The 55,000-nt window shown below is 39.9% G+C and overlaps 2 protein-coding genes across 4 annotated transcripts; both read right to left on the minus strand.

Annotated features, from left to right (window-relative positions):
- Window positions 1–12,076: 12,076 nt before the first annotated feature.
- Window positions 12,077–16,322, minus strand: LOC123773639 (uncharacterized). Of its 3 annotated transcripts, none has more exons than XM_045767462.2 (4): window positions 16,182–16,322; window positions 15,075–15,242; window positions 14,216–14,335; window positions 12,077–13,193 (listed from the first exon to the last, which is right to left on the minus strand). In XM_045767462.2, exons 2-4 carry the CDS (start codon window positions 15,240–15,242, stop codon window positions 13,119–13,121), a joined length of 363 nt encoding a protein of 120 aa, XP_045623418.1. In that variant the 5' UTR covers window positions 16,182–16,322; the 3' UTR covers window positions 12,077–13,118. The 3 variants fall into 3 exon arrangements, with proteins under 3 accessions (XP_045623418.1, XP_045623416.1, XP_045623417.1); XM_045767460.2 differs by having other exon boundaries at window positions 14,183–14,335; XM_045767461.2 differs by lacking the exon at window positions 16,182–16,322 and adding an exon at window positions 16,032–16,173 and having other exon boundaries at window positions 13,018–13,193; window positions 14,183–14,335.
- A 15,380-nt stretch (window positions 16,323–31,702) lies between these two features.
- On the minus strand, window positions 31,703–38,956 carry LOC123773576 (uncharacterized). Its single transcript, XM_045767367.2, has 7 exons — window positions 38,815–38,956; window positions 38,389–38,604; window positions 35,936–37,392; window positions 35,530–35,632; window positions 34,154–34,278; window positions 32,682–32,896; window positions 31,703–32,394 (listed from the first exon to the last, which is right to left on the minus strand). The coding sequence occupies exons 1-7, from the start codon at window positions 38,927–38,929 to the stop codon at window positions 31,980–31,982; spliced, it is 2,646 nt and encodes an 881-aa protein (XP_045623323.2). The 5' UTR covers window positions 38,930–38,956; the 3' UTR covers window positions 31,703–31,979.
- Between the last annotated feature and the right edge of the window lie 16,044 nt (window positions 38,957–55,000).

Here is a 55,000-nt window from a genome sequence, read left to right on the forward strand (position 1 = left end):
ATATATTAGCATATTGTGCATATTTAGGCATTGGTGAGATTAGGGTAGGTAAGGCCAAAGTCCATTCCATGCACCCACCAAACCCCCTGTTAATGTATGAAAAACGGTTTACACACGACTCACAACTGATGACGTCCGAACAAGTGCTTCGCTGACGACTTTTGTTCGAACCACAACCCTATAAATGCTTCACCCACGTAGTACAAATACAAATAATCGCCAACAGGACCTAAACACCTAACCTAATTAGTGCCTAGATATGCATAATATATAACAACATTAATTTACATTTGAGAAAATTCCTATTTTGAATGAACACTATGTTAAAATTGATGAATGCGTCTTTGGGATCGACCGCTGGATGGAATGGACTTGGTCTGAGAACGAGTTGGTTGAGTGGCGTGTAAAACTTTTTCATTCATAAACCGGTAATTTGGCGACTAGATTAACGATCATTTGACCTTTGTTGAGGAGGAGAGACAGCGGCAGAATTTGAAGACCCATGGGGGGTCTTCCAGTTCAATAGACCCACGGGGTTCGAAGCCCCATGGGATAAAATCCAATACGCAATGTACACATAAATAAATGAATTAGAATGATCAGTGAATAGATACACCTATAAATAAATTCGTGAATATGAAAATATACATTTATCAATAAACTATATAGAAAGATGGATGAATGTATCAAGAACAGAAAAGAAAGACCATGTATATATGAACGCAGTTTCTCTCGACCAATCCGGATACGAGACACCTGGACCTTGACCAGGGGCTCGGAGTTACATAACAACCCGTTCTACTACTCGTCTATCGTTCTTCTACCCGTCTATCGTTCTTCTACCCGTCTATCGTTCTTCTACCCGTCTATCGTTCTTCTACCCGTCTATCGTTCTCCTACCCGTCTATCTATATACACTCGACTCAAAACGGATTTGATACAAACTTTTCTCCAAACGCTCGTCATTCATTTCGTAAGTTTCAATTGCACAAATAAATGCTTCACTCACGTACCGACCACTTGGGCTGGAGGGTAGAGCGACGGTCTCGCTTCATGCGGGTCGGCGTTCAATCCCTGACCGTCCAAGTGGTTGGGCCACCATTCCTTTTACCCCGGTCCCATCCCAGATCCTTATCCTGACCCCTTCTCAATGCTATATAGTCATAATTGCTTGACGCTTTATCCTGATATTTCCCCCTCACTCACGTAGTGCCTACTATAATGGCAATTTCAGTCTAACACAACCCAGACACCTAATATTTTCATATTTAAGCTCAACATATTATATAATATTACTTGTAATTTAGAAAATTCCGTTTTTCATCACAATAACAAATTAAGGAGAAGTTTTGCTGGCGTCACTAAAGGAGAACTACAAAATTTATTCATTCAGTGATAGAAAACAATATACTTTTATAAATTGTAATATTGATATATAACATTATTTAGAGTTAGACTTAGGTTAGGTTAGGTTAGATAGGGGTTAGGTTAGGTGAGGTTGGGTAAGGTTAGGTTGGGTAAGGTTAGGTTGGGTTAGGTTATATTAGGTAAGATTAGATTAAGTTAGGTTACATTAGATTAGATTAGATTAGATTAGGTTAGCTGCTTGATTCTCATGGCAGTTGTCTGTATTTACAGCACGTGGATGAAGCACTTAGAGAAGAAGGTTATAGTTAGGAAATCATTTAGAGAAATTTCGAAGGAGATGATAAACAAATCTTTGGACAATATTTTGATTATGAGAATTAATGTAAGAAAAACACATGTCGGTGATGCAGCTTCTCTTGACTTGTCACAACGTACATAATACAACGTGCTAACTTAACCAGCAACGTTAGTACCCAAGCACCCCACCAAACCTAACCTGCCGGGACACAGAAAACGTGGATATTTGTCTACTTTTCAGTCCTCTGTAATTTACACGTTGGGGGGCCGTAACGTTGAAAATATGACGCAGTAGTTGAAAGAATACAAAAGAGAGAATTGAGGGATGAAGGCCTCGTAATGCACAGCATGCACCAACCACTACAGGGCAATTGAACGCTGCATATTCAATTGTCAAAATCGACTATTACTCAATTATGCGGCCTGCTGCAAGCCATGCAACATCACTGCTTACATTACCCGCTGTACGTGAGTGGACCAGCCAACATCACTGCTTACATCACCCGCTGTACGTGAGTGGACCAGACAACATCACTGCTTACATCACCCGCTGTACGTGAGTGGACCAGCCAACATCACTGCTTACATCAGCCGCTGTATGTGAGTGGACCAGACAACATCACTGCTTACATCACCCGCTGTACGTGAGTGGACCAGCCAACATCACTGCTTACATCAGCCGCTGTACGTGAGTGGACCAGACAACATCACTGCTTACATCACCCGCTGTACGTGAGTGGACCAGACAACATCACTGCTTACATCACCCGCTGTACGTGAGTGGACCAGCCAACATCACTGCTTACATCAGCCGCTGTATGTGAGTGGACCAGACAACATCACTGCTTACATCACCCGCTGTACGTGAGTGGACCAGCCAACATCACTACTTACATTACCCGCTGTATGTGAGTAGACCAGACAACATCACCCGCTGTACGTGAGTGGACCAGCCAACATCACTGCTTACATCACCCGCTGTATGTGAGTGGACCAGCCAACATCACTGCTTACATCACCCGCTGTACGTGAGTGGACCAGCCAACATCACTGCTTACATCACCCGCTGTATGTGAGTGGACCAGCCAACATCACTGCTTACATTACCCGCTGTATGTGAGTGGACCAGCCAACATCACTGCTTACATCACCCGCTGTATGTGAGTGGACCAGCCAACATCACTGCTTACATTACCCGCTGTATGTGAGTGGACCAGCCAACATCACTGCTTACATCACCCGCTATATGATGCACATCAACACACTAACGGAATGCAACAACGGTGAGTCACAGGAATTCGAGCAATTAATGAGAATAAAAATATCCAGTGTGTGTGTGTGTGTGTGTGTGTGTGTGTGTGTGTGTGTGTGTGTGTGTGTCTTAAGTACTATAACTGTGGATATAAAACAGAGAGGGGATATGATCACAACACAGAAGATACTTCCTAGCAGCTGGTGTGGCGGGGGTGAGAGGAAACTCGCTAGACTTGATGATTACTCCGTCTCACGTGTTCCAGGTTACCTACGGCTGGAATGAGTGTGTTGGAATTCCGTCATTTTGATTGTTCGTCGACTGCGTCGTCAATACTGTATTTCTATCGCTGGCGATCTTTGCCGAAAACCCTCCGTGGCTGCTACTTTCCCGTCAGGAGAATTTGGATATTAGAGGAAAAGTTAAATTTACGATCACAGTGAGAGGGAAGGGGGAAGGAAAGGAGAAGGAAAAACGATGCATATTGGGATATAGACTTAAGGCTCCTGCACAGTCTTAGCCCTCTCTCCCACCCCATCTACCCCCCCGCCACCTCTTCCCTCCTTTCCACCCCCACCCATCCAACCACCACGCACCCCCATCTTCACCCCCTCCATCTTCAAGGTGACCCTCTTCCGCCAGAGGTCCGGATGCAAGCCGAGGAGAAAACTCCGACAAACGCAATATGTACAACCCTTATCGTCTCAGGTGGGAGCCAGCAGGTCACGGTGTCTTAAGAGAGTGCGAATCTGAAGGCATCTCTACATGATGCTCTAGCTTAATGCAAAGTGGATAGAGATAAAATCCCTTACATAAAATATCACAGTCATTGTAAACGCAAGTGTTTGTTAATTGCCGAAAATGCACTATGGAAGGAAGCTGAGGTCCACTAACCAGCCCTGATTATCTCAGAACTACGCGTTGTAACCCTGCCAGGCAGCCCATCATCCTAAGGTTTCCCCAACGACAAGAAACTGTCGCACTAATGTCCCCTGATCATCACCTACCAGAGGACCCAAAGCAGAAAACGGGACAGTATGTCAATTTCGCGGGTCGCTACCATTTTAGGCCTTAGGTAGAGTATACGTCAAAACGTGACGTTCTGTTAGGAGGACAGGTTGTGTCGTGACTGGTTCAAATGCTGCCCCCCCCCATATACCGTTCCCACAACAGCATCCACCAATGAATGATCCAGATCTACTGTTTAAATGTTCTAGATCCTCCAGCTAAGTTTCCTGTTTCTGTTCTAAATGAACTAAATAGCCAGCTGTCTATACTTCCCATTACGGGCTATTCATGCCCGTGCCACCTCTTGGGTGGCTTAATCTTCCTCAATCAATCAATCAATCAACTACTTATCATCTACCTGACAACCCTCAACTTCTTCATAAATCCACGCCAATCGATTTCACCGATTTTGTCTGTGTGATAGAAATAAAACATTTAAGTATATTTACATTTAATGTTTGATTGTTGACCAAGACCACACACTAGAAATTGAAGGGACGACGACGTTTCGGTCCGTCCTGGACCATTCTCAAGTCGATTGACAATCAATCGTCAAGTCAATCGACTTGAGAATGGTCCAGGACGGACCGAAACGTCGTCGTCCCTTCAATTTCTAGTGTGTGGTCTGGTCAACATACTTCAGCCACGTTATTGTGACTCATCGCCTTTAATGTTTGACTTTCGTGCAAACGTCGGGATTTTGTTGTCACTGTAGTGGCCGCATTCGTATAGTGTGCGCGTGTTATTTATAACAGAAGTGATTATTAATCACTTACAATTATAATAAGTTATAATAGGTGGTTATAATAGGAGCTGCCTCGTATGGGCCAATAGGCCTGCTGCAGTTCTCATTACTACTATCCTCTACACCTGACTTTCCTCCTCAGCTCTCTCTTGCCTATTTAATGCCTGTCCCTACCTGTCCTCATCACAATCGACTTGAGAATGGTCCAGGACGGACCGAAACGTCGTCGTCCCTTCAATTTCTAGTGTGTGGTCTGGTCAACAAAAGTGAATTATTCACTGTCGTTGTGCTTGCTAACAACACACAACAGGTTTTCCCAGTCAAGGTTAACAAGTGGAACTGATTTTCAAGTTGTGATTGAAATTGAAATTGAAATTGAAATAAGTTTATTGAGGTAAAATACACACAAAGGGATGAGGTAGCTCAAGCTATTCTCACCCCGTTCAGTACAACGTGGTAATATATACATATACACACATCACAAATAAACATATTACCAAACATTCTGAGAGGTAAAAATATACATTTCCTCCCTCACAAGGAGTATGGTATCAGACGTACACACAAATACTTTTATGACCTAGGTATACTGTATAGACAATTTGCAAGACACCTGCAGATAATTCAACAAAATATTACAATCTTGGTGCAAAATTCTTATATCTCTCAAGAATATCATCAACCTTTCCGTTGTGACACATCCAGGCTATTTGTTCAGGAACAGTCCTTATCTCAGTGTTTCTATATACACTAATCAACGGACAATCAAGAATATAATGGGCAAGGGTGTGAGACCTTAACATACCACATAGTTTACACTTCGTGTCATTACCATGAACATCTATCCCATATTCCCAGTAATATTTGTACCCAAGCCTGAGCCGCATGTACACAGAGTCACTCCAAGCATTTCTCCTTTTACCATAAGTGAAATGGGTGTTTTGACTCACATACATGTAGTGTTGCATGGTTTGACTACTCTCATACATTATCTCTCTCCTCTCCACTCCCGCCTGTGCCTGAATATTTCTGATTTTGCTTCTTATTTGTCTCATTGTGAATTCACATTCGATGTCAACTTGTGGTTTTGATGTGGCACGTTTGGCCAAGTCATCCGCCACCTCGTTGAGCACTATTCCAACATGAGATGGAATCCACATGAATTTCACACTATAACCTTTCAGCTGTATCTCAGTTATTCTTCTCTTACAGTCCTCCACTATAGACATGAAGACTGGGTTTCTACTGTTTAAGGACTCCAGTGCTCCTCGGCTATCGACAAATACAAAAACATTTTTGTCGTCATGACGTACTTCCTCCAAACACGCCAGAATGGCCTGCAGTTCAGCTTGTGTGGATGATATATAATTACTAAGCCGGAGTTCAATTATCCTGTCCACAGTCCCAAACTCCGTATAATCCCTTATTAGGACACCACACCCTGCCCTGCCATCCTCCGCCACCGACCCGTCGCAATATACATGTAAACTGTTGCCTCTTGGTAACCGAGATATCATGCTTCCATACAAACACCGTAATTGTCCCGGTTCATGATGAATCTTTTTCACCTTGAGGGGTACAATTTCGACGTCTATTTTCTGTACTTTCCAGGGAGCAGACATATTACACTTTCGAGAGGGTTTACAGCAGTCAAGTACGTCGTATTCCCTGAGGTCATGAGCTAATCCTCTCGTATAGCGAGTCTCCCTCAGTTTCCTGGAAGTGTGTACGTCACTCAAGCAGGTCTGGACGCTCTCAAACAGCTTATCCCCTCCTTTTCTCCGCATGAAACGAATAGATACTCTAGTGTTAATGTCACGGACTCTATCACACACACTCTGTAAATTTAATTCCATTCTCATTATTTCAATCATTGCATTTCTTTGACATCCAAGAATAATCCTCATAGCCTCGTTCTGTATCAGCTCTATTTTTTGAATTCTGCCTTGGCCTGTGTAAGACAATACGGGTGCTGCGTAGTCTATCAGGGATCGAACAGTGCTTATGTATAACATCCGCAAGATAGGTACACCAACACCTTTACCAGAAAAAGCCAGTGCTTTTAGAGGATGCAGACGGGCTTTACATAAGGTGCTGATATGATTTATTTCAGCATTTTTACTCTCACATGTGTATCCAACATACATGCCCAGATACTTGTACTTCTGTACACGGCTCAGTTCCACACCATTTAGAGTAAGTGTTATATTTCTTCGTTTCCTATACTCGTATTTGGTTTTATCTGCATTTATAACTAAGCCTAACTTGTGACAGGTTGTACCAAGTATGTGAAGAGCATCTTGAATTTTGTTCCCAGAAGTGCCTTGTATAAGAATGTCATCAGCATATATGATCGTCGTGACCCCTGGAGGATACATCTCTGATGCTAATCTGTTCATTAATACATTGAATAAGGTGGGACTTAATACTCCCCCTTGTGGGGTACCTAACTGAAACCTCCGTTCCTCAGACATGTATCCCTGGTAATACACCTGACCTTTTCTGCCTTGCAGGTAATCCCTTATCCAGTGTAGCAATCTCCCTGTTATTCCCAGATTGGCTAATTCGTATAAGATTACTTCCCCATTGGCTTTATCAAACGCTCCTTGTAGATCAACAAAAACTCTACAATTGTCATCCACATTAGACAAACACTTTAAAAGACAATCCGCAGTACTTTTGCCTTTGATAAAACCAAAGAGATTATTGGACATGTTATCACCTACAAGGTAGAGTAGCCTATTTAACAAAATCCTTTCCATCATTTTACAAAAGCAGGATATTAAGGAGACAGGTCTGTAGCCTCCGTTTGACTTAGGGATAGGAATGATGACAGCCTCTTTCCATTTTCTTGGTAACTTTCCCTCTCTATAACTCATATTAAACAAATCAAGTAAGGGATTAGGTTTCATACCGGCTAAATAATTAAGTATGTCATACGTTACTCCATCTTTTCCCGGAGCAGTGGAGCTGCCACTTTTTATAGCATCCAGTAGCTCATCGTGGGTTATCTCAGTGCATGCTATAGATCTTGTATTTAAGGCACATAAAGTTACTCCATTTCTAATATTTTCCCATGACTCAATGGTGACTCTCGTGTCTGCAGGTAAGGACTCCATACCAGCAGCACTTGCCCATTTATCTACTAACTCATTAGCAACTTTCCCTGGATCTGAGTGAGCAATGAATTTGGTCTTACAACCCCTGACTTTATTTACTGCTCTCCATATGTCTTTAAGGTTCTTAGTATTACCAATGGCCTGAGCAAAGTCTTGCCAGTATCTGTCCCGCGCCTCCTTCCTCACCTGACTGCATTCCCTAGCCACTTCCAACATTGTATTTTTCTCTTCATCCCTCATTCCATTTTTTAACCATGCTTTATGCGCACCCCGTAGCATTCTCTCCCATCCCTTGACTTGCTGATCATTGGAATATTTAAATTTCTTAGGTCCGTGCGTCTTGCTTCCCCTGCCCCCGTTATTTTCCCTCTGTACTAATTTCTCTATGTTCTCGACCATGTCCTCGTAAAAACTATCAACGCAGAGCGGCGTGTAATGTTGATACCAATCTCCCATATTTTGAATAAAATAATTTTTCATATCTTTCTTAATATTTAGCCTTTTCCTTTGAAAGTGGACTTGTTTTTTCCCCAGTGGTAATTACCCAGTGGTAATTCAAAGTTGTGATTGTTCTTGGTCCTTTTTTGTGACCAAGAACTTTATATATTTTATATATTTTTTCGGCTTTGCTGAGAAAAGAAAATGGGGAATAAAGCCCACTGTATGTGCCATATGCAGACGATGAGTCACAATAACGTGGCTAAAGTATGTTGACCAGACCTTGAATCGACTTGAGAATGGTCCAGGATGAACCGAAACGTCGTCGTCCCTTCACCTTCTAGTGTGTGGTCTGGTCAACTGTATGTACCATTTACTAAATATTAAATTTAAGTGGCAATGATTTATAGTACTTCATATTTTTACCGTTGGGGATTTATAGGTCAAGTTGCGAGGTACTGTGAGAGAGGACAGGTTGCATTGGCAATTCAAATTGCGCGATGCAACATTGCAGTGAACGGTGCAAAATTAAAACACATTGAAAATTACTTTTTTTCAACTCAAGCGGCTGTATCGCACTGTATTGGGGCGGCCATAATCGTTACCAACACTTGAAGTTAGACATTAATTACTTAAACAAAAGACAGAATACTTCTGTCACCTAGGCACCTAGCTTGCCACTTAGCTTGTCACTTAGCCTAGCTATCGAAGAATGAGGCTGACTGTCCGGCCCGTTCTTTTGATATGCCACAACGTACAGAATATAACCTGCTAACATAAACAGAAACATAAAACCCAAACCAACCCTCCCACCTCTCCCCTTAACCTACGATGCGTACAAAACGGGGGATATGTTGTGATCCGTTACTTTTCATAGCACTTTGTATTACGTACGTTGGGCACGTATTAGTTGACGGTACGGGATATGCAGTTCCAAGTTAAGGCTGTATACTCTGCACAGTAATGATGTAGCGGTTTCTGAACGAGTGTTTGTGTTTGGAAGTGTCATTCACCGGCTCTGGTGTTCGTATCTGCAGATTCCTTGGTGTGAGGCCGCTAGTTTGGCTACCTGTTTCTCATTGCCGGGGCAGTCTGTCTTAATAAAAGCACTCATCAACAAATGCAAAATGCTCGTTAGTCTAACCGCCAAGCTCCCACTATAAATAAAAAACACTTAACCCTCGAGTCGCCAATCTGTCCTCTGGCAAGGCTCGTTTATCCAGGGTTCGATCCCAAAGACACATTCGTCCGTTTTACCCTCTTGTGAATTCAAAATTAGGACTTTTCTCAAATATAAATATTAATATTTATTAATATATTGTCTATACTTAGGCGTAAGTGATTTTCTCTTTAGGTTCTGTAGGCAATAACTTGTATTTGTAGAACGTGCGTGAAGCATTAACAAAAGATTTGTTTCGAACATAGGAAGAGACTGAAGCAATGTTCAGGCACAGTTGGAGCTTTATCAAGTGTTAGTCGCCTGTAAAGTGATGTTCGTTAATAAAGAGAGTCTAGTGGCTGGATTAACGAGACTGGTCATATCAGCATGGACTGGTGACTCAGCTGAACCAGTTCGAACTTTTTTCGAGCAGTAATTCACATTCACATATACACGTTCTCTGTTCGAATCGCACCTCTGTAAAGGCTTCACTCACCTACAGCAAATATCAGTAGCTGCGAGCTACAAAGCCTAACATAACCCAACCTAGGCATACCTATATACCAAATATCAATATATAATCATTGTAATTTAGAAAGTACTGATTTTGAAGACACAGTACATTAACATTTGTGATCGTATATTTAGCTATCAGAACCCCTCTAAGACGAGCCTGCATGAGGAACTTTGTGTCTTGTGACAGGAACCATGTTAAGCTTATCGGGGTCCCCACGAGACCAACTACTGACCTTCGTCAAGATGCCACCCACAACAGCTAACTAGCTCCTTTTCCCCTCTAAGTTGCTATTTACTGCTCGGTAAAGAGGGATTTCAGATGAAAGGAAACGTGCCAAAGCGTCTCTGTTCTGATGCGGGAGTTGGTCCTGAGATCCCTTAATTGGTTGTGAGTCGACTGGACTGATTAATATTCTTCAGACACAGCATTGTCAAGGGACACAGACAGAAAGAAACAAGGAAGAACAAACAAGGAACACTAGCATAGACACATCAGTTCCCGACCGGCCGAATACAGGGAGCCGATCATACTATCAACACACAAATCATATACTGAAAAGTTTACCTTCTCGATTTATATGCATACAGTCTGAGTATACATTAATCCTGAATTATAATCAGGAATAAAGTATATGCTTGCTGTTTGTTCCAGAAAGCTATTTTGGCTTCCTTAATAACACCTCCTCAGGTTCATTGAACACTAATTCCAAACACACAGTCTCTCTAAACATCGCTACAGACGAACTTATCACAGCTGACCTCTCAAACAGTGAAGAAACCAACAGAAAAAAATGATAAAACACATATTAAACAAATCACTGTATTTGTTTTACTTGTACATATATATTTTTCCTGGTTTCCTGTTTATGAACGAACACTCGGAGGCATAAAACTTTGCATGTAGTGAGTTCTCTATATGCAGAGTTATTAATAGAAATTAGCTATATATAGTTGAAGAGATTTAACAAAAAGTCTGACATCAATATTGAAAAACAGCAAGTTTCCTAGACGGTACCTAAAGGGCATGTTTCAGTTGGTTAAGATTCATTGGCGATGACGCTTCGCCTGTTGAAGCTTTATTTCTAATGAAGCATAGGTTATTAGAGCTTATTTGTCAATGATGCTTTACCTGTTAGAGCTGACACCGTCTCTCTTGTTAATGCAATATTGGCGAAGTCTTCTTGTATTAGAGTTCGACTGGTGATAATGTCTCGTCTATTAGAGTCATATTACAATGATGTCTCTTTTTGTTTGAGCTTTATTTGTGATCACTTCTTACCTGTTAGAGCTTTATTTCAAAGACGTCTTGCCAATCAGAGCTTTAGAGGCGATGACGTCTGGCCTGCTAGAGCTTTGCTTTAGATAAAGTTTCACCTGCTAGATTTCATAAAGCCAATATGCTTCTATAAAGTTTGCTCTCAGTTCGATAATATTTAAGTATCAACAAAATAAAATACAAATATTCTGAAATATAATTTCAAGTTTAGTCATATTTTCAATTGAATGGAAAATCCTATCACCCAATGCTGTGTGCACCTCAAGCCACGCCACTGAAACTACATTGAAACTACATTGAAACTACGTTGAAACTTCATTGAAACTACGTTGAAACTACATTAAAACTATTTTGAAACTACATTGAAACTATTTTGAAACTACATTGAAACTACGTTGAAACTACGTTGAAACTACATTAAAACTATGTTGAAACTACATAAAATCTATGTTCGATCCTGTGACCTGAATAAACACTGGTTTGCTAATAGAAAACTAGGTATGTGAAACATATTACCGGGTTACGTAATAGACGCGGGGAACACTGGATTGTTTCAAGCGTAGTTTACACATATATAAAGACAAGACGCACAACAGCTGTCTCCAGCTGCACAAGAGGTGATGTCACAAGCAATACGGTACTCAAAAACAATATCGCATGAACAACTGAAGTGGGTATACGGGAATTTATCAGGAGAAAGCATTAAGCCTTTACGACTATGTAACAATTGAAAGGAATACAAGGATAAGGATAATACGGAGAAAAGGAATGGTGTCCAACCTCTTGGACGGTCGGGGATTGAACGCAGACCTGCAAGAAGCGAGACCGTCTCTCTACCGTACAGGCCAAGTGGTTGGGCTGTGTGTGTGTGTGTGTGTCTAAATCAAACACATTTAAGTTGTCTAAATTCACTTCATTTATCCCTTATCGTCGCCCTTATTTTAACAGTTAAAACATCTGCATCTTTAGCATTAACATTGCAACAAAATTTAATTTAATATTAGCAATTTTTAACATTTAACATTGCCATTTATTTGTTTAAAAGAATTAACGTTAACTTTTTTTTTACAATCAACATTAATATTTAATTTTTATAATATTTTATATTAAAATTGTACATTTTTAAGCTTTTATCATTTAAATTTTTATTTAAATAACAGTAACATTTAACAAAAATTATTACATTTTAACAACCACATATTACGACAAGAATTAAACAAATACATTAATCCTGATGTGATGGAATTCATTTTTACTCATCTAACAATCATTGATGCAAGATGATTACATAAACATACTGTATAATTTTTTTAATTTCAAGTTCCAGTAAATAAGAAAAATGATATCAAAGGGATGTAATGTCTAAAATCAAAACCACTACATTAAAACTATCCAAATGGTTCCCACTGATTTCCTCCTAAAAACTATGATTATGAAAGTCTATTGGAAGACTCGAATGAATATACATTTTAAGAGAGAAATCATAATTTTGTTGACATTTGAAAAAAAAAGGAAAGGGAGTTTTGTTTCCAACGGTTGAGATAGCCAAATTAACGCTGTCGGGTTGAGTACTGTCCAAATCAACGCCGTTGGGTCGGGTACTGTCCAAATCAACGCCGTTGGGTCGGGTACTGTCCAAATCAACGCCGTTGGGTCGGGTACTGTCCAAATCAACGCCGTTGGGTCGGGTACTGTCCAAACCAACGCCGTTGGGTCGGGTACTGTCCAAATCAACGCCGTTGGGTCGGGTACTGTCCAAATCAACGCCGTTGGGTCGGGTACTGTCCAAATCAACGCCGTTGGGTCGGGTACTGTCCAAATCAACGCCGTTGGGTCGGGTACTGTCCAAATCAACGCCGTTGGGTCGGGTACTGTCCAAATCAACGCCGTTGGGTCGGGTACTGTCCAAATCAACGCCGTTGGGTCGGGTACTGACCAAATCAACGCCGACGGAAGAGATTGAACGGGATGCTCCTGTAGATCACGTCTTCCAGTTCTCGCTGTTGCTGAGAGAGCTGTCGAGATTGATCACAAACTCTAAGAAAACGTTTAAGGGTAAACACTGACGTTTATCCTGAGTAAACTATTAAAGATAAACACTAGCATTTACTCTAAACTTTCAAAGGTAAATATTGAGTTGAAGCCAAGACAGGTTTGGAAAGAGTATTTAGGGTAAACTCACATGATATAGAACAATAATTTGACTGAAAGTTAACAAAACACTGATTTGGATTTTGTATATTTGATGATGAATATAATTAAAATTACTGCAAAATAATGAAGTTTTTATAAAAGGTAATTTGGTATTATTTGATTAATTTATGTAATTGATTGAAATAAACTATAATTATAAATTTAAAATCCTACAACCCTCAAGAGTATAATGCTAAAAAAAAAAGTTTTATTACATAAACCTGGATGAATAATATAGAATAACGCCATGTCTTATATGTCTAAATATATGTACAATTTGAAAATCATTTTGAGGCAAAGGCGTGATTCAAACTAGCGTTCTGGTGATTCCTGGACACCTGGGAATCAACTCCTAACCGACTCGGCCACAATATAGTATGAAAGGCGACCAACCCCGGTACCCCGGGTTAGTGAGCGGGTGTCTGGGATTCCCCAGAACGCAGGTTCGAAGCCCCACCATTGCCTCAAAATGATTTCCATTGATTTATCACGCCATTGTGATTTTTTGTGAAATGTACAGTATGTATAACATGAATAAGACCTGAGGTGAGGTATATAATATATATTAAATATAATATATATTATATTTATATATATATTTATGTTTATAAGAGCTATAGAATCCCACAGATAATGCCAATCAGCAGGCCTAATGGTCTTTTTAAACTTTACTGTATCCTGGCCCCTCACAACGCGAGTTCGAATCCCGCCCTAGAATCAAACATTTATCTGGCAGTTTATGATACGTCGAGATGCCTAAATCAGATTCAATTCTACCTGACGAAGGCGCAGAAGGTTCTTTTTGACTGACCTGTTCGTTCAGGCCACGGAGGGATGCACTCACCCTGGTGTTGACGGCGGCAGCCGCCTGACGACACACTCTTAGCTCGGCAACAGCGTCTCTGACGGAGGCGCTGTCGGCGTTAGCCTCGATCTGCCCGGTTGGGGATTCGCGGAAGCGAATCTGGAATGTTTATTGAGTGTGTTAAGAGTGCAGCAAGTGTGACGAGAGAGAGAGAGAGAGAGAGAGAGAGAGAGAGAGAGAGAGAGAGAGAGAGAGAGAGAGAGAGAGAGAGAGAGAGAGAGAGAGAGAGAGAGAGAGAGAGAGAGAGAGAGAGAGATATGAGGAGATAACTAAGGCAGAGAAAGGGAGAAAGGAAGGAAGACCAGACGAAAAAGAGAAAAGCAGAAACAGGAGAACAAAGGAATGGCTAAGAAGAGAATTGGGAATAAGTATTTGGTGAGAGAAAATGTGAAACTTAAATACGAACGTGGCATAAAAGGTGGGTGAAAAAGGGTGAATGAGAGGTGGAAAACGATAGGTGAGCGACTACCCCGAAGAATATCCTGGTAGATAAGCAGACAGTGGAGAAGGGAGGAACAGAAGGGCCAACACAACCGCAGGACAAGAGAGGGATTTATCAGGGGAAAACACCGAACCATTACGACTATATAGCACTGGGAAGGGGGTCAGGATAAGAGTTTGGGATGGGACGTGAGGAAGGAATGGTGCCCAACCACTTGGACAGGTCAGTGATGGAACGCCGATCTGCATGAAGCTAGGCCGTCGCTCTACCGTCCAGCACAAGTGGTTGGCCAACTGCAGAAGGCAGCAAGTCACACACACATACGAAAATACTTAAAAAAACAAGAGAAGAGTTACTCCCGGAGAGGAGAGACTGGAGAACACAGTCTTGCCTCACCTTGATAGGCTCTCCGCGGCCGTTGATGTAGGCACACTCCCCGCTGACGATCCCGTTGTCGTCCACGACCGAGCTGATTGCGACGCCCGACGTCTGCGGAGCCCCGGCGGGAAGCAGAGCCATCATCACCGTCACCACCACTAGCATCGTTACTCCTCCAGGCGCCATCTGTCGCCAGGAAGAAGACACACCACCATAAGTTGCAGATTGTAGACTCTTTTTCGGACACATGGGATTAATCACTATAGTTCATTCTATTCTTGAATACTTCATTGAATTCTATAGTACTTCATTTCATTGTATACAGTGGGACTTCTCTTCATTATTCCATTTATGATAATTTTACATTAGTAAGGATTATAGGCTATAGTAGTCATTTCTCAGATCCTCCTCCTGTGCCAAGTTTACTTTGCAGAGCATCACATTCTTTCTCAAGCGGTTGTGACTAGGTTTGAGTCCGGGATAAGAAAGGTTGACTAGGTACCAGTTATCGTACGCCTCTATTTACCCAGCAGTAACTGGCGACCTGGTGTAAACAGATTGACGAGTCGTATTCCAAGGGAAAACTAATAGGATAAGGCCTAACATGAGCTGTGGGACGACAAAAGTAGCTATATTTGCCTCCTAACAGGAGTTAGAAGCTGTATATCTACACTAATACCCACTGTGGGACGGCAAAAATAGCTATATTTGCCTCCTAACAGGAGTTAGAAGCTGTATATCTACACTAATACCCACTGTGGGACGACAAAAGTAGCTATATTTGCCTCCTAACAGGAGTTAGAAGCTGTATATCTACACTAATACCCACTGTGGGACGGCAAAAGTAGCTATATTTGCCTCCTAACAGGAGTTAGAAGCTGTATATCTACACTAATACCCACTGTGGGACGACAAAAGTAGCTATATTTGCCTCCTAACAGGAGTTAGAAGCTGTATATCTACACTAATACCCACCTATATCAGCAGAGTAACACAACAAATGCCAGGACAGAGTCCGCTGACCATCCACCACAGGGAGATTAACACACAGGGACGCGGCAAAACCAAGAATGGATGCAACATTTACCAAAGCACTATAACAACAGGAATGGGACACATGCTTACCTTTCTAGTTTGAGGGTGCAGGCGAGACTGGCTCTCCTTCGAGGATGCGAGCTCGGGTTAAACCCAGGATGGGCCGACCTGCCAAACGCCGCCACATCTTTGTCAGTAGGTTCTGCTTTTCGTAATTCATGCCACCGGAATACAAAGAATTTTCCGTAAGAAACTCGCCTTATGGGTACCCACCAATGGGGATATTATTAGTGGAATGATGCAGCATTACGAGGCAGGAGGTGAACCACTTTTCTTTCTGCACCCGGTGAACTATTTCAAGGCTACAGTGGTACAATACACACACACATATATACATATATTTGTATACCTGTGTGCTCCGGTTCTCGGTGTATGTACAGTGTGAGTTTACTCTAGTCCTTGACTACGTTCAAGACTAAAGTATACTTGCTGGTTAGTCAGTAAACTATTGTCGTGGAGTTTGTAATCCTCCACAAGATGAGGAGGATTGGCCTTAAGCCCAACATCAAACCAACTGGTATAGTTCGTGTTTATCTGTAGTTTGTATCTATCTGATCACACTTGTATTGATATACGCCATATGTAAAGTCTCCAGCAATATACCCAACCAGTCCTCCATAATAGAACGTCGCATTTTGACGTACACTCTACCTAAGGCCAAAGATCGTCGTACTAGAAAATGGCAGCAGCTCTCGCAAATTGACATACTGGTTCCGTTTTCTGTTTTGGGTCCTCTGGTAAGCTAGGATAAAAGCACTTTAGTACGACAATTTCTTGACGTTTGGAAACCTTAGGAGGACGAGCTGTATACCGGTCCTCTGCCGGATGAGGCATCACCGAGTAAAGAAGTCCGTAATATACGTTTTGGCTGATGAATACAGATGAAGATCAATGGTGATTCGAATAGATATGATATAATAGATGAGATTCCCGGCGGTGCCCGGGACTTGCTCACCTCTTCTCTTTCTTCATTTTCCCCTTTGTCTTCTCTCCCAGTGTCCCCACTCTCCCTCCTCTCTCACTTATACCTTCCTTTCCTCTCCATTTTCTTCTCTATCCTTTACCCAACTTTTCCACTAACATCCCCTTTCTCACCACAGTCCTTCTCCTTTTCCCTTTGACCCCCTACCTGTAATACCATTTCAGAACGAAATGTCCATGTAGCACGGGCTATGGTGAGCCCATTGAAGAAAATACGTTGTTTTTGTTATAGGTTCAGCTACTCGGAACAGAAGTTCCAAGTAGCATGGGATATGGTGAGCCCCTAGTGGACTTTCCTGGCACAGGAGCGGGACTGTGTCTAAGAAAATACGTTGTTGTTGTTGTTGTTTTAGATTTAGCTATTCAGAACGAAATGTCCATGTAGCACGGGCTATAGTGAGCCCGTAATTGAGTTCGGTTATTCGCTATAACCTTGTTACTCTGATATTTGGGTCAAAGTTTTAAATGGAGGTGGGGTTTCCTCCTTTTTCTCTGTTTCTTTTTCGCTTCTGTTTTAGTCGTGTTTTAATAACATTATCTTGGTGGCGGATGTAGGTGCAGAATGTTCACTAGTGAGTCCCATTCTTTAACGGCTTTTCTAATCATTGTAGTCGCTGTAGAATGTGCATCTAATGCAGCTGCTGTCGTTGGATTAATGTTGAGTTTGATGCGCAGGGCTTCAGTAGCTTCACATTCCAGTAAGTAGTGCAATAGTGGCGCCTCTGCTTCTGTTCCACAGATATGACACTCTTTAACTATTGGGTTTATTACCTCCCAGCAGCACTTGTAGCCAAGTCTGAGTCAGTGTATGGCTACTGCAATGTCTCTGGATATCTTTTTGTCAGGCTTGAAAGAGTAGTACCCAGTGGCTTGTTCGTACCATAACGCAGTGGAACTTCCTTCCGCTACTTTGGTTCTGTGGCGACTTTTGATAGTTGGGATTATTTGCTTCTTGACTTGCTCCTTAATCTGTGAAAAACTTGGAGGCATTTGGACCTGTATAACAGGTAGAGCAGCAGCAGTTTTTGCTAGAGAGTCTGCCTTTTCATTACCATCTATGCCAATGTGACTTGGTATCCAATTTAGGGTGATTGACAGCACTAGATTATGGGCTTCTTTTCCTATATGTTGGATTTCTGTGATGAGTTGTATATTATATCTGTGTTGACTGGATAACAATGCCTGGAGCGAAGATTTAGAGTCGGTATGAATGATGACATCATGCAAATTATTCTCAATTGTATAGTTTATGGCCTGTTTCAGGGCATATAATTCTGTTTGCAATGTTGAGCACCCCTATTCATGCTCCGGTAAGCTTCATGGTTGTTAGTGTAAACTGCTGCTCCAGCAGAACCTCTTTCTTGATCAACTGATCCACCTGTGAAGATATGAGTCGATGTCGGTCTTGAGATGGTCTCCATTTGTCGTTCTATGACTGCTTTGAGCTTCTGCGAGTCACATGCTGATTTTTTAGCTGGTAATCCTTCAGTGATAATCTTTAGACTCGATTCATCCCATGGAGGAGGCTGCCGAAAGTGTTGATATGGTCTATCTTCACTTTTGTTTTTAATGGTCCATTTCAAGTTCACTTTCTCTAGAATCTTTACTAGATTATCCGTCCATAAGAAAATACAAAGAGCGTTAGATTTATACCAGTACGGGGTCAGATGAAGACAAGTAGATCTATACAAGTGGGACAAGAATAAAGGAAAAGATAAGGCGATAACAGGGGACGAGGCACACGCAGAGATTAATCAGGTGTAGTAGGCCTATTATGTTGAGCAGTGTCTTCTATGTTGGCATCTTTATGTTCTGGTCGTGTCCTTACTCTCATGGTGGGTAGAGTGAATAGTTCCGTAATTTGGGTATTTATGGTAGGCTGTTCTATTTTTATATGGATTACTTCAAGAATATGTAATCATCTTACATCTTGGGTTTTGTCTATTATACAAGTGTTTTTATTCAGTATTTCTCTTGACATATATACATATGAATATATGGGTGATGTCATGGGCTTGTTTCATGACATCACCCTAAGAAGGGTGATATATATATATATATATATATATATATATATATATATATATATATATATATATATATATATATATATATATATATCGTCTTTTATGCAGATAAACAAGCAGAGATTCTCAAAGGAAGCGGATACACGCCACCTGGCTCCCAATCTGATGCTGGAGACGTCGTAGCTGCCTCACCTGGCGATGTGACGCGTGTCCGTCGCCCAGCGACGTACCGTACGGCCCTGGCAGTTACTGCATCGTCGATTGCGTCACTCGCTGTACAGCAACTGGTCCGAGGAAGTTATTACAACGTCGATTGCATCGTTTGCAAAGCAACGGGTGACGTAATCTGGACTTTTTAGGAACTCCAAAGTCGATTACGTCAATGAACCTCTGCAGGTATTCAGACGTCGATTACGTCACCCTCGGTACACCTGCTTGCCACGAAAGGTATTCTACAGGTATTTTGTAATCGTATGACACCGGAAATTGAAATTTGCTTTGACTCCAAATGAGAAGTAGATAAATGTCCTGTTCTTGTAGGGAGAGTGTCAGTTCCTGGGCTTCGCCTTTGAAATAATGGTGCCTTGTTCGTAATGTCTCTGGATCCTCCATCGAATCATACCTACTCTCGTGTGTGTACTTACCCATTTGTGCCTGCAGAAAGGAGCATTGGCTCCTGGAATCCCTCCTTTCTAGCTTCTGGTTCTCTATGGCAATGACTCCTTGCCTGTTCAATAATGATATCTACTTTTGCAATTGTGAGTGGAGTTCGCATCTAAAATCTGTTCCTTTTGTTCATTACATTTTTTCAATACTCTTACGGTAAAATTAAACTTTCTAATTCCCCTATGACTCATTTCAGTCTCAAGCTTTCATCCATATCCTCTTGTAATATTGTATTCATTTTTAGCATGTCCTCTCATATCACACTGGAAATCTCCCTTAAAAGTATTTTATGTTTATATCATATCTCCTCTCCAGGTCTAGTTCATTCAGTCTTTCTTCTTACCCGGGACGAGCCTTGTTGCAAACTTCTGAAACATTTGTAGTTGTCTTATGGTTTTTTGTTTAGATAAGGGCTCTACGATGGGCCAGCATACTATACAAAAAGTCCCACGTACAAGTAGAGTACATGATTTTAATTATTTTTATTTAGATTCCTGGAAAAGGTGCTGACTTTTGCCAGCGCCGAGTATAACTGCTAAGTAGCCCGTCCTCTGAAGCGTTCACATCTTATCGTATTTATATATATATGCCTTTGGAGTTAGACTTGGCATTATATCACTCCCAAGTCCTTATCTATAGTCATTACAGGGAGATAGTCTCCTTAATTGTGAACCCACACACCTCCTACACCGCTTTTCGTCTCCTGGCACCTGTTTTCTTCTTCATCATCTCACATTTGTATGTGTTTAACTCTAATAGCCATTTTTCTAGCCAATTCGACTGCTATACAGGCTCAATGTTTACAAAGTCGTATTTTTTGGTAATGGATTGATCGATTACGTAAAAAATGCGACTTATTAGATGAAAGGGCTGGACGCGGTCATGTCTTTGTCACGTGACATGACGACAAAACAAAACATCAGTTAATTATCAGGTAAGATTTGTCGTCTATACAACGACGCGACTCGGGCAGGCACGACGACTCCCTCCATACAACTCACACGTTATTGCACAACTGGAGTGAATTGTCGGTCGTTGAGGTTATCAAAAAAGAGGTTTTCCAGTCAAGGTTAACGAGTAGAATTATCTGGTTTTTTCATCGCGATGATGTGGGTGAGACTCTTCACCGTATTTCCTCGCTCTTCTAAGAAACAACAGCACCATCGGGGTCTTTTGGCGACAGGTGTGATGAGCCTACAGGCTCTGTTTACATATAGAGTTACTACTGGTTCTAGAAAAGATATCGTTGATAGGAATTGATCACAGCTTTCATTAGTTACCCCCAAGAGGAACTTGTTCCCAGAAAGGCGGTTCCACCACCAGTACCGTCTCACGGAAGCTGGAAATCACCGGAAATGTCTGAAAATCGTCAGTTAGTGATCTGACCGCTAAGAAGAAAATTTAATTCATGGATATCTATCTCCTCCGAGTCACGAAAGAACTCACTGTACGCAGACATTATTCTTCTTCCCCTGGCTTTAGTGTTACCCTTTACTGGTCCCCCCCCCCCTCACACACACACACACACACACACACACACACACACACACACACACACACACACACACACACACACACACACACACACACACATACACACAGAACCTTGTATACCACATATGTAAGACCAATCCTGGAGTATGCGACCCCAGCATGGAGCCCGTACCTTGTCAAGCACAAGACAAAGCTGGAAAAAGTACAGAGGTATGCCACTACGTTAGTCCCAGAACTAAGAGGCATGACTTACGAGGAAAGGCTGCGTGAATGCACCTCACGACACTGGAAGAAAGAAGAGTAAGGGGAGACATGATGACTACCTACAAAATTCTCAGAGGAATTGAAAGGGTAGGATAAATAAATAAGGATAAATTGTTTAACACGGGTGGTACGCGAAGAAGGGGACACAGGTGGAGATTGAGTACCCAAATGAGCCTCAGGAGTGTTAGAAACAACTTTTTCAGTGTCAGAGTAGTTAGTAAAATGGAATGCATTAGGCAGTGATGTGGTGGAGGCTGACTCCATACACAGTTTCAAGTGTAGATAAGAATCAAGTTTCAAGTGTAGATAAGATTCCCAGTAGACTCAAGAATCTGTACACCAGTTGAGATGTGAAACCAAAGAGCCAGAGCTCAAGCCCCGCAAGCACAATTAGGTGAGTACATACACACACAGCACTATCATCACCATCAATCTCTTGAAGAACTACACCTTCCACATTAAGACGCTGTCACCTCCATCATTAAAATCACCATCCCAAACACCACCACTATCAGAGAGAGAGAGAGAGAGAGAGAGAAAGAGAGAGAGAGAGAGAGAGAGAGAGAGATAGAGAGAGAGAGAGAGAGAGAGAGAGAGAGAGAGAGAGAGAGAGAGAGAGAGAGAGAGAGAGAGAGAGAGAGAGAGAGAGAGAGAGAGAGAGAGAGAGAGAGAGAGAGAGAGAGAGAGAGAGAGAGAGAGAGAATATTAGTGTCAATAACCTTCTCAAGTCTTAATCACAACGCCCCCAGCCAGAACTCCAGGTCATTCACCAATCATGTCGTGGGGCTGACCGAGTTCCCTCTTTTATCTCTCACTTCTCTCCCTCATTCTCTCCATCAATACTGATAATGTTGACACTGAGGCTTTTGGTTTCGAGCGTCAGGGACCTTTCTTGCAGACATGCCACTATGTGGTATCTTGTACGTTACTATTATGTCCCCCACTGATTCGGTTTTCCTTAAAAGGTGGTGAATAAGGTTGATCTCGCTCAGCTTTCTACTGTTCTTCATTTCTGGGACAAGTCAAGTCGCCTCTCCCTTCACTTTCTCTATTTTAATTTAATTTTCAAGGGGTTACTCCATGCCGGTACTGCATATTATATATATATATATATATATATATATATATATATATATATATATATATATATATATATATATATATATATATATATATATATATATATATATATATATATATATATATATATATATGTCGTACCTAGTAGCCAGAACGCACTTCTCAGCCTACTATGCAAGGCCCGATTTGCCTAATAAGCCTAGTTTTTATGAATTAATTGTTTTTCGACTACCTAACCTACCTAACCTAACCTAACCTAACTTTTTCGGCTACCTAACCAAACCTAACCTATAAAGATAGGTTAGGTTAGGTTAGGTAGGGTTGGTTAGGTTCGGTCATATATCTACGTTAATTTTAACTCCAATAAAAAAAATTGACCTCATAAATAATGAAATGGGTAGCTTTATCATTTCATAAGAAAAAAATTAGAGAAAATATATTAATTCAGGAAAACTTGGCTTATTAGGCAAATCGGGCCTTGAATAGTAGGCCAAAAAGTGAGTTCTGGTTACTAGGTACGACATATATATATATATATATATATATATATATATATATATATATATATATATATATATATATGTCGTACCTAGTAGCCAGAACTCACTTCTCAGCCTACTATTCAAGGCCAGATTTGCCTAGTAAGCCAAGTTTTCCTGAATTAATATATTTACTATAATTTTTTTCTTATGAAATGATAAAGCAACCCTTTTCTCTATGTATGAGGTCAATTTTATTTTATTGGAGTTAAAATTAACGTAGATATATGACCGAACCTAACCAACCCTACCTAACCTAACCTAACCTATATTTATAGGTAAGGTTAGGTTAGGTAGCCAAAAAATGCTAGGTTAGGTTAGGTTAGGTAGGTTAGGTAGACGAAAAAACATTAATTCATGAAAACTTGGCTTATTAGGCAAATCGGGCCTTGAATAGTAGGCTGAGAAGTGCGTTCTGGCTATTAGGTACGACATATATATATATATATATATATATATATATATATATATATATATATATATATATATATATATATATATATATATATATATATATATATATATATATATATATATATATATATATGTCGTACCTAGTAGCCAGAACTCACTTCTCAGCCTACTATTCATGGCCCGATTTGCCTAATAAGCCAAGTTTTCCTGAATTAATATATTTACTATAATTTTTTTCTTATGAAATGATAAAGCAAACCTTTTCTCTGTGTATGAGGTCAATTTTTTTTATTGGAGTTAAAATTAACGTAGATATATGACCGAACCTAACCAACCCTACCTAACCTAACCTAACCTATATTTATAGGTAAGGTTAGGTTAGGTAGCCAAAAAAAGCTAGGTTAGGTTAGGTTAGGTAGGTTAGGTAGACGAAAAAACATTAATTCATGAAAACTTGGCTTATTAGGCAAATCGGGCCTTGAATAGTAGGCTGAGAAGTGCGTTCTGGCTATTAGGTACGACATATATATATTTATATATATAATATATATATATTAATTTCATCAACACAAGCCAGAACATGAAACAATGGGTATTGAATAGAAGTAATTGTAGAAAGCCTATTGGTCCATATTTCTTGATGCTTCTATATTGGAGCGGAGTCTTGAGGTGGGTAGAATATAGTTGTGCATTAATTGGCTGTTGATTGCTAATGTTGACTTCTTGATGTGTAATGCCTCGCAAACGTCAAGCCGCCTGCTATCGCTGTATCTATCGATGATTTCTGTGTTGTTTACTAGGATTTCTCTGGCGATGGTTTGGTTGTGGGAAGAGATTATATGTTCCTTAATGGAGCCCTGTTGCTTATGCATCGTTAAACGCCTAGAAAGAGATGTTGTTGTCTTGCCTATATACTGGGTTTTTTGGAGCTTACAGTCCCCAAGTGGGCATTTGAAGGCATAGACGACGTTAGTCTCTTTTAAAGCGTTCTGTTTTGTGTCTGGAGAGTTTCTCATGAGTAGGCTGGCCGTTTTTCTGGTTTTATAGTAAATCGTCAGTTGTATCCTCTGATTTTTGTCTGTAGGGATAACGTTTCTATTAACAATATCTTTCAGGACCCTTTCCTCCGTTTTATGAGCTGTGGAAAAGAAGTTCCTGTAAAATAGTCTAATAGGGGGTATAGGTGTTGTGCTGGTTGTCTCTTCAGAGGTTGCATGGCGTTTCACTTTCCTTCTTATGATGTCTTCGACGAAACCATTGGAGAAGCCGTTGTTGACTAGGACCTGCCTTACCCTACAGAGTTCTTCGTCGACTTGCTTCCATTCTGAGCTGTGGTTGAGAGCACGGTCGACATATGCGTTAACAACACTCCTCTTGTACCTATCTGGGCAGTTGCTTTTGGCATTTAGGCACATTCCTATGTTCGTTTCCTTTGTGTAGACTGCAGTGTGGAAACCTCCGCTCTTTTCCATGACTGTTACATCTAGAAAGGGCAGCTTCCCATCCTTTTCCATCTCGTAAGTGAAACGCAGCACGGAACTCCGCTCAAATGCCTCCTTCAACTCCTGCAGATGTCTGACATCAGGTACCTGTGTAAAATTGTCGTCAACATACCCGCAGTATATGGCCGGTTTCATGTTCATGTCGACTAAGACTTTTTGCTCGTTGGTACCCATGTAGAAGTTTGCAAACTTGTAGAAGTCGCCATGGGAGAACCCATGGCGACCCCATCTACTTGCTTATACATGTGCCCATCCGGGCTCAAGAAGGGTGCCTCTTTAGTACAAGCTTGGAGTAGTTTCCTTAGGATATTTTCTGGTATGTCAAGAGGAGTACAGGCTGGATCACGATACACTCTGTCGGCTATCATCCCGATTGTCTCGTCCACTGGTACGTTAGTGAACAGCGATTCTACGTCCAACGAGGCTCTTATTCCTGTGGCCCGTGCGCCCCGCAGTAAGTCAACAAATTCGTTTGGCGACTTCAGGCTGAAGGCGCAAGGGACATAAGGAGTCAGCAGGCCGTTGAGTCGCTTCGCTAGTCTGTACGTGGGTGTGGGTATCTGGCTAATGATTGGCCAAAGTGGGTTTCCAGGCTTGTGTGTCTTGACATTTCCATACGCATATCCAGGTTTATATTCCCCAATAATCTTTGGCAGGTGGAGTCCTGATTTCTTGGCGTTCACAGTTTCGGTTAGTCTGTTGACGTTTGCTTTCAATTCGGCTGTAGTCAAATTGGTCCGGACAATTCAATTCACACTTATAACAAATTACCCCACAAAATACAACTAGCGCCATCTCTTTTTTTTCCAACGCACTATAAATAGCCAAACAGCAACCCATAAGGCGGGTTGTTGTGCTCGGGTAGGAGGTTCCAAGCTCTGCCCACAGATAGTATGGGGTGCATAATAAATGGCATATCATTGGTAGAAACTCTTTGTTGACATTCACACAACAGCCAATCACAGGAAGGGATCAGCTAAATGCTCCATCCACTTAATAAATCATCTTTATTCAGCACACCATCCTTGCTTATGACATTCTGCTTTAACTTTAATTTAACTAAAAAGTGAAATGTTTACTATTTAAAAATATTAATATAGTGATAATTAAATACTGCAGGATGTAACGGGTGTTACAGAAACATGGGCTGGCGACCTAGCTTGTGACGTCATCAGTAGGAGTTGCCTTGACACAAATAATGATACGCTGCTCTGCCCTCTTATTCGATTAAATTATTCAGTTAGATGGAGATTTCTGTCAGGTGCAAAACTGAAATTGTTGTTCTTTTTCACAACAGCCTTGTTGTTGTGCACAAGGACCTATTTCTTAGTTTAAATTTTATTCATAAAAGAGTGTTGGTATTCCCCGCAACAGCCAATCACAGGAAGGTATTTCTGGTAGCTCCGGCTCCTTATGGACTCAGCTCTAGCTCATAAAACTCTGTTTCATCTCTTGTATATACAAACTATGACTTTTTTCGATTACTGTTATAATTAATAATATGAGTTATAAAAGTTTGTACACAAAATGGCTAAATTTTGTCATTAAATGGACTTGTCTGGTATACATACAAACATACACCAATTTATTACCATTCATCCATTATTAATTTCAAATGTAATGTATACTGTCTAGTTTTTTTTCTCTCACCATTACTTGCGAAGCTTGCTTGCAGCTTCGTTAGACAGAATCCCTGGTCTTAATTTTAAAAATAAAGAACTAGAAAGCGTATTTTATTGCTAACTTTTCGATAAATAAATCCCAGTCTCGTATTTGCGAACATTTATGCATTGATTTTTTGGCTTAAGTTCTTATCGTAATCCCTTTTGCAATCTCAACACCATCTTGTAACTATCTTCGTTACTTAGCCTCAAAACCTTACATTTGTCTTACATATCCTCAACAGTAGATAAAAAAAGTACTTGCAGAATTCTAGTTACCTAATACCAGCTTAATATAAAAACCTTATTATAAGCTACCAGACGTATAGATCAGTGTTTAAAGTAATAATAATACATTATTATTACTGTAATAATATTATTAAAATAATAATAATACAGCTGATGCCATCTGTCGGCAGAAGAGAACACTATCAACTGGCAGGTCAACAGTGGCCATAAGGTACAGCTTACGCCATCTGTTGACATCAAATTACACTTATAACAAATTACTCCACAAAATACAACTAACGCCATCTAGTTTTTTTCCAACGCACTATAAATAGCCAAACAGCAACCCATAAGGCGGGTTGTTGTGCTCGGGTAGGAAGTTTCCAAGCTCCGCCCCAAGATGGTATGGGGTGCATAATAAATGGAATATCATTGGTAGAAACTCTTTGTTGACATTCATATAACAGCCAATCACAGGAAGGGATCAGCTAAAGGCTCCATCCACCTTTTTTTTTTTTTTTTTTTTTTTTTTTTTTTGAGATATATACAAGAGTTGTTACATTCTCGTACAGCCACTAGTACGCGTAGCGTTTCGGGCAGGTCCCTGGAATACGATCCCCGCCGCGAAGAATCGTTTTTTCATCCAAGTACACATTTTACTGTTGCGTTAAACAGGCTACAGTTAAGGAATTGCGCCCAGTAAATCCTCCCCGGCCAGAATACGAACCCATGACATAGCGCTCGCGGAACGCCAGGCGAGTGTCTTACCACTACACCACGGAGACTAATCGAGACCTAATAAATCATCTTTATTCAGCACACCATCCTTGCTTATGACATTCTGCTTCAACTTTAATCTAACTAAAAATTGAAATGTTAAGAATTTAAAAGTATTAATATAGTGATAATTAAATACTGTAGGATGTAACGGGTGTTACAGAAACATGGGCTGGCTACCTAGCTTGTGACGTCATCAGTGGGGGGTTGCCTCACACAAATAATATCGGCGATACAATGCCTCCGTCCTCTTATTGCTCTACATTATTCACTTAGATGGAAGTCTGTCTTGTATAAAACAGGAATTGTTGTTCATTTGTACAACAACAAGGTTATTGAGCAAAAGGACGTATTTCTTATTTTACATTTTATTCATATAAGCATTGGCATTCCCCGCAACAGCCAATCACAGGAAGGTATTTGTTAGAAACTCTGGCCTCAACAAAGTTGATTCCTAATGAACTCTAACAATAAATTCGTTTAATAAACGAGTATTTAGGGTCAAGCTACAGATGAACATTATAGGATAACGGTGTTTTAGCTTGCAGCTTCGTTAGACAGAATCCCTGGTCTTAATTTTAAAAATAAAGAACTAGAAAGCGTATTTTATTGGTAACTTTTCGAGAAATAAATCCTAGTCGCATATTTGCGAACATTTATACATCGATTTTTTGGCTTAAGTTCTTATCATACCCTTTTGCAATCTCAACACCATCTGGCTCGTATCTTGTAACTATCTTCGTTACTTAGCCTCAAAACCTTACATTTATCTTACATATCCTCAACAGTAGATAAAAAAAAGTAATTGCAGAATTCTAGTTACCTAATACCAGCATAATATAAAAACCTTATTATAAGCTACCAGACGTATAGATCAGTGTTTAAAGTAATAATAATACATTATTATTACTGTAATAATATTATTAAAATAATAATAATACAGCTGATGCCATCTGTCGGCAGATAAGAACACTATCAACTGGCAGGTCAACAGTGGCCATAAGATACAGCTTACGCCATCTGTTGACATCAAATTACACTTATAACAAATTACTCCACAAAATACAACTAACGCCATCTAGTTTTTTTCCAACGCACTATAAATAGCCAAACAGCAACCCATAAGGCGGGTTGTTGTGCTCGGGTAGGAGGTTCCAAGCTCCGCCCCAAGATGGTATGGGGTGCATAATAAATGGCATATCATTGGTAGAAACTATTTGTTGACATTCACACAACAGCCAATCACAGGAAGGGATCAGCTAAAGGCTCCATCCACCTTTTTTTTTTTTTTTTTTTTTTTTGAGATATATACAAGAGTTGTTACATTCTCGTACAGCCACTAGTACGCGTAGCGTTTCGGGCAGGTCCCTAGAATACGATCCCCGCCGCGAAGAATCGTTTTTTCATCCAAGTACACATTTTACTGTTGCGTTAAACAGAGGCTACAGTTAAGGAATTGCGCCCAGTAAATCCTCCTCGGCCAGGATACGAACCCATGACATAGCGCTCGCGGAACGCTAGGCGAGTGTCTTACCACTACACCACGGAGACTAATCGAGACCTAATAAATCATCCTTATTCAGCACACCATCCTTGCTTATGACATTCTGCTTCAACTTTAATCTAACTAAAAATTGAAATGTTAAGAATTTAAAAGTATTAATATAGTGATAATTAAATACTACAGGATGTAACGGGTGTTACAGAAACATGGGCTGGCTACCTAACTTGTGACGTCATCAGTGGGGGGTTGCCTCACACAAATAATATCGGCGATACAATGCCTCCGTCCTCTTATTGGTCTATATTATTCAGTTAAATGGAAGTCTGTCTTGTATAAAACAGGAATTGTTGTTCATTTGTACAACAACAAGGTTATTGAGCAAAAGGACGTATTTCTTATTTTACATTTTATTCATATAAGCATTGGCATTCCCCGCAAGAGCCAATCACAGGAAGGTATTTGTTAGAAACTCTGGCCTCAACAAAGTTGATTCCTAATGAACTCTAACAATAAATTCGTTTAATAAACGAGTATTTAGGGTCAAGCTACAGATGAACATTATAGGATAACGGTGTTTTAGCTTGCAGCTTCGTTAGACAGAATCCCTGGTCTTAATTTTAAACGTAAAGAACTAGAAAGCGTATTTTATTGGTAACTTTTCGAGAAATAAATCCTAGTCGCATATTTGCGAACATTTATGCATCGATTTTTTGGCTTAAGTTCTTATCATACCCTTTTGCAATCTCAACACCATCTGGCTCGTATCTTGTAACTATCTTCGTTACTTAGCCTCAAAACCTTACATTTATCTTACATATCCTCAACAGTAGATAAAAAAAAGTAATTGCAGAATTCTAGTTACCTAATACCAGCATAATATAAAAGCCTTATTATAAGCTACCAGACGTATAGACCAGTGTTTAAAGTAATAATAATACATTATTATTACTGTAATAATATTATTAAAATAATAATAATACAGCTGATGCCATCTGTCGGCAGAAGAGAACACTATCAACTGGCAGGTCAACAGTGGCCATAAGGTACAGCTTACGCCATCTGTTGACATCAAATTACACTTATAACAAATTACTCCACAAAATACAACTAACGCCATCTAGTTTTTTTCCAACGCACTATAAATAGCCAAACAGCAACCCATAAGGCGGGTTGTTGTGCTCGGGTAGGAGGTTCCAAGCTCCGCCCACAGATGGTATGGGGTGCATAATAAATGGCATATCATTGGTAGAAACTCTTTGTTGACATTCACACAACAGCCAATCACAGGAAGGGATCAGCTAAAGGCTCCATCCACTTAATAAATCATCTTTATTCAGCACACCATCCTTGCTTATGACATTCTGCTTCAACTTTAATCTGACTAAAAAGTGAAATGTTTACTATTTAAAAATATTAATATAGTGATAATTAAATACTGCAGGATGTAACGGGTGTTACAGAAACAAGGGCTGGCTATGCCTTCAAATGCCCTCTTGGGGACTGTAAGCTCCAAAAAACCCAGTATATAGGCAAGACAACAACATCTCTTTCTAGGCGTTTAACGATGCATAAGCAACAGGGCTCCATTAAGGAACATATAATCTCTTCCCACAACCAAACCATCGCCAGAGAAATCCTAGTAAACAACACAGAAATCATCGATAGATACAGCGATAGCAGGCGGCTTGACGTTTGCGAGGCATTACACATCAAGAAGTCAACACCAGCAATCAACAGCCAATTAATGCACAACTATATTCTACCCACCTCAAGACTCCGCTTCAATATAGAAGCATCAAGAAATATGGACCAATAGGCTTTCTACAATCACTTCTATTCAATACCCATTGTTTCATGTTCTGGCTTGTGTTGATGAAATTAATACCTTATTAAATACCACCTCACCCCATCCACCTGACTCAAATGTAGATATATATATATATATATATATATATATATATATATATATATATATATATATATATATATATATATATATATATATATATATATATATATATATATATATATATATATATATATATATATATGACAATGTCAGACCACGGAGGAAAAATGAAACAGGAATTTTCTTAAGTACTTTCGTATATTAATACATCTTCAGAAGGAGTGGCACTGCTTCTGAAGGTGTAGGCACTCCTTGAAGGTGAGGCACTCCTTCTGAAGATGTATTAATATACGAAAGTACTTAAGGAAATTCCTGTTTCATTTTTCCTCCGTGGTCTGACATTGTCACATTTTTAATCACGTGTTTATTTTCGTGATATACACACACACACACACACACACACATATATATATATATATATATATATATATATATATATATATATATATATATATATATATATATATATATATATATATATATATATATATATATAACTGTAGCTATCAGCAGACCACCTATATTAATGTAATCGACAGTTCTTGTGACTGAGAATTACAGATGTCATAAGGGAGAAAACTTTAATAATAGAAAAAACCATGTTTCAGATCATACACAGAAGCGTAAACATGGCCTTAAGACCCAACACGTAGAAGCAATTTGTTATGTGAATACGGGTTTAAGACCTAGCAGACACCATCAACATCCTGTGATATGAACATACATTAAAACAAAAACATTTTGAAAACATCCACTCTCTCTCACGACAGGGGATCCCGCCTTCAAATTATAGCCAAGACATAAATCATAGTAAATACGAGGAAAACAGCCGCGAAGATCATCCTACTAAATCGTAGAACCTTAGCGGGCGGCGAGATTTCTTCGTTCTTGCTTTTAGCTCCGTTAGTTGAAATGTGTTGAGGGGACACCCACTTGCCAACGCCCGTGGCCAAGGAGGGACTACCTGCTTCTCGAGCGACGTGTAAGTTCCTGGGGAAGGTGAGGAGGTGGACGGTGATGATGGAGGAGAGGAAGGTGAGGCTGAACACAAACCAGACGTCGATGTGCTTGAGGTAGGTGGTGCTGGGGAGGGAAGAGCTGGTCTCCGTGTACAGCGAGATGAACACCAGCAGCGTCGTTAAGCTCATGCTCCCCCGTTCGTTGAAGAATTCCGCCGGTAGCATCAGCGTCCCGTAACTGACCAAGTATATTAAAGTGATTGTGTAGACGAATAGACGATACAGTGTGCACAGTTTACAGTATATGGTGGACAATACTCATTAGGTACTGGACAATGATCAGTTGGAATTGGACAGTTCTCAGTAGGCATTGGACACATTAAGTGGACATCAGGAAATACTCATGTAATACTTATGATTTTGTATTTGTAATCAATATTATAACCTGTCTCTTATTATGTATTAATAATATTACAAAACTACAAAAGCAATAATTATTTTGATGGAGAGTTGCCATAGTCGTACCCAAGGAGGAGGAGGAGAGATGTTGGTAGGAAGGTCGTCCACAAGTGGTACTCGTAGCGCCGGGAGAGGCGGAGGACGAGGGTGATGTTACCGGTGGGGTGAAGCTCCTCCTCCAAAGTACACCCATTTACTAGGTACTCCTCCAGCGTCTTTGGGCACTCCCTGACTGCTGACGACCTGTTCACCCTCAGGCCCTCGCTCCGAACGTTCGTCACCTGACCCAGGAGTTAGGGGGATGGAGGATTACAAAACCAGGAGGGAAGGGAGGGGAATTATCAGGGGAAAAGTGTCACCGAAGTGAATAATTCTGGGCAATGTTCCGCTAGACTCATCATCTCCCCTTCTCTCTCCCCGAAGTGAATCCATCGAGCCTATTTTTAAAGCTAGCTATATTCCCTTCAGTGATATTGGCTGGCAACTTATTCGACCCGTTCGCCACACTATCCCGAAAAAATAACCTCCACATTCTCTGCCAGTCTGAACCTTCAGCTTAGTGAGAGGTATAAGGCTCATCGGGTTAAAATCGGAAGAAAGTCTTAAACTAAATAATGACTAAGGTATAATGACTAATGAATGAACTCTAAACGACCTCAGCAGGTAATTGAACTGTTAGAGGGAAGAAGCTGCTTCCAAGAGTTTATTATTCTCTGACTGGGACACTCAATCAGATAAGGTTAGGTTAGGTTAGGTTAGCACATTATTGATTCCTCACCTTAAGAAGATTCAAACGAGAACCATAAAGGAGTTACACATGTAGCAAGAACCTCCTTATATGAACATAAAATTTGAGGAGAGTAAATATAGCTCAATAGCTCATCCGAGGCTGTAAACTCCCAGTGTTTATACAGCGAGAACTGGGTTATACCTCTCAGTGTATATACATAGAGACATGAAGGTGTATGTTGACCAGACCTCACACTAGAAGGTGAAGGGACGACGACGTTTCGGTCCGTCCTGGACCATTCACAATCAACTTAAGAATGGTCCAGGACGGACCGAAACGTCGTCGTCCCTTCACCTTCTTGTGTGTTGTCTGGTCAACATATTTTAGCCACGTTATTGTGACTCATCGCCTGCATGAAGGTGTATATATACATTCATGTCTCATAAAGGTATATACACCTTCTGCGAGAATTAAACATATGCACAATTGAGAAACTATATGAATAAAATTCAATCTCAAAAATAAAATAAAAATGAAAATACATGAAGTGAGGAAATTCATCTCTTTGATTTTCTTCACTTCTGCAGATCTGCTGTTGAAGCTATTATTGTTTAGCGAGAGAACGCGCTAAGCCAGCGTATAACTTTACAGCACCAGGGAAGGATATGAGGCCAACGAGAGATATAGATATGAGGCTGAAGAGAGTGCCCAAACACTACGACCGAAGAGAATCGAACACGGACTTACGAGAGATGGTGTTCGATACTGAGAGACTTACGAGAGATACTGAGACTATAAGGATCCTTACCGTGAAGAGGACGGAGCACGTTTGTTCATCAAAGGGATACCATTTTAGCTGGAAGTCACAGTGAACTGTTGACTTCACCGTCGTGGTCATCACCACAGGATTCTCCGAGCCTGGGTACTTGTAGCCTGTGTGAGAGACAAGCAATATTAAAAATAAATAATAAATGTTTCATATAATTTCTAAATCTATATACCCTGATCACTTCTATTATGTCTGGATGGCGCAAAATACGAAGCAATTCATAGTTTTTTTCAGTTACAAATAATCAATTGTTGTCATATCTGATGTTTTATTTGGCATTTTCAAGCAACAATAATAAGTAACAGTCAAAATTTTTGTATCTGAATTTTCTTTTGTAGTCAAGATCACGATACTTATTGAGATCACACAATCAGTTGAGATTACATAACATATAATAATCGAACAATCAATCCTGAACACTCTTCACATACAGTAGCCTCACAATCAATCCTGAATACGTCACATACAATACTCTCACAATCAGTTGTAAACACGTCATATATTAATCGGGACCGAATGTGATTCCTGGAAAGAACGAGAACATTTGTGCACATTTCCTTACACCTGAAGCCTCTGTTTACCCAACAGTAAATTGGTTCTTGGGAGTAAGTAGACTGTTTTGGTAAGCATCTGGAGAAATTTGCCTCATTGCCTGGTGAGGACGATCATGATAAACTTTTCTCTTGAGATTCGTCAAAGGGGTCTTCATTATCAGAATTCATGCCATGAATATCAATTGCATCTTGTCTATTTCCTTTTGATTATTCTCACACTAGGCCCATTAGTTACGTCATGCTGTTTATAGTGATCAATATTAGCTGTATTTTTCTCGTTAATAAATGTAAGTTACATTCCACAACACAACTTAAATGTAGTTGCAGTTTGGTCATTAATGACCCTCACTGCAGTGAGCATGTCGTTTCTTTTACAATAAAATAATGGAGTCCGGTCGCTTAAGTATTCAGAGCACACACAGAATGATCCACACTAGGGTAGATAAAGACAGTCTATTTAACACAAGGGGAACACGCACAAGGGGACACAGGTGGAAACTGAGTGCCCAAATGAGCCACAGAGATATTAGAAAGAACTTTTTTAGTGTCAGAGTGGTTGACAAATGGAATGCATTAGGAAGTGATGTGGTGGAGGCTGACTCCATACACAGTTTCAAGTGTAGATATGACAGAGCCCGATAGGCTCATGAATCTGTACACCTGTTGATTGACGGTTGAGAGGCGGGACCAAAGAGCCAGAGCTCAACCCCCGCAAACACAACTAGGTGAGTACAACTAGGTGAGTACACTCATTTGCACGTGCAAATGATGTGCCTAATATTAAAATGAATCAGTATATACCATTAGATGTTGGTTTTCCAGGACCCCTTCTCTCTACTTCCAGCGAAGAATCAGTGTTGGCATTGTCTGGGCTGTTGCTAATGCCAAACACCGGCTGCCACATCTGGAAATGGTTATGGAAGTGTTAGAAACAAAACTATCATGCTAATTTATTTTATACAAAATGCCTTAATGAGATTTATCAATTTATTTGTTGGATGAACTGGGCATTCAAATGAAATTGAGTGAGGAGTCAATGTCTATAATTCAGTTAGATGTTGTTGTTGACAATATTTTGAGTGTTGGTCACGTTAGATGTCTCATGCAACATTTAATATTTTCTAAGTTGTTTCTGTTATATGTGAGTCTGCAACTTTTAAAAATAAGTAAAAAACTGTTCTACAGAATCTCTAAGTACAACACTAACCTCTTTTCCTTTCTCAGTTATAACTTCTTTGGTCTGATACGAGTTCAAATGCGCAAAAGTCACCGAAGGATCATACCACCACAGCTTCACGTCCAGGCTGATGTGAAAAGTCATGCTTTTGAGGTCAAAGGTAGTCATTCTCCACACGCTGATCTCGGCCCAGATTGGTAGAGGTATAGAGGGCGGCAACAACAGGTAGGAGTTGGGCAGCAATGCTGTTGTGCACCCAACTTCGTCTGATCTGTCGCTACAATCAAACTCAGAGTCGCACATCTTTGCCAGATTTACGCAGGTAGCATCAGGACACGTATACTGGTTGTCTGTGCATCTGCTTAAGGCGAGGTCAATGCGAATAGCAGCATCGGCCTCGGAAGCGTCAGTGGCCCGTTTCCGAAGTAGCCATTCGTGGCGACCAAGAGGAGGAAGTTCGGAAGTGATGCAGGCCACCTCGTCGAAGTGACCCTCACGAAGACACCAACGGGAGCCGTTGGCGTCTCTTAATATGTGCAGATGACGATAGCCATGGAAGTATATGCCGTTCTCTTGACTCACAGCTAAAACAAAGGATTTACTTATCTCTGTAAAAGATGCTTTCTCCTCATCATCATCACAGAGCCCATGTAAACGAAACACCTGCCTTCGTCCTCGTTGAATGCCTGTAAAACACATCCTTACGTTCAAGCTCATTAAGTTCCATTCACCGAGAACTGACAGTGACATGTGGAATTTGTTACTTTTTCTTTTCACTTTTAGTGTTTTGTTATTAAACGAAAACGCTTGACCTGCGCTATCCTCGAACTTGTCGGTCGTTGTGTTGAGCACAATGCCGAGCCAAGTACCGGGGTCTACTATGACGCCGAGAGTACACTGATCATAATTCATCGCTATGAGTTTAGTGATCGCCTTTACCTCTGTCGCATCCCGAGGGGCTGCCATCTCCAGGCCTGCTGTCAGCAGAAATTTGTGAGCATCTGGCCACGTCATCTTCTCGGTAAATATAAACAAGCTGTCCTCAATGTGATTCAAAGACTCGCAAGGTCTCTCTCTGCGCAGCATTACATCGCCGGTCTCGTTGTGAACCTTCCACTTGAGACTGCTCCACTGCAACAAGGCCCCCACTTGGAGCCCACCGCAAGCGGCCCATACACTGAGTTCCTGCGGCGTCAGCACTGCGTCCCACAGATTCAGTCCCGTCAGCTGGCCTAGAAAAGACTGTTCCTTGGTGTATCCTCCGTCGAGTATATCCTGATCTTGTCCCAGCACCATCGAGCCATTAAGAGGAAGGGGGCTATTCATAGCGGATTTTCGCTCCCCCTCTCCATTTAACCACACTTGCCAAGCGCCAGGTTCCACAACCAGGCACAGCCAGTGCCACCAGAGAGGTATCAGGGAGTGTGTCCCTGCAACTGCTAATTCCTGCTCCAAATATCTAAGCCTCAGTCTGTGAGGTTCAAGTCCTGAAAGGCAGCAGGAAAACGGCTACAGAAAACAATATATATATATATATATATATATATATATATATATATATATATATATATATATATATATAATTTTAAGAGTGGAATAATGGAGAAATGTTGCAATGACATACATGTATAATTATATATACAAATATACATACATAAATACGTATACGTATACTAGGAAGGGTATTCTTGGCAGAGTCCGGGATGGTCTCTATCTCACACTGCCCAGAGTTCTACTCCCTCTTCACCATCTTCACTCCCTCCCCCCATCTTTGCCTCTCTTATCCTACTCCCCTCTTTCTTTTCTCTCCCCACCCTCTTCCTTCCCATTCCCTCATTTGAAACAGTCTACAAAAAGATCACTTAAAAAAGTTAACAAAATGGCCACATTAAAAAAGTCCACAAAATGGCCACATTAAAAAAAATTATAAAATGGCCACATTAGAAAAAGTCCACAAAATGGCCATATTAAAAAAAAGTACATAGATCTTAGGAAAAAACAATAGAAAAGCACAACAATCAATAAGTGTCACTTGTGATTAGGTGATGAGACAAGTAACACTTCTCTCACCACCACACTAGACCCACATATGGATACTGTAAACGACCAAAATAAACAAGACAGTAAAGTTGTATAAACAAGAAATATAATAATGCACACCAATTACAATAACAGGGTAATTATAATCAAGTATTAAAATTCACAACTAAATTCAGAAATGATAATCACAAATAAATTTTAATAAAAAACAATCTATAATTATTATAATAATAAACCTAATGATAGCTAAATTAAGTAATAATAATACAAATAGCATTCTTACTGAAACTTTTCATAATAAATCAAACTAACTTTTTTTTTATCTAAATTTAATAACAGGGAATTTTGTAAAATATTTAGCAAGATGAAAGACGACCACGAACGAACACAACTCAAGAATACAATTCACTTATGAACACAATTCACTTATGAACACAACTCACTTATGAAGATGGAATCGGAAGATTCGTTGGAGATGGCATAGCTCACCACAGTGCTGAACTCCAGGAAGGTGGAGACTCTGAACCACAGGCACAGGGTGAAGTTGGCCAGGCTGGCAGACGCCGCTTCGGGCCCAAGCACTTCCGTCAGGCTAAGTACCATTCGCGTCACCTTATCGCCCTTGCCGCCGCCAGATGACAGTGTATACACCAGCCACTCTGTCGAAATACGCGGTATGAGACTAACAAAAGGTTAATGATCCGGCATCATAGAGCTGAATCAGTTTGGTAGAAAAATTAGCTAACAACATGGCTTACAATAATCACTGTATTTTTGAATCACCACAGTTAGAATAAGCTCTGCAACACACCACAGTGTCCCGAAGGAAAGGTAGACCTCGATCTTCACAAGAGGCTGGAGCGTCTTACCTACAGCCTGCCCGTTGGCTCCAGGGGGCGCTGTGGTCGCCTCCGTCAGCACCACCACCATCCCCACCACCAGGCACCAGAGACTCATCACCTTCGTAGCTAACCCGACACTCATCCAGGTGCACTGTGGCACTCGGCAACACGCGACTATCTTTACCCGAGGAGGAGACAGAACAAAGCATAATCATGAACTTCTAAACAATTAAAAAAATATATCATGGTGTTAAATGTCAATATATAAAGCAAAAAATCAGCTGAAGCTGTTCAATGACCAATCAATCGTTCTCCAACACACACCTTAACACATGTAACAATTTGTCATCTTAAATGTTCTTTCTACACTTATGGATTACTTTTACGGAACCAAATATACTGTTTTAGGTGTTATTGCTATACTATATTATACTTGATTCAGTTACATTCCTGTCTATGAAGGATTCTTAGTTTATTACCTTCTTAGTAATAAGAAAGTAATAAACTTTCGTACCTTTATTAGTTTACATGCCATCAGTTGATGGTCATAATCTCTCATATATAAAAGTAATAAACTAGAGTATTAGGCAGTTTGAATGGTATATATTTGGTGTTTTACAATCCTATGAAAATTTTACTATTTGCTCAATGTATGATAAAATACAATTACAAACATAAGGTATTTAATGGTAAAACATTGAACATGTCAAAAATCAAAATAAAATCAACAGAAAAGTACGTCTACGGAAACCTAAAAGTTTCCATAGTTTAGTATAAATATGACTTTTTATTATTATTTATATATATATATATATATATATATATATATATATATATATATATATATATATATATATATATATATATATATATATATATATATATATATATGTCGTACCTAGTAGCCAGAACGCACTTCTCAGCCTAATATGCAAGGCCCGATTTGCCTAATAAGCCCAGTTTTCCTGAAATAATATATTTTCTCTACTTTTTTTCTTATGAAATGATAAAGCTACCTATTTCATTGTGTATGAGGTCACTTTTTTTTTATTGGAGTTAAAATTAACGTAGATATATGACCGAACCTAACCAACCCTAACTAACCTAACCTAACCTACCTTTATAGGTAAGGTTTGGTTAGGTAGTCGAAAAAGTTAGGTTAGGTTAGGTTAGGTAGGTTAGGTAGTCGAAAAACAATTAATTCATGAAAACTGGGCTTATTAGGCAAATCGGGCCTTGCATAGTAGGTTGAGAAGTACGTTCTGGCTACTAGGTACGACATATATATATATATATATATATATATATATATATATATATATATATATATATATATATATATATAATATATATATATATATATATATATATATATATATATATATATATATATATATATATATATATATATATATATATGTCGTACCTAGTAGCCAGAACGCACTTCTCAGCCTACTATGCAAGGCCCGATTTGCCTAATAAGCCAAGTTTTCATGAATTAATTGTTTTTCGACTACCTAACCTACCTAACCTAACCTAACCTAACTTTTTCGGCCACCTAACCTAACCTAACCTATTAAGATAGGTTAGGTTAGGTTAGGTAGGGTTGGTTAGGTTCGATCATATATCTACGTTAATTTTAACTCCAATAAGAAAAAAATGACCTCATACATAATGAAATGGGTAGCTTTATCATTTCATAAGAAAAAAATTAGAGAAAATATATTAATTCAGGAAAACTTGGCTTATTAGGCAAATCGGGCCTTGCATAGTAGGCTGAGAAGTGCGTTCTGGCTACTAGGTACGACATATATATATATATATATATATATATATATATATATATATATATATATATATATATATATATTTATATATATATATATATATATATATATATATATATATAAATATATATATATATATATATATATATATATATATATATATATATATATATATATATATATATATATATTTATATATATATATATATATATATATATATAAATATATATATATATATATATATATATATATATATATATATATATATATATATATATATATATATATATATATATATATATATATATATATATATATATATATATATATATGAAAAATGGGGATTCCATCTCTAGCTGGAAGAAGATATCAGCATATCTAAAATATAAAGAATTAACACAAAGAGAAAGCCATACAAAACTGACTGTAAAGTGTACTTGACGTGTTGAGTGAGGTCGCGTGTGGGAAGGCACTTGCAACCTTAAAAGCATACGATGATTAGTGGGCTCGCACAAACATCTTAAATTTTATAAAGACCGCGGACAAAGGAACTGTTGAACTAGTATGAACGGCGTAAGTCATACTAGTAGTTTGCAGAATGGACGCGTGCAAGGACAGTCGCAACATTGATGGTGTTGATGCTTGCAATTGAAGTTCACGGTACGGCTGTCAACATCTTTTGTTATCCCTGCCAAATATAATTTGTCACACTTCCCAACGTCATTTGCCACATCTGTCACCATAATTTATGTAGTTTACCAAGAAATACACGGTATCAATTTGCATGAGTCACAACATAATTGGAAATCATTGTAATTATGAAATTCCATAATGCAAACGGCAAAGCTAATTGACTTCGGTCTCGATTTACCATCGGGGATCCCGGATTCGACTCCCGGGCGGGACAGAAATGGTTGGGCACATTTTCTCTCCACCTAATGACTCTGTTCACCTAGCAGTAACATAGGTACATGGGAGTTAGCTAATTGTTGTGGGGTTATATTATCGGAAGAGTCAGTAGTTCGACCTTAGAAAAGAGGGGAAAGATGGGGGGGGGGGAGCATAAAGCTTAATGTGTATATATTCCCAGGCTGCCTGTCCCCCGACAAAACGAAATATAATTCTGATAAAGTTAGAGTAGGCAGAGATATGCTAATGCTTAAAAAATATTATCTTTGTTCCATAGAAGAAACAAACAGACAAAAATAACGAGTTAGCTGATGAGATCTTCTCCTGTTTAGTTAAGAGGAATGCTCTATTTTTCAATTGGCATTCAAATATGTGTAAAAATTTTTAATTAAATTGATTTTGGTGCGCATTACACAGAATATTCGCACAACCTATTTTAAATGTTTAATTAGAAATAGTAGCAAGTTCACGATTCAGAAGGCACTTAAACTAATCGAGATGAGTGACCTTATCCTAGTTAAGATGTCGCTCTAGGGTGGTACAATGAAAGTGGCTGTGACAAGACGGTCCTCGAAGTGGTCGTCACCATCACTAATAGTTCTGTATCCACAGATGTGATAAGGTAGATCATTATCAATGATATGATGAATATCATCTCATCAACCATCAAAACAGGCCACACCCACCCTCTACCAATCATAATAGCTAAGAAAATCAGCATGCAACACTGACACGAGAGCGGTTATAACCTCGACCCAATTGATGAGAATGATTATCCAAGACGTACGACGTTCGACACGACGTTTAACGCACGTTGATAGACGCACGCCTTGAGTATCTCTTCATACAACGCACAAGTGAACTAAAAGTTACATTCTATAGTACCCAGACTTAAGAAAACCGAATTATTTTAAGTTTTATCTTCATTTACAGGATTAGTTTATTATATTAGCATGACTTAAATGCTACAGTAATAAGCTGACCTCACATGTTGTTTAAGCAGATCTGGGGAATGCACACAGAATATATAAAAAGCAGTTTCCCAACAGTTAAATGTATATTTACCTTACTTTGAGAAAGGTTGTTGAGAGGCACTTCGCATTTGCCTCATATGATATCTGCCTCTTGAAAGAAGATAATTAATACTCACCTCACACGTGTCCCTACAGAGACAGATGTCTGAGATGTAACAGATGCGTAGGACATACCCTAATTTTTACCTCACCTGGGAATGACAGTAGGTGAGGAACCCTGGTCCTCACCTTGCCTAAGGGTGAAGTGGAACTGATTAACACCTCGACCGTCTCCTCTTGTTTTTTTTGTGACTTGGATCGATGTCTCCAAGCACAAGTGGTTCAGCATGCCATAATGTTTGGCCAATCGAGACTAATGTGCGAGTTTTGTTCGAGTTATGTTAGAGTTTTGATCGTTACCTTCAAGTTAGGTACACTTTCGCTAGATATGGATCACGTGGTTTGCAATATCTTTGGTATGACGAAGACTCTGAGGTGACCCCTATTGATTTCTATTGCGACATCTGTAGGATTACCATCGAAGTGTGTTGATTTATTTTCGATTATGATATGACTATTGGGCTAATTGTTGTCCTTCTTTGTTGCGCTGCTTGAGTTGTTTGCCCAGCCTGTTCTCTTGATTTGCCACCACGTATAAAATACAAGGTGCTAACCTACCCGGAAACGTACGACCCCAAGCAACCCACCTATCCTAGCCAAACCTACCGATATATAGAAACGGTGAATATCGGCGAGCCGCTATTTTTCACACTATGTAATATGTTCGTTGAAGGCCATTGCGTACGAAATGAGACGTAGTAGTTTACCTACATGGCGTTGTTCACTACAGCATACAACTCGGCGGTAGATACAAGACGCCTATATAGTTTGTTTTGAACAAAACAGGTCCCCGTGGCATCACGAAATCTGTAGTCCTGAGCCTGGATTTCACAGAGCACTCTCCTTACAAGGACATGTTTATGAACGAGTCTTTTACTCTTTGACTATCTCAACTATCTGCAGTTTTAGGGACAATGTCATACGTGGGTCATCATGTTTCACTGTCCGCCCACCACCTGCAGGACAGCAGTGGTAGGATGACAGATGATTGAAGCTTAGCAGGATAGTCTAGTAGTATGGCATTCAGATATTCTATTTATATCAGAGAAGTTTACTTCTCTGATAGAGGTCTCTCCAATAGAGCAAGAACCGACGAGAGGCGTTGGTCGAACGAGGCATGATTAGTGCCACTGTTCGTATACGATGTGATTAGTGTACAAACCGAAGCACGATCGCTGCACGACTGATTAGTGGTGTAGTACGATCGTCACCAAATTAGTGGCTATATACAAACATGACTAAATTAGTTGTTGCCTTGTACTAACGAGACCAAATTTATGGAGCCTGAACGAGCGCGTCCAGAATAGTGTTAACGTCATTATCTAATTGGAACTAGTTGAGGATTTTAACCTCATTGGTTCTTATATTTGCTTAAAATTAACATTATTACATAAAGTGAACTTAAAAATATTATTGTTACATTGGCAGTCGAAGTAAAAAAAAATTGCCAGTTACATGTAAACTGTTCGATACAGGAAATTATGTGTTTTTTTTATCCTACCCGCCCATTCTGTGGTGGGTGTTGGTGTGGTGGAAGTTGTTGAGGTGGATATGGGTGGGTGTGGCTGTAGGGACTGGTGGGTGTGGCTGAGGGAAGAGGAGGTAAGGGGCGTAGAGGAAAATGGTATTAGGTATGATCTCTACTAAACCATCAACATAAAATTTCATCCACTAGCACAATCTACTGCCATGAAATCATTCCCAGCATCCATACCAGTACCATTAACTCTACTACTACCATTACCTCGTACAAGAGGGGAGTTTATAGTGAAGGTGCCAGAGGTGGGTAGGAAGGTGGGGGGCGGGGAGGGGATGGGGGAAGGGGTTAGGGGGTGTGGTAGGTGGGCTGGGAGCGTCACCTCAGGCAGTGTGGCACTGTCTGTGTAGCTAGTGGCATCCCGGCACCCACCTACCCCCCCCACCTACCACTCTTAATACCACAGCTACCACTTCTATCAGTAACACCACTGCCGCCACCCTTCCGTTGCTATCACTTCCGCTCGCAGTACCAGCTATTACCAGCATCACCACTATCGTCACCACCACCAGCCCCCTTGGTACTACCACACTACCACCACGACCACTGCCACGTCTAGCACCAACACCACTGCTATTCTCACCACTACAAACACTTCCATCGCTACCACCACCACCACCCACATCACTACCTCACCCACTACCACCACCACCACCACCACCCGCAGCCTCTTCCCCATCACCACCACTAATACCACCTGCGTCAGTGACAGACCGTTCGACTCCCTCCAACACCGTCAATAACACTAGCTACCACCTACAAAACCTCTTCCTTGTTTAGCATTGATGATCCCAGATCCGAAACCTTTCAAGGCCGTTCGAACGTTACCAGACATAATACGAGACGTTACGAATGAATTACAATCAGCCAGGCACCAGTACAAGCCTATTCCCGTGTTACGAAATGTGTTACAATCTATTCAGTGGGCCGAATACGTCAAGATCAGTATCAAACAATCGTTTACACTTCGCAATGCAATATTACAAGGTTATTACACACTTTTAATAACCCATATAAGAGTAACGCAGCGTCACAAGATTGTTACAATCGGTCAGTGAGATTGAAAATGTAGAACAACCAGTTACAAGATTGTTACAGTGTTGTTACAGGTTAACAGTGAGTTTACTTTCGAAATGCAAACGTGGTGTTAGTGTTTATGTAAGTGGTGTAAATATGCAAAATTAAGTATTATCAGCTGTAGAAATATTACTAGTCCTAAAAGTTTTATCATACACGAACAGTGACCATACAGAAAGAGTGACCATACACAAACAGTGACCACACACTAACAGTAACACAAACACACACAATCACATCACCATCATCCCTAAAACAAAATTCCGGGCTCTTGGCTCATCGTCCTCTAAAATAATTCCAGGCTTTTAACTCATCATCCCTTAAAAGAGTCAATTCAAAACTTATGACTCATCATCTGCAGCAATTCAACACCGGTGACGGTCACTTACAACACCAGTTGTAAGTGATGAGTTAAACAAGACAATGACGATACTTTGATGAATAGTGAGGTGAAATAAATGGCATTAAAACAATCGTGAAATAAAATATGAGCAGCAAGGAGTGTTAATGAATAAAGAGAGATATGAATAACAATGAATAACTTTTAATTCAGTTCAAGATGCACATCAAGATTTAAGACTCGAGATTTAAAAGTTGCCGTTATTATTGTGTATTCACTTTGTGACGACAGAAAATTAAATTTAATCATTATTAATGTGTTTTCAGGAGCTCTTGGATAATTGTAATGGGTTATTTAAATCTCAGATTGGGAATATATCCTGAAAATTACATAACGAAAAGTAACGGCGTTTGATGTAAATTAATAAAGTCTGTGCATTAGTACAGGTTTCTCCTTGAGCTTAGTTTGCAATCACGTATCTACTCAGGGTTGATGACCAAGCCTGAGTAGATAGGACGGTCCGAAACTACACTTCGGACCGTCCATGACCATTATCACACGGCTTGACAATAGTCCCAGACGGACCGAAATGTCGTAGTTTGTTTTACTTTCTGATGTGTGGTTTGGACATCGTGTAACACTAACCACGTTATTGTGACTTATCATTTTCCTAACTCAGGCTTGGTCTTAAGTGTAGGCTTGGCTTGGCTTGCGGAAATGCCGTCAACTGGGGTTTGGGTGACGTACAGCTGTCTAATGACTCCTGTTGGCTCGAGAGATATCCGTGTTAGATTACTTAACTCAGATATTCTTGTTCAATTTGCTAATAGAGATCAAGCCACGACCTTGGACATCCTACCCCCCCTACCCAAAGCCACTCAATCGAGGGGTAGTAAGTGCGGCCTGCGTCTGCAGCCACAGTGTGAGTATGAGTTTCTCTTGATGCGTTTTCATGGAGTTTCTCTTTGTGTTTCTATTATAATCGCGTTCACTCATTGTCCACATCTAACGCTCGCTCTCTCTCTCTGTCTGTCTCTCTCTCTCTCTCTCTCTCTCTCTCTCTCTCTCTGTCTGTCTCTGTCTCTGTCTCTGTCTCTCTCTCTCTCTCTCTCTCTCTCTCTCTCTCTCTCTCTCTCTCTCTCTCTCTCTCTCTCTCTCTCTCTCTCTCTCTCTCTCTCTCTCTCTCTCTCTCTCTCTCTCTCTCTCTATATATATATATATGTATATATATATATATATATATATATATATATATATATATATATATATATATATATATATATATATATATATATATATATATATATGTGTGTGTGTGTGTTTGTGTGTATTCACCTAGTTGTGCTTGCGGGGGTTGAGCTCTGCTTTTTCGGCCCGCCTCTCAACTGTTTCAGCTATTCAACTATTACTATTTTTTTTCCACACCACACACACACACCCCATGAAGCAGCCCGTGACAGCTGACTAACTCCAAGGTACCTATGTACTGCTAAGTAGCAGGGGCATAGGGTGAAAGAAATTCTGCCCATCGTTTATCGCCGGTGCCCGGGATTGAACCCAGGACAACAGGATCACGTGCTCAGCGTGCTGTCCGCTCGGCTGTGTGTGTGTGTTTCAATGCCTATTTGTATATTACACACTGTCGTATATACAAACACACTCATGCACACAAAGATGAGTCAAATGGATGCTATAATTTATATTTTGGTGTAGTAATAGATGAAAAATGGGGAGTTTCTATAACAAGGGAGTTGGCTGTGGAAACCAACTCCATTCATAAGTTAAAATGTCTATATGATAAATAAATAAAGATGAATGGAAAGTTTATATGATAGGAACATATGTTTGGAGATATTGCATTAGACAACCGAAAAGCGGGGTCCAAGAGCTAAATGCGTGATCCTGCAAGCAAAGTTTCATAAACACACACATAAAGGGAGACGTGATCACTACCTACAAAAGTGTAAGGGGAATTGACTGGGTAGATAAAGATAAACTGTAAACTATATAGATAAAGACGGCTGTTGACACGGGTGGTACACGAACAAGGGGGACACAGGTGGAAACTGAGTACCTAAATGAGCCACAGGGACGTTAAAAAAACTTTTTCAGTGTCAGTAATTAACAGTAGGATGGAATAGATCGGTTATAAAGACGGGGTCCAAAAGTTAAGAGCTTGCAGGCACAAACATCAAAAATAGTTCCCCAGTATCTCAAGGTCTGAGTCGATAAACGCAGGAGAACCGAGCGTTGTAATGAGGGAGACAGGCCTGCTGTATTAAGCAAATGTTGAGAGAGGACCTTATAGCGCAGCAAGGAGACGTAATACCCTTGACCATGTGGACAGACGTGTGGGGGGAGGAAGAGGAGGAGGTGGCTCCAGGAAGATCCCCCTCCTCGCTTCCTGCAGAAGGGCTCCCCCCAACCCACCCCCCCCCCCCGGTTCCCTTATGCATGCGGACTTGGGGAATACCGCGAAGGGTCAGGATGTAAACTCTTACGTTGTTCCACTCCCCAGAGTATCGGCAGCGTTTAGCTGGGAACAAAGGACTGTCGAAGCCATTTATCATCGTGTAGACTCATTCCACTTACCAGCTGTGTCTTGAATGCATGCGTAGGAGAGGCGCAGTTCAATAAATAATATAAATACTGAACTTAACAAAGTAATAAATATAGTTTTTTGCATTAATGTGGCCTTAAGGAACCCTAGGCACGAAGCATTTCACTACCTACGCAAGACCAATGCTAGTAAATGCAGCCCTCTTAGTGGAACAGTAGCACAAGACGACGCAAGAGAATGTGGCTCACTTTCTCCGACATAAAGTAATAGTTTCCATTGACAGTGGATTGACCACGGTCGATATCAAATTGTGGGTACCTATCATTAAGGTTACCGTCCAACAGGTCAAGTTCCTAATAAGCAGATTCATGTAATGTGTCAAGGTTAAGAAGCTTGTTCGGTGGTACATTAAGAGTGATCATGTGATGTCGATTAAATGGAAGGTTAGCTCCCAGTGATTCATGATCGTTTCCGCATGGTAATCATCATATTCTGAGAAGGTATGAAGATACTTACATACAAAAATGAGGCTTCGTTTGCCTTCGGCATAAAAGAGGAAATACTTCAGAAAACTGTTGAAACCGTCGAGTAAAGCTTCAAAATATCATTATAAATATGTGATGATGTTTGCTTCAAGACGCTTCCAAGAGCTGTGAGGACTTAACTATAAATAAAAAGCTTAGAAATCTCCAACTTACACAACCAGACGAATAAAAGGAGACTGGCAAGACGTACAAAATTCTTGGAAGGACTAACAAAGTAGACAGAATATTTTTATTTTGGCTTAGTAACAGCAGAATTAGAGGGTGCAGTGGATACTGGCATAAGAGTCATTAGTGTATAGGAAAGTCTGGAGAGTGTGGGTGTTAGTTAGGATGAGTGAACTGGATGGAACATCATTATATATATATATATATATATATATATATATATATATATATATATATATATATATATATATATATATATATATATATATATATATATATATATATATATATATATATATATATATATATATATATATATATATATATATATATATATATATATATATATATATATATTCTCCCTTTCCTATCTTTGATATTCTTCCCATCCTTCGTGGCCTCATTTGTCGTCACAATTTCCATACCATATTGTTGTTGTTTAAGATTCAGCTACTGGGAACTAAATGTTCCAAGTAGCACGGGCTATGGTGAGCCCGTAATGGATTTACCTTACTTTTTTTCCATACCATCTTTTGGTATCATATGTAGCTGTAGACTCTGGACCCTTCCCACGTCACTTCGGTTTATAAAGATATCACACCAGACTTCTTCTGAGGCCGTCTCTTGCGAAGTTGTTACTCTTTCTTTCTACTATCACTACTTGCTTGGTTCCTGTGAGGCGAGTTTCATTCCATAGGTAGAGCTTGCAATATGGCCATTGCAGCTTCTTTTCTCACTTAAAATAATTTAGTTTTTTGTTCAAAAAATTGAATGTACAGTTAACGATGTGAGGCATAGTGTCAAGGGTGGAGGCATAGTGTCAGGAGTGAGGCATTGTGTCAGAGGAAAAGGCATAGTGGTTGGGATGGAGCAGACTGACCGGTGAGGTGTGGCAGGGTGATGAGGTCCGGGCTATGAGGGGTGAAACAGCAGTAATGAGGGAGGAGAGTAAGGGGATAGTGGGGAAGTGTTGGTGTGGGGGGCCGGAGGGAAGTGAGGTGCGGCTGAGGAGAGGGCAAACGAAATGAATTTTCTAGGAAGGTAGGACATGAGCCACTTTTTATACCTGAGTTTCTGTTTGTCTGTCTCTCTCTCCGTCTCTGTCTGTCTGTCTCTCTCTCCGTCTCTGTCTGTCTGTCTCTCTTTCTCTCATGCTCGTGCCACCTCTTGGGTGGCTTAATCTTCGTCAATCATCTCGCTCAGCGCTCTGGGGTCGTAGCCCTAAGGGCCCTGGTTTGATTCTGGGCTGCGGCAGAAACATATGGACAGAGTTTCTTTCACATGATGAATATGTTCACCTAGTAGTAAATAGGTAACTGGAAGTTCGACAGCTGCTACTGGCTGCATCCCAGGGATGTTTTTTTTTAGTGTTAGAGAGAAATATAAGTAGTAGATATGAGAGAAAAACATGCACGTCGCTAGTACATTTGACAACCGATGGTTAGAAAGGCAGGGGTCCAAGAGCAGATAGCTCGGTCCTGCAGCCACAAATATTGAAATACATATACACACCCCTCCACATAACCATCAGCGCTGTCATTGAAACACCGAAGGACACCTCGTCTGCTGACCTCACGTATCTCACAAATTAATCACCATTCTCGTTAATGAGCAACACTGAAGGTCACAGAGCAGAAAGAAAACGATGAGAGATCAGAAAAAATATACTTGGAAAGAAAGAGAGAGAGAGAGAGAGAGAGCGCAGAAATCTGGACAAAAATGCAGAAAAAGACAAGGAGCACTTAAGATGTTCACAAATCTTTCGTACGGAACATCCAAATATATATAATGAAAAAAGAAGAAACAGTTTAGAAGGAACTAAATAAATTGGATCAAGACTGACTCAAACGTATTTTTTAAGTTAAACTCAAACGTTACTTTGAAGTTCGACTCTAACGTATCTTTAAAGTTTGACTCAAACGTATCTTTGAAGTTCGATTCTAACGTACGTTTAAAGTTCGCAATATATGTAATTCCTTTTATAGAAGATATGTGGAAGCTGGTCAGAATTGCATTTCACTTTTGTAAATGCACATTAATGACACTATGTAAAAGACACATCAAACACCTAATGTGGGGCAGAGGTAAATCTGTGTATCTATGTATGTAGGCTAGATTAGCCTTTTAAAAGCACTACAATCACCTTCGGTAGTTGATTGTTCAATAAATCCCTGAACTATATGTCTAACAGATCTCTCACCCTTTCCATGGAGGACTGAAAAAAAATGTATATATGCTGGTTAGCATTATAAAAGTGTGGCTACGTCTGTGGTAGAAAAAACAAAAAATAAATAAATAAATAAAATTAATCTGTCTGGAAAACAAGATTCCTTTCAACTAACAGTGTTTACTGAAGGTACGAATCCGTCTTCAGTTTTTGGTATCCGGCTGCGAGATGACGTCAGTAGTTTGCACGAACATCCTTCAACCGGTTGATCCTCGACCCCACCTTCACCTTGACCTTTGAGAGTCAGCTGAGGGATGAGGGAGTGCTTAGAGTTGGTATGAGGGTGAGGGGTTTGAAGATGTGGATGATAAGGGATGAGAAAGCAATAGACGCTTTATGAAAGAACTGGAAGGCTTAGAGTTTGAGAAGATAAGATGGATAGAAGGAAGGGCGATGGTGTGATATCAGTTGCGGGGATAGGGAGTTGTAGGGGAAATATGGGTGTGGATAGAGAACAAACACTAATAATTGCAAGGCAGATTATCTGAATATTAAAATAAATAATTTAAATTTGTTATAAATGTGGACAAATCTCTAAATGGGGATAAATAATTGGTCAAAGTAAAAATGCTTTTGCATATTTGACATTGCTTAAACAAAGCTTTGTTCATTTGGTATTGCATGATGGTTTGTATTGTAAGTGGCGATGAATAATTTATATTGAAAACAGATTTATATTGTAAATAAGGATTAGTAAAGCCAATGTGCATCTTGAGGATTAATAAGGCCTGTTTATTGTTTAATCCTCCAGAGGACTCCCTCTGGAGGATTCTTAAGACCTATTAACCTCTGAAAGATTATATTAAGGCCACTACAATAACTACTGATCAACCAACAAGTAGATTTTAGTTCAGAACAACATGCAACACTAAAGAACCTTTTCAGTGTATGCACACCGAGAACCAGACTACACCTCTCGGTGTTTATGTACCCCTCTAATATCATGCATATTGTACTTTAGATATAACATAAATTTTGTAAATTTCAAATGCCTCGTAAAAATTATATGTAATAATAATCAGAATTATAAGTTTCATTTGTAGCAACTTACAAAATTATGTTTTGTCAGGATTGAACAGGTGTACAGCATTGAAGACAATTTTGGCTGGACTGTGCAGGTGTACAGCGGTGTAGACAATTCTAGCTGGACTGAACAGGTGTACAGCAGTGTAGACAACTCTAGACTGAATAGGTGTTCAGCAGTGCGAAACAAACTTACACTTTTAGACAAATTGTTAAGCATTTTGTATACAATTTATTTGGTACTATATATATATATATATATATATATATATATATATATATATATATATATATATATATATATGAGCTACCTGTTCCAGTGTTGCAGTTCAGAGGAGAAATGCGTGAAGTATCTTGGGTACGCATCTGACCTCCAAAGAGCTGGACGAGGTCTTCGAACACTGATTGTTATATATGTGTGTGTTCTCTGTAAACTGTAGGAATACAATGCAATAAAATAAAAACAAAAATTACTAAAAAAAAGAATAGGGGTGGTAGGAGAGGAAAAGATTAAAGTGTTCAGAGAATCCACAAGGTCTTCTCTGAATACTCTTTATTTTCTTCGTTGCTGTGGGTCCCTACAATTGCACCAGAGAGGTGGTACCCCTATATATATATATATATATATATATATATATATATATATATATATATATATATATATATATATATATATATATATATATATATATATATATATACGGCCGAAACGTTCATCTTTCTTTTCCGTTTCTCTGTGAATTTTCCACATACAAGTGATCAGTGTTTCGTGATCGTCAATTGCATATATATATATATATATATATATATATATATATATATATATATATATATATATATATATATATATATATATATATATATATATATATGCATACATATATATATATATTTATTTATATGAGCCCGTTGTACTTACCTGGCACAGAAGATGTGGTGAGCCCATTGTACTTACCTGGCACAGGAGATGTGGTGAGCCCGTTGTACTTTCCTGGCACAGCAGATGTGGTGAGCTCATCGTACTTACCTGGCACTGGAGACGTGGTGAGCCCATCGTACTTACCTGGCACAGCAGATGTGTTGAGCCCGTTGTACTTCCCTGGCACAGATGTGGTGAGCCCGTTGTACTTCCCTGGCACAGATGTGGTGAGCCCGTTGTACCTTTCTGGCACAGGTGATGTGGTGAGCCCATCGTACTTGTCTGGCACAGATGTGGTGAGCCCATCGTACTTACCTGGCACAGATGTGGTGAGCTCATCGTACTGACTGACCCCAAATAATATTCAGGGATTAGTCTGGCTGTTCACTCTGAACGCACCCACAGCTTATGTAATCATACAAAAATTAAAATCGCATTTTCATTATTGCTCTATATAATTTCGTATAAAAAAAGGAAAAAAAATGGTTTGTCAGGTAATGCATTTTTTTAATGCCGTTTAAATCACCATAGTTCAGGGTCTCATATTATCTCATAAAAGTTAATGACTTTTTTTAAGAATGTTGAAATAGTATATTGATACATGATGGTGCAATTATATTCAACGGTACATATTTTTTTTTACATACTTGAAGCATAAAAAAAATAGTGGACTCAGTAACACACTATGTATTCAAACTAAAGACCGTCCGAGTACATCTCTTGTGCCAGCTAAGTAGGAGAGGCTCACTTCATCTCCTGTGCCAGGAAAGTGCGACGGGCTCACCACATCTCCTGTGCCAGATAAGTACGATGAGCTCACTACATCTCCTGTGCCAGGTAAGTACGATGGGCTCACCACATCTCCCGTGCCCGTAAGTACAACGGACTCACCACATCTCCTGTGCCAGGTAAGTACAACGGACTCGTCACATCTGTGCCAGGTAAGTACGACAGGCTCACCACATCTGTGCCAGGTAAGTTCGATTAGCTCAGCATAACCCGTGCTGCTTGGAACTTTCTCTTCCGTGTATGTCGTTTAAGATTCGCTACCTGGAACAAAAAGCTCCAAGTAGCACGGGCTATGTGAGCCCGTAGTACAGCAGTGTTCCGTGTAGCTGAATCTAAAACAACAACAACGTCCAAGCGGTTATAAGCTTAAATTCTTCACTCATGTCGATGAATCCTGTGCTCTTTTGGCACCGATAATCATCTTCAGTACGATAGGTAGTATTGTGAGGGTTCATTAAGAGGATGAGTTGTCTTACTGGTGCTCACTTACGGAATAAATCCTTAGTCATTTTTTTTGGTCAATGGACTCTCTAGTTTGGAAATTTCGAGAGTCTATCTAGATTGATGGACTCTTTGAAATTTCCAGTAGATCTGGCTGCTGCAGAAGCAATGATGAGGCTAATTAATTTTGCTGATTCGGATAATCTTATAACTGACATAAGATGTTATGCTTTTCTGGCCTGCAGTTCAAGGTTTCTGTAGCCCAGGTGAGGTGAATGAAATATTTTAATGAATTCAGCCTTATGTTTAATTCACACAAAAGCGCTGTATTTTTGCTTTTAAGGCAAGTAAAATAATAATAAAATAAAGTTTTGCTTCGCTATATCCAACAGTGCGGATCCAAACGCCTGGAGAAGCAAGGGTTTGGCATCGGGTGGGATTTTCCAGTGCTTAGGCTTTCATCACCTCCTGGTGAGCGGGTCGCTGGCGTGACCTCCTGGTGACCTGGGTCGCTGGCGTGACAACCTGGTGAGTGGGTCGCTGGTGTGACCTGGGTCTGACATGACCTGATGATCTAGGTCGCTAGGGGTGACCTGGATTACTGGCATAACTTCCTGGTGACCAGATTCACATGTGCCTCACTAGGACGCGGGAGGACTCAACAGGAAGTGTTTATGAGGTTAATTAGCTGTGGTTGAGATTCAGCTCTATGAGTTTCGCCTCTCTTCATCCACTTGAATCTTGCAAACGTTTTGTAACC

This window comes from Procambarus clarkii, chromosome 72, assembly GCF_040958095.1.
Source record: "Procambarus clarkii isolate CNS0578487 chromosome 72, FALCON_Pclarkii_2.0, whole genome shotgun sequence".
NCBI classification, from domain to species: Eukaryota; Metazoa; Arthropoda; class Malacostraca; order Decapoda; family Cambaridae; genus Procambarus; species Procambarus clarkii.

Excerpts from the sequence above, each read along its gene's own strand:
- LOC123773576 (XM_045767367.2), bottom strand. The coding sequence starts at position 38,929 with ATGAGTGTCGGGTTAGCTACGAAGGTGATGAGTCTCTGGTGCCTGGTG. Across the intron at positions 32,897-34,153 it reads CGTGCTCCGTCCTCTTCACG|GTGACGAACGTTCGGAGCGA; the intron begins GTAAGGATCCTT and ends CTCCTGGGTCAG. Across the intron at positions 32,395-32,681 it reads TCTCTCCTCCTCCTCCTTGG|TTACGGGACGCTGATGCTAC; the intron begins GTACGACTATGG and ends ATACTTGGTCAG.
- LOC123773639 (XM_045767460.2), bottom strand. The coding sequence starts at position 15,242 with ATGGCGCCTGGAGGAGTAACGATGCTAGTGGTGGTGACGGTGATGATG. Across the intron at positions 14,336-15,074 it reads GCCGCGGAGAGCCTATCAAG|ATTCGCTTCCGCGAATCCCC; the intron begins GTGAGGCAAGAC and ends TAAACATTCCAG. Across the intron at positions 13,194-14,182 it reads TCCGTGGCCTGAACGAACAG|CTCTCTCAGCAACAGCGAGA; the intron begins GTCAGTCAAAAA and ends CAATCTCGACAG.